This window comes from Symphalangus syndactylus, chromosome 19, assembly GCF_028878055.3.
Source record: "Symphalangus syndactylus isolate Jambi chromosome 19, NHGRI_mSymSyn1-v2.1_pri, whole genome shotgun sequence".
In the NCBI taxonomy this organism is placed as follows: Eukaryota; Metazoa; Chordata; class Mammalia; order Primates; family Hylobatidae; genus Symphalangus; species Symphalangus syndactylus.
Genome location: NC_072434.2, coordinates 34270739 through 34342827, shown reverse-complemented (window position 1 = coordinate 34342827; position 72089 = coordinate 34270739).

Sequence of the window (72089 nt, the reverse complement as noted above, 5' to 3'; positions counted from 1 at the left end):
TGTGGAGAAGTTGAAGGTTGGCCTATTTTTTCACCTTATAGAAGAATTAAATCTTTTTTTTCTGGCTACTCAAAGCATTTATATATATGAAATTTGACAATCAGCTAACTTACAGGATTTATTTTCTAGTAGATGATTTTAGGTCAGCTTCTCCTGGGATATAATATTCCCTTTAAAGAAGTAAATTCAAGTGGTCCTTTATATCCAAAAAGTTTTATTTTTTAATTGAATCTCTAAATATTTTTTCTTTGTTCCACTATTTAGATCATACCAATTAGGAGATAATAGTTATGTGTTTATTAAATCTTGTTTGGAAAAAAATGCTTATTTGAATTTTCTTTGTATCTTGTTCAATTTTTTTTTTAAATTTTCACTCTATTTTGCTCAATTTTTAAGTCTTGTCCTTTGTTTTACCTACTGTGATTCTGGAGATGTCTATAATATTTCTGCTGCTTCTCATTTAGCCTTTATATCTATGAGATTTTTTACTTCTTATTACAATTATTTTCTCTCTGAACAGCTCATGTTTTCTTTTCTTCTCACCATTTCTTCCCTATGAAGACATATTTAATGCTCTGTTATTAATATAACTGCCTCAATAACTTTATAATTAAGTATGATATTTTCGTTCTGACTTTTAGCAGACCTGCCAAAACATTTTTGTGGTTATTTTCTTCCTTTGGTTGTTTATCCTTCTTCTTCCATTTCTTTCCTATTTTATTTATTTTGTATTAGTCTATTATTGTTTGGTTTGAATTATTTCTCTTCTTTGAACCAAGTAACTCTTCCTGTAAGAGAATCTAGGCTCATGTACTTGGTTGCCAGAATTTCCCTCATGTTTTAGGATTATTTGCATGTCAGTGAGATCACCCCAGCCAGTCAAGATTAGCACCATAGGGCTGTTCACAATGGTGGTATCTCTTCTCCTCCTTGCCACAAAAATGTGTTCCTCTCTACATATATGGGCAGTCCATGTGTTCATTTATCACTGCCTGCCAAACTATCAAATCAGCAAGATCTTACAGTCTTTGCCTTAATTTTCATTGTTGAAGATATAACTGCTGCTTCCTACTTCAGGGTGTACTACTTACTTGATAAAGTGTACTACGTATGCTTTTGTAAGATTCCTAGCAATGGGTATGCTGAGCTATATATTTCTGCACTCATTATTCAACCTTCTAAACATTTAGAAATACCCCCTGCCTCCACTTTGCACTTCAGAGTTTTACGTATCTCTTGTTCTTTGAAGTTGCCATTTTTATTTTGATCCTTATTTTCTATTTGTTTCTCACTGATTTCCAAGAGAAGAAAATGAAAAGAAAAACTTTCTGCTGCAACTTAAAAATATATGTTCTCTCAGATATTTAGAAACAGGAAAATAAGCTTTGTTAGTCAAGAATTGTCCCATCTTATGTTGATTTCATCACTATAGAAAGGATGTAGTTGTACTTTCTCCCAATGTTTTCTAGTCTAACACACATTATCAGGTAATTTAACTTTGATCATCATTTTCTCATTCTTTCTATAGTCTGTTTTTATTTTTATTCACTATAGATTTCTATCTTTCACATACTTCCTCTAATTTAATTTATAGTTTTATTTCTATATGTTTATTTGTTATGTAACATTCATAATGATGCACTATAATTCTTCCATCTCTTATGACTGACAGACTGGCAAAAATTAGTTCATATGGAAATGGAATCAAACGTTGTCATTGCCTTAATTTATACTTATACCTAAAAATACTCACAATTCATAGTTTCTTCAAATAACAGTGGCTTCCTATTTTTCTTTCCACTTAGCTTCCACTAGGTGGAAGGATTCCTACCAATCCTTCCCTTTTTCTTATGTAAACCAAGTGTGGATTAATACCAAATCTAGGCATGTTTTCCACCAAAATAATATGGGAATCCACTAAAATAATATGGATGAGTCTGTTTAATTTGTTTTGTCTGCTACAGGATTTTCCTTAATACTATAGGCCAGATGATTTTATAAATATTATATTAAGAAATAATTATTTCTGACTTTCTTTAATTTGCAGATTTGGAATTCTCTGCTACATTTTTTTTAATTTTTCTTCTTGGCAGAATAATGAACTTTAATTAAAAATAAATGAGTCATTAAATGAATTATAAATTCATCAGTGAATCTCAGTTGCAATAATGTTTCTACATTTTTCTTGAAAAAAAAAATGAAAGTTAAGTCCCAGATTTCTTTAAGAGTTATACAATTTTGGATACCACTTTATGATTTTTCAGATAGTTACATTTGAGAAAAAGAATCCTTTTTCAAAATACATAATGTTTGACAATGGCTTTGATCTTAGTTTTAGTGCCCTGGAATTTCACAAAAGGGATTGAGTAAAGCAAGGGACAGGATTTTAGGATCTCTAATCTTGAAGAATGTCTACAGTTTTCTTTTGGGAAGATTATAAAGGACGATTGTACTGCAACTTCTGAACCACTTATGCTCAAGATATTGTTACATACATCTAAGACATCAGTAGCCTAAAGAATAGTGACCAGAGGGAAATGCAGAAATAAGCTAGAAACCAGATGAAAGTCTATATTTGAAAAGGATTACCTGACTAAATGTTGTTTCTGAATCCAAAGAGGTAAAATCGCAATAAAAGAATAAAATAATAAGGCAAAACTTTTGGAAAAAATTGAGTAGGTATGCAGTGAATTAAAAAAATGAAATTTGAAGGTTAAGCTGATAGATTGCATTCTTTTCTGATGCATATTGCAGCAAATTGCCCATGCAAATTAATGCTGTTTGCATATTAATGGATGATTATGAGTACAATTTTTATGTTATGGAATTACCAAAATTGATCTTGAAAAAGAGAGCTTTTTAGTTGTTAGAATTTAATTTTAAAATCGTAAAAACTTTCGTTAAATTCCATATTTAAATGAAAAATGCTTCTATTTTCCGAGTTGTGCTAACCCAAATTATAAAAGTGAATTAACCAGAGTAGGTTATTATGATAAAAAGGACAGTCAAAATAAATAAAGTTTCACATAAAGTAAAATTTCATTTCTTGCTCCTATGCCAATTTAGGCTCTTGCTTATATACTGGTTCGGGTCAGGTTCTTATAGAACATATTTTGATGTTGTAGAAAGAACATCAGTTATCACCTTGCTGAGCCTGGAGAGGACAGAATTGTGAAAGAAATCCATCAGAATAATTGTCACTCAAAAATTGTAAAACACAATTAATCTTTTCTATAAAAAGAAATAGCGGATAGTTACACTTGACTCCATGCTGATTGAAGTCCTGTCATAAAGCAGATGTTTGAGTTATCTTGAAAACAGGGTATAAAAGGGCATGTTAAATATTAAGCCTGATGTTCCCATGAGAGAAGAGTGTTGTTAAATTACTAACAATCCGGGCCTATAAAGAGTGTGTAATCTGTCTTTTGTATTTTAAAATTTCGCTTCTTTAAATAGATGGAACATTTGGACACCTTTTTGAGTTGCAAAATTTTAACAAGATGTTTTTGAAAAGAGGAGAGACATTTCCCTACATTAATGCTTGCTACTACTGAAGTGGAGCTTGCAAAGGTCAGAAGCAGATAGAGCCTTCCTGCCCCTCCTTTTGCTGTCATACCTATGGAACAGCAGGGTCCTCCCAACGAAAGGGCAAGAGTGATGTTCCCTATAATGAATAGTGCTATTTTGTTACTTGACCTTCAAGACAGCCTGAAAATTTCAAGTCAGAGATCAGTGTGGAAAAGCAAATTGATGAGCAGTAGCACTGTAATCTTAGCTGATAACTCTTTAAAAGGTAACCAAAGCTATTTCTTTGCTCCCTGGATACCGGTAAACTTTCCAAAGAACTTAAAAAAAATCTGGTAGAGCATAAGGAAAAGTGAACATTTTGAGTGGCCTTTTCAAAACCACAAGTCATGTCAAGAATCTCGAGGCAGTCTGTCTTCACAAATGACTATTCAAAATGCTGAATATGCCCCAAATTAGAAATGACCATTATATAAGGCTGTGTGTGAGCAAGAGCTTTGAGAATGGGGGCTTACTCTAAGTCCAAGAGAAGATCAGAAAGAAAAAAAAGTTATAAAGGGCAAAAGAGGAACAAAAGTCCACCAAAGACAGGACCTAATCTAGTTCTTAACAGAATTTGGATTTGGGTCCAAGGGAGAATTTTCAGATATAACTCTGGGAAAAACACAAACTTACAACAAAAGCAAAATAGAAAACTAAAAATATCTGAAATTTAAACCTCCAAAAGTAGAAACAGGAATAAAAAGATTCATAAAATGTGCTAGTTATTTTTATTTTATCATAATTCCTACTTAAATCCTTTTGGCTTTACATGAACATGGAAATATTTCTAACAACGGAAAAGACAATCACTGTAACCAATTTTTATGTGGGTTTAAAATATACTTAGCCAAAAATCATTACTTATATGTATATACAATGTAAAGATACAAATACTAAAGCAAGTGTTTTAGGGGGTAAACAATACAATTTATTTTATCCAAATAACAATAATTTAATCAATAGTTAATTTTGTTTCAGTGAATATTTCTGTAATTCAAATTAAGTCATAGTAAGTGACTGGTAAAAGGGCAATGAAGTTATCATAAGTTGAAATTTGTGTTAATCCATATGGCATTTTTCCAATACACTTATGGTTTCTGCTCCCAAGTAAAGTAGTTAAAGACAAAGAGCACGGAATGGCTGGCCTTAGCCAGCTCAGTACTATGCATAATGCCTGTTCAACCCCACGGTCTTCCCTTTCTCTTTGTCTTAGTTTGGCCACATGTTCTGCTCAGAAAGTTCTGATCGCACTGTTCCAGCCGATATTTATATATTTTGCCCTTGTTTTTATAACTCAATAATGCCATCCTTCCGTATACAGTATTGAACAAGCTGTTTTCACCTTTTTTTGTCAAGGTAAATTCTTTCATTAATTCTAAAATATTTTGTTACTTATTAGGAGTTTAGGATATTGTTTTAGCTGCACTGGTATTTTTATTATTATTATTATCAGGATAATTAAGGCATTAAGTAATGTTCTTGTTCCAACGATTCTTAGGATTTTAATTGGTCTGCCTCAAACCTGTTTCTTCATACGTTTTGATACTTGTCATGTACATATTTGCATCATACTATTTTGTTAAAAATATGCATATTGCACTATTGTAAATTGTCTGTATATAGGAAAATGAATAACTAGGATTCAGAAATTGTACTGTAATTGACTTCTACTACAATAATTGACTATAGCTAACATTATTGTTAGTAAAATTAAAACAAGAACATCAAGTATCATTGACCCTGATTTTTTAATTTTTTATGCCATAAAATACTATCCTAGAAGGTCAGTATAAGAAAACATATAAAAGCCAGGTGCAGTGGTATATACCTGTACTCCTGGCTATGCAGTAGGCTAAAGCAAAAGGAATGCTTGAGGCCAAAAGTTTGAGGCTACAGTGTGCCATGACTGTGCCTGTGAATCTCACTGAACTCCAGCATGGACAATATAGTGAGCCCCCATTTCTTAAAAAAAATGTTTTAATACAAAATGAAATAAAATATGAAACTAAAGCCTACTTTTCAGTTATTTTCTTCTTATTTTGCCCAATACAAATTCTTGACAATCAATTTTTAGTTTAGAAATGGAGCAGAAAACCTGTACTGAAACCACATGCTTTCATGAGTTATAATTATATGTTGGATTGTGCCTCATAACACATGTAAGAGTAATTGTATGTTTGAATCAATTCTACAAAATTGCATCCAGGCTACCATTGTATTTATAGCAATGGCATTGGCTTTTGTTTAAATTGTAAAGACAGCAACACTAAATGGTCGTTGGAGAAGAGGAAAATTACAATTATTTAATTCCTTATATATAATAAACTAAATATATGTTTAAAAGGCTTGGATATGCTGATCTGGAGTAAATAGAAAATTATTCTGAGTGAGAGAAAAACTGAAAGGAAACTGAACACAGTTTGAAAGCTCCTCTCCATCACAAACTAATGACAACATTTAAATGACAGAACTGGGCAAAGTAGGTTGCTATAACAAGCTTCAGAGTCGGTGGCAGAGCTGAAAATGCAACGTTTGTTCATTTTTTGAAACAGTGCTCTGACAGGATGATCCGAACTCGATTTATTTCTTACCTCGAAAAGACTTTTAAAAGCTGAGAAAGAATGATACCAATTTGATAGGACTTCTGCATCTACAGAAATCTACATCCTCCTTCTGTCAACACTGCGTGTACTTTCTTCCACTGATCACAAAACCAGGTTAATTATTTTACTCCTAATACAATCACCTGTTTAAAGCTAGTTCTTTATGGTTTTGGATTTTTTTTTCTTTTTCTGGCAGCTCATATGTTAAAAGAGTGCAGATTTGGAAAGGGTTGATTAAACATATACTCTAGTGACACACTGGGTACTGGGCACAAAGAGAGTAGCTATAAAGACAAAATTATAACAGTCTTGCCTTTATTCTCTGTGGTAAATCATGTGTAAAATGTAATCTAATCCCACTAGATTCTGGAGACTTACCATGGAAGCCAGAATGGGTTTGAACCAAAATTATTAATAATATTTTTATTTGATCTTATTACAGTAGAACTAATAATTCACATACGTAAAGGTTTTTTAAAAAAATCTTTACTAATGTCTCTAGCTGGTTTTGCCATTTATTAATTATGTAAACATATATCTTTATTGGTAAAATTAATATTTTAAAAATACTCAAGTTTTAAAGTATCTAAACTCTGATGAAAGAGCAGTTAACTTCTAGAGTTATCTAAATTGCATCTTCTTCTTCTTCCATTTTAACCATTAAAATACCAGTTAAAAATAAATATGATTTATTTCTTATAAATCCACATTTTCAATGGGGACAGTGATTCTCTCTCTCACACTTCCTCTCTTTCTTTATTTCCATGCCTAGAATTCTCAGACTGGCATTTTTGGTTGTAGTAGATACTAGTAAAATACATACCCCAGAAAACACTTTCAAACTCCAATAAACTGGTAATATAAAAATTTGGAAAGGAAGAGGTGAGGAATAAGTGGGCCCTCTCTGCTTTCTTCACAAAGACTGGCATTATATCAGTTTCACAGCAGTAATAGTGGTGAGAATTCCTCATGTATTCAAGACAATTTTTACTTTATCTGTGACAATTAGCGTTGTCTGTAAACTATGCACACAGTGTACATTAGTTAATTAAATTAAATTAATTACAGGAGATATGTATCTAGCATTACATGTAGTTTATTGCAATTGTTCTTATCACTTCCTTCACTTAAAAGCATAGCATAGTATTTTTTGAGTACATACTACACAAAACACTTTGCAAGGAAAACATTTGACATTCAAAGATACACATCTATTAATCCTTTATAATTCACTCTCAAAACACAAACTTTTGTTGTCAGGATCTATTACCACTGTGTTACAGATGAGAAACTAAGGTTAAATGACATTGTGACTAGCTTAAGTTTAAAATGTTAAGTGGTAAAACCGATATTTAAATGGTAGAGTTAGCAAAAACTATTGGCCAGCAAAAGCTGATAAAAGCAGGCCAGTCTTAGCGTCAAAGAAAACAATTATAATGAAGTACTCTATGCCAGATATTAAGTTGTGAGTTGTACCTTAGCTTGAGTTTCATTCGGGAATTGACCAAGTATTAATAAAGATTAGGAAGCAATTGGGGATTGGTGAGAATTTCTTTTTGAAATTGGGAAGGTTGTAAATACCACTGAACCCTCTCACGATAAAACGTCATGAATCACATCTAGGTTAGTTGGTGGTTGAGGGTTCTGGTTTCCTGGCATCTTCACCAACTCTTTGAGCAGTTAACCCTTGAACAACTTAGAAGTTTAAACTGTGAAGGTTGACATATGTGGATTTTGTTTAAACCTCTGCCACCTCTGAAGCAGCAAAACCTCCTCTTCCTCCTCCTCCTCAGCCTACTGAATGTGAAGACATTGAGGATGAAGACATTTGTAATGATCACTTCCGCTTAATGACTAGTATATATATATATATATTTTCTCTTCATTAATATTTTCTGAATAACGTCTTTTCTCTCACTTACTTTACGGTAAGAATGCATTATGCAATACATGTAACATACAAAATGTGTTAGTCAGCTGTTTATGTTACCATTGAGACTTCCAGTCAGTAGTGGGCTGTTAGTTGTTAAGTTTTTGGAGAATCACAAGTGTGTATATATATATATTATATATATAAATATTTATATATAATATATTTACATATATAAATATTTATATATAATATGTAAATATATATATACACACTTGTGATTCTCCAAAATATAATATAAATATATATATTTATATATTTTTTTTTAACTGAACGGAGGATTCCTAACCCCCTCATTGCTGCTCAAGGATCAGCTGTTATTACATAAGGGATTGGGGTTGTTTTATGCGTTGTTATTGGTTATGCAACTGTCTATTCAAAAGACCATGAAATCTGAGGAGGAAAAGGGAGAATTTTATTTTCTAAAACATCAATCTGCAGGTTGGAGAGGCACACCCTTCAGTACAAGTGAAAGTGTGCTCTCTAAAGAACAAGAGGAGTGTCTGGCTTAAATAGGGAAAGTTCTCACCTCAGTTCTCAATCAGATCCATTGATGCAAATGAAGGATTCAAACTTGTTCAGTTCTGATTGGTCAAAATAGTCAGGCTCTGATTGTTTTTAAGCCCCAAAACAAAAATTTCTTTTAGACGTTTATTTCAAACAGCCATGGGGTGGGGGCAGTTTAAGTCTGCCGTTCATCTTGCCACTAACAAGAGGAACTTGTTTGGCTTGATTATAGAAAGGGAAATCCTATGACACTTTTGCAACATCTTTCCAGGAACACAGAGTATGTGACAGTTCCCACACCCAGTCATGGCCACCTGACTCTATTTTAACTTTGAGCACCTCACTCAGTTAGCCACGGGGGTTCTATTTTGCCTGTCGGCTGGCGGCATACTTTAATACTGTGTGACTTGCCAGGCGCGGTGGCTCACACTTGTAATCCCAGCACTTTGAGAGGCCGAGGCGGGCAGATCACGAGGTCAGGAGATCGAGACCACGGTGAAACCCTGTCTCTATAAAAATACAAAAAATTAGCCGGGCGTGGTGGCAGGCGCCTGTAGTCCCAGCTACTCGGAGAGGCTGAGGCAGGAGAATGTAGTGAACCCGGGAGGCGGAGCTTGCAGTGAGCTGAGATTGCGCCACTGCACTCCAGCCTGGGCGACAGAGCGAGACTCCGTCTCAAAAAAAAAAAAAAAAAAAAATACTGAGTGACTTGATGATTCTGAAAGTTCTGATTTGAAACTGTCAAGAGGCAGTTTTTCATTTACTGTTAAGAACTTAGCATTTTGTTCAGGAAATAGATTTTTGATTGACAAAACTTACAAAATAGAAAATTAAACAGAATTATAGCATAATTCATTACACTTGTCATCTGAAGAAAGTAGAACTTCTAAATTGAGTTCATTAATATCCAAAGAGCTTCATCTGTTGCCTACTATTAGGTATATATTGTTCTTTCTGCTTAAAAATGATCTCACACCAGTTAGAATGGTGATTATTAAAAAGTCAGGAAACAACAGATGCTGGAGAGGATGTAGAGAAATAGGAACATTTTACACTGTTGGTGAGAGTGTAAATTAGTTAAACCATTGTGGTAGACAGTGTGGTGAATCTTCAAGGATCTAGACCCAGAAATACCATTTGACCCAGCAATCTCATTACTGAGTATATACTCAAAGGATTATCAATCATTCTACTATAAAGACACATGTACACATGTTTATTGCAGCGTTATTCACAATAGCAAAGACTTGGAACCAACCCAAATGCCCATCAGTGATAGACTGGATAAAGAAAATGTGGCACATATACACCATAGAATACTATGCAGCCATAAAAAAGGATGAGTTCATGTACTTTGCAGGGCCAAGGATGAAGCTGGAAACCATCATTCTCAGCAAACTAACACAGGAACAGAAAACCACTCATAAGTGGGAGTTGAACAATAACATATGGACACAGGGAAGGGAACATCATACACTGGGGCCTGTCGAGGGGCTCGGGGGCTAGAGGAGGTATAGCATTAGGAAAAACACATAATGTAGATGACAGGTTGATGGGTGCAGCAAACCCCCATGGCACGTGTATACCTATTTAACAAACCTGCACACTCTGCACATGTATCCCAGAACTTAAAGTATAATAATAAAAAAAAGGCATTTTTCTCTGACTCAGAAGAATACAACTTTTTTGCCTTCTTTTGCATAGTATCCTTTTCCTGTCTTCTTTATGCCAACATCCAAAGTGGAACGAGTATATTAATATTTGTGGCAAACTTAGAACATTCACGGTTAGGCTGAACTGACTGTTTCCAATGAACATTTCCATCTCTAACATTAACCCAATCTTTGTCTTGTTTCCAACAATCAAGGAACTGATTCCCTAGCTAAAGCTACACATAGACAGAATTTCTGTTTAAAATTTGTATAATTGGTTCAATTTCAAATGCCTGCAATCTTAAGCTGTATAAAGTGTGGTAAATACATTTTTTTCAATGAGAATTTCCAAGAGAATACATTATAGGTAGGATTAAAATTTTATTGAAGAATAATTTGTAATTATAGAACATGGAAATGTAACCCAACCAAGAGTAATTGTGTCATAAACTAATCAATATTTGTATAAAATAACACAATTTGAGAGAGAATTTGACTAGAAAATTTGAAGACCTTGATCCTAATGTCATTCCTGCCCTTCACTGACTACATGACATTATGCAAGTGCTTGTTATATTCTTGAGTCTCGTTGTTCTAAACAGTCAGATAGATGAATCTTCTAGGATTTCTTTCTGACTCCAAATTACCATTTTTAATTAATACATTTGCATATGGAAGCTTACTTGTTCACTTGCTGCTTTTAAAACACAGTAGTGCCGGTTTTAAAACACAGTTAGTGTTCATTAAATATCAACCATGCACACTGCATATACTTGAAACGAGTCTTTCTAGGCACATTATATTACATAATGCCATGGCTACTAAATTATTTTGTTGTCATAACCAAAATAATTATAATATCTAAATTTTGTATGCTAATATCTAAATTTCTATAACCATTGGGAGTATATTTGGAGACATTATTTAATATGTACTGCATCAAAAATCTATAAAACAAGATGGCATCATTATCCTCATCTTATTAACGAAGGATGTGAGGCTTGAACTTACGGAAAGGCTTCCAGTTATTAAGCAGCATTTTAATTGTAATTATAAGCATGAAAATACATATTCCTAGTTCAAACATTATTGTTTTTTATTGCTCTAGTCCACCTATTACTTACAAAAATATTGATAATACCAATAATAAACCTACATGAAGTTACTTATTTTTCTTAATGTAATGTTTATTTGGATATGAAATATTATAACTATGATCATTTGTGTTCAAAACTGAAAATTGTTCAAATCGTTCCCTTTTTTCTTAAATGGAGATGCAGTGCTTCATTATAGCCTACAGCTAATTATTTTTTCATTTGCAATATACACAAAAGGTTTTTATACAGTAAGAACCAAATTATGCTTTGTGTGGGTGTATGTATTTATTTAAATTTAAGTTTCACAGTAAATATCACCAAAACTTATAGAAAAAAAAAGTAAGTCAAACAACTAGTTTATTTACTGTTATGTATTTTGGTTAGAATACTTGGGAGAATTCTGAACTACTTTTGCATATGTGGTCCTGGACCTGCCAATCACAAAACAGTGATAGCATAGACATAATTGAACTGTACCTGTATTACATGTATTGTTAGAAGCATTCTGGTATTCAGCCAAATAAACTCAATTACATTTCAGTAGGCAGACAAGTCAATGTGTCACAACAGATGGATGAACAAAGGTGATCATGGAGATAATTTAAGAACAAAATACTCAATATAATTGAAATTATTTTGGGGTGAGTTCTAGAGCATGAACAAAAATGCACACAGTAAAAAAGCTAGTTCTTCAACAAACAGTATGTAAAAACCACCGAGAGTTTTCATTCTTCAGTTGTAGAATAATATCTATCAATATAAAAAAAATTAATCATTCAAAATTAACTGGGCTTCTGAAGCATATAGTGTGATAGGTTTTTATCACACTGTAGTAATGGAAAAATAACTCAGTTCTATTGCTATTAATAAGAAATCAACAAATATGAAAAATGAAAAGTTATACAATTATGTGTAATTATTGAGACTATTAGTGTTTCTCTAGTACATACATATAGATTTAGTTGGAATACTAAATGTACTAAATTTCATGAAGACTTCATTTTAAATCCATTACAAAAAAAACTTCTGAAAGCTCAGTCATGTTAGAGTTTATTATATTGATTACATTCAGAGACAATCCATCAACCCTGTTCAAGTTACAGCCTATGCATTGATTTTTTTCAGTAGACTTAAAAAGCAAGTGCTATTGATTTATCTATCTATCTAGCTAGCTATATATAATTTTCTGAATAAAGGTATAGGATACAGAATAAAAGGCATATTTGAGCAGATGCTGAAAAGAAAATTTTCAATATTTTAGTATTTTATAACTCCAAGATATTTACTTTGGAGGTGTTTTGTTGTTGTTGTTAAAACAAAATATCTTCCAGCTCTTCAATTTTAATAAGACTTTATAGTCATGCCTCCCTATATGGGGGAGGCTAGTTCCAGAACTCCCTACAGATACCAAAATGCACAGATACTCAAGTCCCTTACATAAAATGGCATAATGTTTGCATATAACCTATGTACATCCTCCTGTATAGTTTAAATCATCTCCAGATGACTTATAATAATTAATACAATGCTTATGCACACACTTCATTTGCATGAATTCAACATACTATTTGGTGAACAGCAAATTTGTTTTTGTGTTTAGAACTTTGTAGAATTTTTTTCTGAATATTTTTGATCTGTGATTAGTTGAATCCATGGATTCTCAACTCATGGATACAGAGGTATGACTGCATTTAGTTTGACTTCCAATGTGGCAAATGATACCGTTTGGATCTGTGTCCCTGCCCAAATCTCATGTTGAAATGTAATTCCCAATGCTAGAGGTGGGGACTGGTGGAGAGTAATTAGATCATGGGAGTGATTTCTCATGAATTATTTAGCACCACTTCCCTAGTGCTGTTCTTGGGATCGAGTTCTCATGAGATCTGGTTATTAAAAACTGTTTAGCTCTTCCCACCACCAACCCCACCCTGTGCTCTCTCTCTCTCATCCTCCTACTCTGGCCATGTTAATTGCCTGACTCTCCCTTTGCCTTCTGCCATGATTGTAAGCTTTCTGAGGCCTCCCTAGAAGCAGAGTTACTATGCTTCTGCCACAGCAGAAGCCTTTGGAACCATAAGTCAATAAACATCTTTTCTTTATAAATTATGCAGCCTCAGATATTTCTTTATAACAATGTGAGAATGGACTAGTACAGCAAGGTATTAGTACACACTTCCAGATAGTAGCCTGACAAGTTCCACAGATCCACTCTCCAGGAAAACAAGCAAAACTGGGTCAACCATTAAAAAACTATTTAAAGTCTCTGGAGTTTGTCCTAAAGGCCTGAAACAAATGAAGAAATATTTATTTAAGAAAAGCTATTAAAACCCTCTAAGAACAGCCAAAATCTGTGATATTTGAGCTATGACCTGTTACCTCCTGTATTAGTCCATTTCCACACTGCTACAAATAATTACCTGAGACTAAGTAATTTATAAAGAAAAGAGGTTTAATTGATTCACAGTTCCATATGGCTGGGAAGGCCTCAGGAAACTCACAATCATGGCAGAAGGCAAAAGTCAAGCAACACATGTCTTACATGGCATCAGGAGAGAGAGAGAGCCCAGCAGGGTGAGGTGAAACTGCCACACACATTTAAATCATCAGATATCGTGAGAACTCACTAGCATGAGAACAGCATGGGAAAACTGCCCCTGTGATCCACTCATCTCCCACCAGGCACCTCCCCTGATATTTGGGGACTACAATTTGACATGAGATTTGGGTGGGGACACAGAGCCAAACCATATCACCACCTTTTGCACCTGCCGCCAGCTCAGCAAAATGGAAGCCTTACTCCAGGTGGGTGTGGCTAAAAAGATGGGGCTTGCTTTCCCCCTCTCTCCTTAGTTCTCAATCAAGGGTTACTGTATCTCACTGGGAGGGTCAAGACAACAGCATTTCTCACCCTGTCCACATGAAACACAATAGGCTAAATTTCTGATGAGTGCTGTCAAATGTCCTGGGCTCCTTTCTTGCACTAAATCTCTACGCATAGGAGAGAGACTTTTCCCTAGGTACATAGGCTGAGAATACTGAATTCACAATTGTCCTTGCCCTAGCTCATTCAGATAGCAAACCTTATAAGACCAGAGGTACCACTCCACTCAGAACCCAGAGTAATTACTTAGAGATTTTTATCCAAGGGGAGAATTAGTCCATAAAACAGAGTTTTAAAACTCTTCTCAAAGACAATGACTTTTTTTTTTTTTTGAGACAGAGTCTCGCTCTGTCGCCCAGGCTGGAGTGCAGTGGCGCAATCTTGGCTCACTGCAAGCTCCGCCTCCCGGGTTCACGCCATTCTCCTGCCTCAGCCTCTCCGAGTAGCTGGGACTACAGGCGCCCGCCACCACGCCCGGCTAATTTTTTGTATTTTTAGTAGAGACGGGGTTTCACCGTGGTCTCGATCTCCTGATCTCGTGATCCGCCCGCCTCGGCCTCCCAAAGTGCTGGGATTACAAGCGTGAGCCACCGCGCCTGGCCTGACAATGACTTTATTTGAATCAGAGGAAGAGGAGGTTAAAGCATATGGGAATTCTTGGAAACAATTGCTTTCTTTAATTTAGAGCAACAAGGTTAACCATAGCCCAGCTAGTACACCACAGAGAATCAGTGAAAGAGACAGCTAAGTAGAGTCTTCCTGGGTTTAGTACAACCCTAAAGAAATGACCCAAAAACTACCAGGACCTAGATGTAATTGGATCAGACTACTGAGGAATGTATTCCCCAGGGCATTGTTTCAAATAATAGCGCAATCCACTAGTAATTAGTAAAAGCCTAATACTAAATAGGTAGACAACTGAACAGACATTAGGGAAAAAAGACAACCAAGGAGACAACCAGTAAAACCACTGATCAGAGAGTGACTGTGAGCACTCCCACGCCCTACTCTTCATGGAACTACATAAAGTCTTCATTCACGCGCTAAGGAAAACTTCCCAAAACACTGCAAGACAAACTTCTTTAAAATAGCTTATCTACAAATAGTTTAGCCAAGTCAAAAACAAGTAATCAAGCAAACAATGAACAAAGCAAACCTCAGAGAGGATAAAGGGGATCAGTATCCAGAGTTACTATAATATATTGTATTAAGTGCCCAGTGTTCAACCAAAAATTATGAGACACCCAAAAATGTAAGAAAGTTGCATCAGGCAACAGAAACTGCCTGTGAAAAGGACTTTATATCAGTTTTAACAAAGCCTTCAAAGTAGTCACTGTAAATTTGTTCAAAGAACTAAAGAAAACCAGTCTTATGGAAGTAAAAGAAGGCATGAAGATGTCACTTCAAGTAAAGAATATCAATACAGAGACAGACAATATCATTTTAAAAATGCAAATTCTGTAGATGAAAAGTACAATAGCTGAAATTACAAATTCACTAGAAAGGCTCAACAATACATTTCAACTGGAACAAGAAAGAATCAGCATACTTAAAGATAGATTGATGGAGATAATGCAATTGAAAAAGAAAATAAAGTGAAAAAAAATGAACAGAGCCTCAAAGAAGTGTGGAATAGTTTAAAGTCCAAAATATGCATAATGGGAGTACTGAACAGAGAAAGAGAGAAAAAGAAAGAAACAACAAATTTTTGGAAAAATTAATAAGTAAAATAACTCCAATTTTACTGAAAAATATTTATCTACATATCTAAGAAGCTTGATTAACTCAAAATAACATCATCACAGACATTCATGCCCAGATATGGCACAGTAAAAACATTGAAAGACAAAAGCAAAGAGTTTATTTGTGTGGACGTAAAGGAAAACACTGAGGTAAACTTAGTATCAGTAGAGAGTTTGTTTGGGCGAACTTTGAGGACTGCAGTTTAGGAGCATAGATTCAAGTTGTCCTGAATATGCACTTGGATTAGTAACAGTTAATGTAAGTTTTTAAAGGAAAAGAAGAGGTAGTTTCTAAATTGTTTACCAATAATTTCCATTAAAACAACATTAGCTATTGATTGGCTATACCTTGTACTTTGTATCATAAATTCCAGGAACATGAAGATAATAGGTGAGGCAGCTAGTCAGGGAGAAAACTGCCTTTAAACAATTGCTCCCACGCATGCATGCTGGGAGATGGCTGACTAAAGTCCCACATTCATGTTTTTCTGGGCCTGATGAATTTTCTGTGCCTCACATAGCTCAGACTGCTCTTAGCTATTTTTCTTTTCTCATTTGTATGCTATATTCCTGATCTTAGATTATTCAATGCCAGTAATGTGTTAAAATAATTACAAAATCTTATATCCTAAATCTACCACCGACTAAGCAAATCTATCCCTTTATTCTTTAGCTTTTAATTTTAATTAGCAATAATTCTATATTGACTTTTACTAATATTCCACAGAAAACTTTTTCACATCTTTTTCATGCTTCTTGAGCTTATATGCCAATTATGTCTTTTTCCTTCTTAGCATTTTTATTGTGCTCGAATTTGATGCCATATAACTACTCAGCTTATTTTAACTCCAACTAAAAATATCTGTCATGTCTTTACCCATTTAATCTTTTGTTTCTGTGTCAGAATAAAGTTTTTCTCTCCTTTATGCCAAGGCCATTCTTACTGTTTATGAGTTTAGCAATGTTATTTATATGAAGAATAAATTTTACGTGACCAGTTTTCTAATACTCTTTCATTTTTAGTTCTTATTTACTTGACCATTTATTTCTTCTCTTCTCCCTATGCAATGACCAGGTTAGGGCTATATAAACAAACATACAAAATATTTGAAAAATATTCTTTTCTTAATTGAATTATCTCTTAAACATCTCCACAAATATAATAATTTTGTTGTTTCCTTACCATGTACTCAGGCCTATTTAATTTTTGCTTTTATTAACATTAATTATTTCCTTAAAAATTCTTTAGGTTTTTCTTTCATTGTGATAAAGGAAAAACTTCAGCCAAATTAAATTTAAAGGATTTTAATTGAGCAATGAATGATTTGTGAATTTGGCAGCCCCTAGAATCACAGCAGATTCACAGAAACGCCAGCACACACACGTGGTGGAAGAAGATTTATAAACAAAAAAGGGAAATGATGTATAGAAATTGAAAGTGAGGTACAGAACAGCTGAATTGGTTACAGGTGGGAGTTTGCCTTATTGAACACTCAGCAGTGTATAAATGGTTGAAGTACAGCCGCTGGGATTGGCCAAGACTTAGCTATTGTTACAGAACCATACTTCTAAGCTAGGTTTTCAGTCTTGTCTACTGATTAAGCTAGGCTGCAGTTCATCCACAAGGACCCAAATATGGAAGTATGGAGTCCTTTTCAGGCCATATTTAGTTCACTTTAACAATTTGTTTAATTTCTTTAACAGACTATTTTTTATTTGCTTTTTTTTTTCACTATTGAGTTCTAAGATGAATGCACTACCAAAAAGATTTTTTAGAACTTCTGTAAATGTTTTATAACCTAGTCTGTAGCATAATTTTCAAAAGTTTCCAAATGTGATAAAGACTATTATATTATTGACCATTGAATTTATTGTTTAGTTGCCTTGATTTGAAGAATTCAGTGTCCTACATATTAAAATATGTTATTTAAATCTTCTTCAACTTACCTATTATTTACTCTCATAATTTATTTAATCATTGCTTTGCATATTAAAAATATGTTATTAAGCATATATAAATTTAGAATAGGGAGAAACAAGCAATTTATCATTATATGAAGACATTCTTTTTCTAAATACAATATTTTGTTTATGTTGCTCACTGTTTGTATAGATACTCATCTTTACTTTGGTTATGATTTTTCTGTTGTATATTTTTCTATTTCAGCTTGTCTTTTTTTATCTTACGTATATTTTAGGTATGTCTATATAAAATATAACTGCCATAACTGTAGTTTAAGACTGTACAAATGTGTTTTATTTTCTTATAAATGTTTGGAAGCAAGCAAGAGTTTTTCAAGTCTCTACTTCCATCACAGTTATTAATGTTCAAGGTCAAGGCATAAATACAGGAAAGAGTGGTTCTAGGGCAGAAGTTACATTTAACTTCTACTAGAGTCATTCCTTAGGGCCTTAATGATTCATTTTTTTCTACATACAAAATATACCCACCCACCTTCATTCTAGGATTGTGAAATGTTCATCCAATTGCAATCTTTGACAGACTTGTAAGTCCAGGATCCCATCTTCTAAATTAAGATGATGCAGATAAGGCACCTTGTCTGCAGTTTCTCCAGCACAACAATTTGGGACTAGTTTCTCCAAAAATCAAAGTCCTATGAACTAAAAACCAAGTCATCTGCCCTTTTACAACTGCCCCCACACCCAACACAATACTGCAATAGCCATTACCATTCAAAAAGAGGAGAAATGAGAGGCATGTTGAAGTAATCTGGCCATTACAATTCTGAAATTGAATCTGGTGTACATCACCAATTTTCCATGCTCCAGGGGCAGGAAGTGTTCCTTCAGAAGCCACCAGATGGACTTCCTGGACATAGTTCAATGAAACACTGTTTTACTCAGCTCTTGGTTTACCCTCTAGGTCCTTGGTCATGCGTCTTAAGAAGTCTTTTATTTCCATAAATAATTGTCTATATTTGTGTCTAAATAATTTTCTCAGCCTATCCATAGAAATTTAAGGACCCAAAGGCCTCATTATTTTTATCTGTGTCCTTTGGAGTCCAAGCTTATACAATTCTTTTTATGATGTTGAAGACTTTCTGTATATCAAATTATAATCCACTGTCTTAGATAGAAGCTATCTAACTCACAAATCTTTTGAGTCATGCTCTTCTCTCATTGGGTTGTTAATCATGATACTTTGGAATGATTTGCTTAAGTTTCTTGGAAGCTCATTTTTCTACCTGATAGAGCCTGTGTAACACTGCTAAATTATTTCTAAAGTAGAAATAAATGATCTTATGGATTTATTTGATCTTCACCCAAAGACCACATTTACTGATAGCATTCTCTATTTATATCTTTGCTCATTGAGCATGTTTTCCTAGCTAGAGAGTCTGTGGATTTGGAAATGTATACTTTTCTATCCTACAAAATTTTGGTTTTGAAATGTTTTCTTTAAGTTATTCTTGAGAGAGAATAGCTACTTTAGTTCATATCTCATTCAGCATTCTGCCTGAAGATTTTCTTAGCCAGAACTCCAAGTACATTAGGTACACTTTGTATTATTCATATTACTGTAGCTAATAGTTTCATTTTCTTTCCCACCACAACATCCTTACATTTTTCAACCTTCATTCACAATGTCACTAAAGTCTTTCCCACTTCTATCTGCTGTCCAATCCATAGTGAACACCACATGCTTAGGTTTTTCATTATATTGACACCACCCTTCCAGTATCATTTCTGTTTTCAGCTATCTATTTCTGACTAAAACACTCAACATAAACTTAATGGCTTAAAATATATAGGAAATATGTATGGCTTAAAATATATTTTTTTCTTTCCACATTTCTGTACGTTATCTGGGGGTTTCTTCTCTTCATATCTTGTTGCTTGGAGTCTCTCATGCAGCTGTGTTTATCCAGGAACATGGCAAGGTTACCATGTTTGCCTTAACAGGATTTCTTTCTTGTGATATTGCACAGAAGCAGGTTAAATCATTTGTATTTTAACTAACTTTCAACAAAATAAATCCAGAAACATAGTCCTGGAATAGATTTTTTTGTGGCCTAGTTATTATATTAGAATAATAGAACATTTTTCTTATTCTACATTGTTTTTACTGTTACACATGTAGCATGATGATTAGTAGCAATCATTAATTAAAAAAAGTGTAGCAGTTCTTTATACAAAAATATGAGTTCCTAGTGAGCAAGGTGTTTTATCTATTTTGTTCCTTGTTGTTATCTCCACTGCCTAAAGTAGTGTCTGGCCTATGAGTAGAAATGAGTTCAATAATTCATTAAATGGATGAATTTTTTAAAAGTGGAGGCAGAAAGTAATGAATTTGTACATTCTAAAATCATATTGGGAACAAATGTAATTATGATATCCAGAAAATGTAATTTGTGAATGCCTGTTTCAATAACTAGAGAAAAAAAAATCACACACAGATTCCTAAACAAGATGCCTACGATACATTTGTATAGTAAATACTGGCGAATATTTATTTACAATTGTAAGTTTGTCTAGTCTCTAACTTTGATTAAGTAATTCAATCTCTCTTCCTTTGTTATTTATTTCTTAAACATACATATACACTAACCCGCAGGTTTCCATAACTTCAGCTATTTCAAATACAAAGAAAAATTAGCCTATTGAACACAATTCCCTTCATTCTATGTTTAAAACCAATATATAAATTATATTTTCAGTGCTGATTAGTGTGGAAAAAGTGGCATATCATAAAAGGAACAAATAAATCATCTTTCCATCTTGTCACTGTTTTTAAAGTGTTATTTCTGAAGCTTCCTAAAATATTTTAAGCATACATATTAAATCTCAAATATATACTGCTTAAGCAAATTAATTTTTATTTTAACTAATAATTTTTATAGCCCAAATATAAATGCCTGAAGTAATCAATGCAATCATCCTGACTGTTACTATAACAAATTAGCATTTAATGTAAATTATATTCAATTTAAGCTGCATCTACAGTGTAATTTTGAGTGAGGCAAATCATTATTTTGTATATTTCAAAATGCAAATCTCTTGTTTAAAAAGCTGAAGAAACACATATTTTATCATGCATGAACCCTATTAGGGATCCTGATTTTCCTTTAATTTGGGCCTCATGATAATCATTACTATCTTGCTAAATCTTCATCGAACATATATTCAATCCATTCCACATAGACTATTACTGCTTCTGAAGCACTGCCTTTTCAAATCTTTGGTTTGTATACTTATTGCCCCTATGAAATAAGTACTCCATGATTACATATGTGTGTGCATATACTAATTATAAATATATATGCTAGACCAGATGAAATAGATATATAAAACAAATCTTAGATTTGAAGGGAGAGATAGATGTTAATCAAATAATAATTGGGGACTTCAACCCCCCATTCTCAGCATTGCATAGATCATCTAGACAGAAAATCAACAAAGCAATTTTGGATTTAAACTGCACTTTAGACCAAATAGACCTAATTCACATTTATAGGACATTGCATCCTTCAGCTGCAGAATGAAAATTATTTTAACCTGTGCGTGAAACAGTTTCCAGAATAAGCCACATTTTGGGCCACAAAATAAATAAGTGTCAAAAAATTTAAGAGAACTGAAATTATATCAAGTGTCCTTTCTGACCACATAGAATAAACATGAAGAACCCTCAAAATTGTACAAATACATGAAAATTAAACAATGTGCTCCTGAATAAGCAATGGGCCATTACAAAAAAAGAAAGAAATATTAAAATAGTATTGAAACAAAGGAAAATAAGAACATAATATACCAAAATATGGGCAACAGCAAAAGGAGTGGTAAGAGGAAAGTTTATAGCAATAAACACCTATATCAGGAAAGCAGAAATATTTTAAATAAACAACCTAATAATGTTCTCAAGGAATTAGAAAAGCAAGAACAAACTAAACTCAAAATCACAAAAAGGAAAGAAATAACATAAATCAGAGCAGAAATAAATAAAATTGAGACTAAATGAATAGAAATTATTTAAAAAACAAAAAAGTTGGTTTTTTGGAAAGATAAAATCAACTATCCATTACCGAAACTAATAAAAAAGAGAGAGAAGACCCAAATAAATAAAATCAGAAATGGTAAAGGAGATGTCACAACTGATACTACTGAAATACAAAGGATACTTAGAGTCCATTACAGATAACTACACACTAATAAATTCAGAAACTGAGAAAAAACTGGTAAATTCCTGTAAAATATAACCTATTGAGATTGAACCAAAAAGAAAAAAAAAAAAAAGTACAGACCAATTACAAGTTATGATACTGAATATTTAAAAAAAATTTCTACCATCAAAGAAAAGCCCAAGATTAAATGCTTTCATTGCAGAACTATACTAAACATAAAAAAAAAAAAAACAATTTTCAAGCTCTTCCAAATACGGAAAAGGAGGGAATTCCTTCAGACTCATTATATGAGGCCAATTTTACTCTGATTCCCAAACCAGACAAGGACATAACAACAAAAAAGAAAACTATAGGTCAATATCCCTGATTAATATAGATTCAGAAGTCTTCAACAAAATACTAGCAAACTGAATCCAGCAGCACATTTAAAAAGATCATTCATCGTGATCAAGTGGAAATTATCCCAGTAATGCAAAATTGGTTTAACATACCAAATCAATAAACATGGTATATCAAACCAACAGAATAAGTGGCAAGAACCATATAATCATCTCAATGGATACAGCAAAAGCAGTTGATAAAATTCAACATCACTTCATGACAAAAACTCTCAACAAATTAGGTTTAGAAGAAACGTATCACAATGCAATAAAGGTCATATAGGAGAAACTCGCTGCCAACATCATGCTAAATGGGGAAAAGTTGAAATCTTTTTCTGTAAAATCTAGAAGTAGACAACAATGATTGCTTTTACCACATTTATTCAATACAGTACTGGAAGTCATAGCCAGAGCAATTAAGTAAGAAAAAGAAAGAAACAGCATTCAAATTAAAAAGACGTAGTCAAATTGTTCCTATTTGTAGAGGACATGATCTCATATATATATATTTATATATATATGTATATATATGTATATATTTATATATATATGTATATATATGTATATATATATGTATATATATATACATATATATATACACACATATATATAAATGTAAAAATTCCACCAAAAAACTGTTAGGGCTGAAAAACAAATTCAGTAAAGTTGCAGGATACAAAGTAAGCATACAAAAATCAGTAGCATTTCTTACACCAACAATGAACTAGTGGGAAAAGAAGTCAAGAAAACAATCCTATTTACAGCATTTACACACACACACACACACACACAAACAAACACGTGCACTTACAACTTAGGAATAAATTTAATTGAGGCGAAAGATTGCTAGAAAAGAAAACTAGCTCATAAAACACTGATGAAAGAGGATGAGCTGAAGAGGACACAAAAAAAGAAAATATGTTATGTCCATGTATTGGAACAATTTATAATGTGAAAATAACCAAATTACCAAAGAGATTCAATGAAAACTCTTTTCAAAATACCAATGCAATTCTTCACAGAAATAGGAAAACCAATCCTAAAATTTGAATGCAACCACAAAAGATGCTGAATAGTCAAAGAAATACTGAGAAAAAAAGAACAAAGTTGGAGACATCACACTACTGGACTTCAAGACATACTACAAAGCTAGGTAACCAGAACAGCATGTTATTGGCATATAAACAGATACATAGGTCAGTAAACAGAATAGATAATCTAGAAATAAATCCATGTATTTATAGCCAAGTGATTTGACAACCATGCCAAGAACCTACATTGGAGAATGGCAGTCTCTTCAATAAATGGTGCTGGTAACACCAGATATCCACATGTAGAAAAATGAAATTGATATATAAAATGATTTTATATAGAATTTTCCCTATCTCCTACCATGTATAAGTCAACTCAAAATGGATTACATACTTACATGTAAGACCTGAATTACGACACTACTAGACAAAAACACAGGTTAAATGTTTCAGGACATTGGTCTGTGCAAAGATTTTATGGAGAAGACCTTATAAATACAGGAAACAAAGCAAAAATAGGCAGGATTATATCAAGCTAAAAAGTCTCTGCATAGCAAAAGAAACAACAGATTGAAGAGACAACCTGCAGAAGGGGAGAAAATATTTGCAAACTTTCATTCGCAAGAGATCAACGTTCAGAATATATAGGAACACAAATGACTCAACAGCGAAATAACTAATAATATGGTTAAAATACGGGCAAATGAACTAAGTAGATATCTCTCAAAAGAAAATATACAAATGACCAACAGGTATATATAAAAATGCTCAACATCACTAATCATCATGGAAATGCAAATCATAATCGCAATGAGATATCATTTTATGCCAGTTACAATGGCTAGTATCAAAAAGACTACAAGGAAACACACCACACACACACAGACACACGCACACACCAGCAACCTACATACTGGCAAGAATGTGTAGAAAGGATAACTCATATGTTTTTGGTGGGAATGTAAATTAGTACAGCCCATTTTGGAAAACAGTATGGAGTTTCCAAAAAACTAATGTTAATATATGATTCAGAAATCCCACTACTGGGACTTCCAAAGGAAAGGAAATCAGTATGTTGAAGAGATATCTGCACTCCCATGTTTATTGCATCACTATCCAAAAAAGCCAAGATATGAAATCAACCTATGTGTACATCAACAGCTGAATGGATAAAGAAAATGTGGTAAATAACTGCAATGGGATACCATTTAACCATTTAAAGAACAAAATTCTGTCATTCACAGCAACATGGATGAACTTGAAGAACATTGTATTATGTAAAAGAAACCAGGCAAAGGAAGATAAATACCACATGCTCTCATTCATATGTGGAAGCTAAAAAAGTTGATCTCATACTAATAGAGATTAGAGTAGAGGTCACTAGATATGGGGAAAGGGAGGGTGAGGGGATAGCCAGAGGTTTGATAAAGGATACAAAAGTATAGCTAGATGGGAGAAATATGATCTTGTGTTCTATAGTACTATGGGTGACTATAATTAACAATAATGTATTGTGTATTTTCAAATAGCTAAGAGAATAGATTCCAAACTTTGCCAGCACAAATAAATGAAAAATATTTGAGGTGATGAACATGCCAATTGCTCTAGTTTCATCATTCACCTTCTATACATGAATTGAAATAATCCCACAAATATATACAATTATTATATGTCAATTTAAAATAATAATAAAAGTAAAAAGCACATCTCTCAAATTTAAGAAAACAATCCAATAAAAAGTGGTTAAAATATTCAAATATAAGCTTTACCAAAAAAGATATATAGATAATAAAAAACACATGAAAGAATATTCAACATTATAACCATTATAGACACATAAATTAAAACCATAATCAAATAGCACTATATAATTATTACAGTGGCACTGTAACACTGACAATATTAACATATTAAATTCTGTTTAATATTCTATTAAATTAATTTAATCCATTAATTAATATTAATATTAATATTCTTACATATTATAAGGATATGTAATCATCCCTATAATAATAATAATAATGAAATTATATATTATTTTATCTTATATATTATAAGAATATTAATATTAATATTAATATTATTTTTAATAATTTTAACATTATTAATAATAGTATTAATATTCTATTTAATATTAACATATTAAATTATATATAACAATATTACATTCTGTTAAGAATATGGAGCCACTGGAACTCACATATGTTCCTGGAGATAATGCAAAATATTAAATCCACCCTGGAAAATTTAGGCAGCTGTTGTAATAAAGTTAGATATGTATCAGAAGTCCCACTTGTACTTGTTTATAGTAGAGAATAAAAACATAAGTTCACACAAGCATCTCCATATGATGGTTCCTCATAGTTGTATTCATAATCACCAATACTGGACAGAACTCAAATATCTTTCAGCTGGTGAATATAAAAACATATCTTAGTGTATACATATAATTGAATGTTGTTATGTAATTAAAGGTAACAAACTGATATATACAACTTGAGTGAATCTCAAAGCATCATGCTGAGTGAAACAAGCCAGTATCGGTTGGTTAAATGATTCATAATCACATGTGTATGACATCCTGAAAAATCAATGCTATAGTGATTTAGAACAGATCATTGATCATAAGGAGCAAGAGGAGTTTGTGACTATAAAAAGATAAGAAAAAGAGTTTTGGAGTGATAAAGTTCTATTGCATGATTGAGATCGTGGGCATGTGAATCTATATGTGTGTTAAAATTCATCGAATTTAATACAATAAAAACCACTCCAAACACCACTACACACACTAACCCACATAAACTCATTTGTGTGCCTGCACAAGTTAGCCTCTTAATGGGTGGAAGAAATCTTCATCAGCATTTCAGAGCTGAGGATCCAAAGACCAATTGTCTCACAGTTGAAATCTCCAGAGTGTCGTATTCAGAAACAGAATGAAAGAAATTAAGTATGAACCTTAACAAAAATGTAACTCAGAGATTATCTCTGGAAACGCTGTTCTAAGTGTTTTCAAGTGAACCACACTCCCACTTTACCTTATCTGCCTAACACAGGAAGTTGCAGTCCCTCTATAATGAATGATAACAGTGTCTAGAACATCTATGGTTCTTTTAAAAAATTCTGGCATAAATCATGCAATCAAGCAAAGATATTCAGCCAATAACCAGGGGACGTGTGAATAAGCAGAACTATTCTACTGATAAGCAGGAAACATTAAACCATAAAATAGAATCAGATCTTTAGATTATATATATATTGGAGTTAGTGGTCAAAAACATTATAATTAATATGTACAAGAACATAAGAGAAATATGAGCAAAATTCCTTGCACAGTTGACCAAAAACAAAAAAAATTATCAAATCACCAATTGTCACTTCCAGGAAAAAAAATGCCACCATGGGCTCTGCTTTCTAGTGATATAAAGGAAAAATATTTGCACAACTTTACTACCATACGCTTTCCATCTTAGATATAACGGACAAATTCTTTAAAAATACAATTTATCAAAGATAATAGAAGGAATATAAAATTGGGCTATTCTGATACCTATTAAAGAAATATAGTCTGTTATTTAAAAATAAACTGTGAGGCCTAGATGACTTTACTTATGAACATTTTCAAATATTTAAATAAGAACTGCTTATGAGTCTGTTACTATCTCTACCAGAGAATAGAAAATGAAGAAACATTTTCCAATCCTTTAGATGAATCTATCAAAATTTGGGGTCAGATAATGACTTAGGAAGCATGCTGGTGATGGTGGTGGTGATGATGTTTCTGAATGTGAACAGTATTTACACAGGTATTCGCAGATGGTTAAAAATCAGTGAGCTGTGAGCAGTTTTCTCTGTGTGTATGTTATTCAGTAAAAATATTAAAAAGGTAACCTGAAAAGCAGTAAGCCTCCCTAACACTTTTCCTCAGCCTTGGTAGCATCCATAAACAAGTTAATTAAAGCTAAAGGAGATAACAGAAAATCCAATTTTTTTCTGTAGTATGTAGGTAGGCTCAGAGGACAGACTGATAGACAAAGATACAGAATGTCTCACTTTGTAATCATCCCTATAATAATAATAATAATAATGAAATTATTATGAAATGGAAAATATGAAGGTCGATGACAACATCTTTCAGCAGTGGAGTGAAAGTAAGAAGGAGAATGTGGAGTCAAGGTATCAATGTATATTGGAGGTCAACATCTGTAGGCATCCCTGCTGTACTCAGACAAAAAAATATTAAGTACTGCCAAGACCATTACAGACTATTATGAAATGAAAAAGTGCATACCCTCAGACTTTTCACATATGACTTATATTGCTTACTAAAATTTGATCACAGGAAGAAATAAGAGGAGTAATCACCAGCTAGCAACCAGGTGATTATGACAACATAGTTGACAATGCACCAATCTTTATGTTTTCTTTAGATTAGGATAGCCTAACTTTCCCTCACACCCAATTCTTCTCTATTGCTTCTTAATCCACAGGTTAGTTAAAACCATTTCAAGAAAACAAACTGTAAAAGTGTATTTGCAATGAAAATTTATACTTATAATATATATTTAAAAATCCATTGAATATAAATTTTGAAAAAATGACAGATAAATATTTGAATAGAATGGGAGTCAAATACATGTTTGTTTATGTATGATGAATTTATATTTGACACAGTGTTTGTTCTAAACAACAAAAGAGAATATGGTCTTGCTAGACACTGAACATAAAATGAGAATCATGATCAGATCCTAGTCCAAATCTCAAGGAGCTCATATTCTAGGATTTCCATTTGCAAATGCACAGTGGAAGAAAAACATATCAGCATAATTTGTACAGTTGCTGCATTGAAATTTGTTTTCATTTATTTACATGACAAACTAAAATGTTTCTAATACATAATAGTTTAATTTGAGTGTTCCTAGTTGGTGGGTGACTCTGTTCCATGCAAATTTAAGAATGTAGCCTTCTTTAATTTTATGGCCCTGATTTTATCAAGGGCAAGATAATTTTCTATAGAAGCGGAAGAAAAGCTAATAGTTTTTGGCAGGGAGGAAGCATGACATACTCACTGGAGCTCAGAAAATAAAAATCTTATATTGAGAGAAGGAACATCATAAAAGACACACAAAGATTCACACGTGGATGAAATGTGGGAAGACAAGGTCTAAACATGAAACCCCATCTTGGCTGTAGCTGGTTTTCAGTGAATTTTCAACTCACAAGCGAAATTCAGGAAATGCATTCTACATTATTTCAAACTCATATAACATTCCTATCAAATATTTGTAGAAAAATATTAGAAAATGTAATATTGTGGATCATATATTTAGCTATTTAAAATGAAACTAAATAATTTAACTAGGTTTTGGTTTTGGCATTTCATGTTCAGTTAACATTTTGGATAATCAAATTAAAATACCATTTAATTTTCATGAAAATACGATTATGCTTAGCTGTACTTTGATACTGAAATGGAACTTCTATATTTCTAAGTCCATTATATCATGCTGGTCATCCTTTGCCTCTTGTACAAACTTTCTTGTATAAGTATAGCTGAAGTGCTTGAGGAAACACCCCATTTAATCCATAGAGTGTTGTGTTAGTCATAGTGAGCAATCTCCCTCCTACACTAGGCAGATGAGGTTCCTAAAATGGAGTGAGCAGGAATCAGAATTACACTCCAGCCAACGATCTCTTTCAGCATCCTAAAATAAAGATGGTCATCTGCCACAGAATGACGTTTCAGTCAATAGTGAAATGTGTACAAATGGTGGTGCCATAAGATTATAATACTGTATTTTTACTCTAACTATTCTATGTTTAGATACACAAATACTTTCTAGTGTGTTACAACTGCCTGCATTATTCACTACAGTTAACATTCTGTACAGGTTTGTAGCTTAAGAACAATAGACCATACCATATGGCCTAGGTCTTTAGTAGGGTATAACATCGAGGTTTGTGCAAGTACACTCTATGACTTTTGTGCAATTATGAAATTGCCTAAAACACATTTCTCAGTGATGTATTACTGTACTGCATAATTTACTGTAAGGAAGGGGCTCAAGTGATCCCAAAAGTTCCCCTTTAGCATCATAATTAAGACTGGATAAAAGGAAGATTTGTTGGACATGTCATGTAATAATGGTAAGATAAAGCCTTTTATTCTCATTCCACATACATTGACATTATGTCTTCATGTAATGGAGGCAAAACAATAGATGAGCTTTCCTATTTTCTAATGTATGTAATAACCATTATCATAGCCTCCAATATTCTTCATACCTTCCACCTTATGCCTTTGGGCCTCACTATTCTTCATGGAAATCATGGTAGATTGAGGTCTAGGTCGAAGTAGAAAACTGCATTACTTGGTCACTTGCCATGGTTCTTAGCCACAGGTATGGTCTTCACTTACAATATCTACTTAGGTGTCCAGTTCCCCATTAACAGAAATAAAAATAAATATATTTTTCTTTATCTTAGATTATTATATTTTCTCTCTTCGTAAGTGGTATGTTCAATAGGAATGCTAAGAGCAGCAAGGAAATAGCAATTTCTGCTTACTTTTGTTTATTTTTAAAATGCTTTTCATTCTGTTTCTTCCCTTGGCCAAATCTTCCTGGCCTGTGTTTGGATCTTGCAAATTGCTTTACAAAGTTATTTAAGAATTGTGCTAATTCATCCCAAGGATGCCCAGAAATCACTCCTTTTATCCTCAGGATAATCCTGATATCCTCAATCCTGATATCTTTCCACTCAGTCTCCTTTTTGGCCAAAAGTGTTCCATGAATCTTAAGAACAATCTTGCTGGTGATTTTTCAACAAGCTGTGCTAAGGTAAAGCGTTGATTTGTCAAAACTAGATATTACACTAAATTTTATGAATTATTCAAAGGATAAAGGAAAGAGCCATGCGTAGATAACATATTCCTTCTGGAACTTAAAGTCGTTGGAACACAACATCATGAGAAATAGCTGCCAAGGTGTTTGTTTTTGCTACATCAAGTTATGAGGTTTGAACAATATATTCAGAAACACTATTTAAAATGTGTTTTTTCAGATTCGAGGATCCTCCTATTTTTACGCTACTAAAAAACAATGCAAAAAAGAAATACATAGCTGTGATTACATTTATCCTCCATACAACCAGGCCTCACAAATTCTATGCTAACTAAAAATAATCAACGTAGGCAGCTTGTATATAGCTTATTAACAATGTTCTATGAGGAGAGACTTCTGCACGTATTTCTATGAGTAAATATCATTGTTCTGGATTGTTTTCTTATCAATTTAGTTAAGCTGGGAACTATGCTTTTCAAAATTTCTTCATCTGGTTAACTTAAATGTTTTCATTCTACCTTAAAGTAAGTTTTTGTTTAATTTTTATGAAAATTATAAAAGTATAAATTACATAACAATAAAACATATGATTCTAAATGATTACATTATTGAGAGCTTGAGGGGGTAAAAATGTCACGTTGAAAACTGCCTATGTAATAGTTCTCTTATTCTGAGAAGCAAGTAGATATTTGGAACATAAGAGATAGGCTAGATAGATAGATAGATAGATAGATAGATAGATAGATAGATAGAATATATGTCTACCTTTATGCTTGGTGGTCTAAGTCAAACTGATTTCAATATATCTTTTAAATTTATAAAACCAAGATTCATTTTTATTTACCACATAATTATATAGTAAGTGCAATAATGTGTAGAATGTTTACTGTAACTGAGGAAAAGAATTCTAAATTATATTTGTCTTTATGTAAAATGTCATTAATTTAATTAAATTTTCTTGAATTTAATCTAAAAATGAACATCACGTCATAAATACAGAGTATAGAATTGAAATGAAAATGTGTAATTGGAGTAAAGGATCTATAATCCCAATTATATTTATATTTGAAAGTCCCATAATTGTGCATCTTAATTAGTAGATGATGTTTGGTGTTTTTGGTCAAATTACTAAATAATTAAGAGTAAAGATTTTTAATAATAAAATAGTAGCAAAATATATCTAGAAATTGCTCTGAATGTTTTTTAGCATCCTACTAAATGAATTAATAGAGGATTTTCAAACAAATATCTTGGCTTTAGATTTAATTAACTAACACCTGAACTACAGCTGAACTGCAGTGTAGTACACAGTGTGAAGTAGAATTTTTAATGTAAAGGTTAATGACTTAATTAACAACACTTAAATGTTTAATTCAAATAAATGCTCACCCAGTTGACTGTAAAGTTCAGCCTTTTTTTTTCCTTTTTGCTTATTTACTTTAAGAGTTGTTTTTCCCATTGAAGTTTGATAAATGAGATAGCGCATAAGATTGGAGAAAGGAAACATAAGAATTTGATTGTGCTATTTGTATATGATGATTTTAAAAGTGTAGTTAAATTGAAAAATATTATACAATCTGATAATGATAAAAAACTCAGGCTCAGATTAGCTTTTATAGCCATTGGTTTGTTACTTACATTTCATTTGGACTGCTTTTTACATCTGAAGAAATGAAAATCAACTGAATAATAAAGGACTCAAAAACTTTTTAATAAATCAATTTTTAAAATTAATGTCTTGTAACTTAAAAGTCTATTTCTAATCCAAGCTCATTAATGAAGTATTATATCCTCTCTTATAAAGGAAACAAGCATGTACACATACCAGGTGCTTGCTGTCTTTGTCTCTGTTATCTATTAATATTATTTACTTTAGAATTTAATATTCTAACACTTATTTACTATTAAATGATTTATCTATCTAAATTTTAATTTTTATTTATTTTTATTATATTTTATTTCTAGCATAAGGATGTGGAGAAACATCTTTTAAGAGATCATATCTACTTATTGTTTAAAGCAATTCTAGAAATAATATTATCTCTATTATATACTAACAATAAGAAAATTATACTTGGAATTTATCCCATTATAATATTTTAAGGATGTAAGCCTTTCCATTCAAGTAATAATAATAATAGACTAAATCTGTATCTTGAGTATGAAATGATCCCAAAATCAATTCAAATAAAATGTACATAATAATTTCAACTGATGATGTAATCCAACATATTCCTATCTTTATGGTTGCTGCTTATTTTGATATCTTGATTTACCTCTATCATTTGAGTTTTTGAGTTATGAACCATACATTTCCCTTCTTAACTAACAAAACCACAATTTTCAGTTGGAATGGATCCACATTAATTAGTTCTGTCTGCTTCAACTCACTGTATTTCTTTTATCTGCAAACGCTTCTTACATTTCTGGCTTAAACACAATTTGCTCATCAGCATTAAACACATCGTCCATGATGCTACACACAAAAAACAAAATTGCAGGATTATGCAGAGAAAACAAGCACTTGACTTCTTTTCAAAAATGTCCTCAATTATTTCTCAATTCAAAAGAGAAAATTGAAGTCACACTTCTGTTACTGTAACATGGGAGCAGAATTTCAAGGAAGCCATGAGGCTTGACTCAATCATAATTACTTTTCAAATATGACATGAATAAGCTTTATAGGAAAAGGCTCAACACTTCAAGTACGCACTTTAATTAGGAATCGAGGGTTAAATTTACTGTCTGGCATAACAGAGATTGAATTTAGTAACTTACATATAGCTGAAAGCGAAGTATAAGGTAATTTATCCTGAAGTACTTTAAAATATATTTTAAGTTTTGAAAATTACTCTTTACTGTGTAAGTGTGATGATGATCAAAGAACTGTTCCATTTTAGGATTGTCATGTAACTATAAATGTGAATTTGTTAAGGTGGTTAAAGTTTCTAGCTTTTCAACACTAATTAAATTTCCATCCGTAATTTATCTTCCTATTATAACTTCAAATATATATGATAATTAATAAATACAAGTAAATTTATTCATTTGCTTCTTTCTAATATATGTTTTACTAGTTCTGATCCCTCACATAACAAGTAAGCAAAAAAATTCATGTCTGGTAACTTTCTTTTTAAATTTGCAACTGTCTTTTGAACTCTGTAATGATTTTTGCAACTACTAATAATCACAGAAATATTATTTTCTTGTGAATATTTCTTTCTTTTGCTCACTTACGAGAACTCTGATTTTGCCTCCTTAGTTTGTTTCACATCTATCCCTTTCAGATGGTTTCTCTTTACCAGACAGTTTTCTCAAATGCTGGGGAGACACTATCTGGAGGAAAGGAAAGGGTGGAAGATGCAGAGGTGTGAATCTAGGACTGGGTGGGACAAATTTATAGGAAGTTTGGAGGAGTATCTGGTGTGTCAACTGGGCTGCTCTGCTTCCTGAATGTATTCAGAAACTGAATCAGGTTTTTCCATGTCTTTGCTCCATGAATCTTGTGGGTATGAATTTTATCCATGTTGTCAAAAAGGGCTCACCATCGTCACATCTGGTTCCAGATGTAGGGCTGGCAGAAAACGGCAGTGGAAGGTGTGTAATCTCACTTTGAAGATATTACACAGAAGTCACATATCTCACTTCTGCTCACATTTTCTTCGACAGAGTTTAGTCACATGGTTATGTAGAGCTTTAAGAGTTGCTATTTGGCCATATGTGTCACTAAAAAATTGAGGAGATCGTTTGCAATGTTAAAAATGAAGAAAAACAGATTTTGGAAGACAATATCTGCTGAAAAATCTATGGCTTCTGAGGTTTTATGCCACTCACCAAGACACAGTAGCATCTCATTGACCCTAGCTAAGAGAGAATAAAATAATATTGGCCCCTATTAAAATTATGTAGTTAGCATGAAGCCCTGCTTTCCACTTTTACTTGGGATTCAACAATAAAGTATGAGTATTTAAATGGCATCCAGTTCAAAACAACAAATGCCCACTGCAATTACTTGGAGAAAGTTGCTTCTCACCAGAAACAATCATCACTGAAAAATTTTGTGAATTTCCTTCCAGATCTTTTACTATGCATTGTATTATCACAGTCTTCATTCAATACTTAACATTTCAACACAAATGCCTTCATATATGTGCTTCCAAATTTAAAAAATCCTTATCATTTTGCCTTCTTTTATTTCTGATCTACCAGGTAAAATGAGAAGATGGGTAGCTAGCAAGAAACAAACGTGCACTGGGTCCAATTTATGCTAATGCTGTCACTCCATATCAATGTATTCCTAGCATTCAGCATGATAGAGAGCGGAGTAACTGTGTTAAATGATCTCTTCAGCAGAGAGAGCAAAAACAATATTGACTTGTCGTATGAGAAATGCATGTTTTAAATGAATACTGAGGGCTTTTAGTTTTTGTTTCCTTTATATCTCAAAGATTAAGTGTTCTAAATTACATGTTGAATTGGGGACAAATTATTTCTTAAGAGATACAAAACTGCATGAAGCATTCTATTATAACCAAACTATGAAATATGTTCCTTATGTTTTATGACTTGATATAATTATTCAAAAAGAGTCCATATTCTTATAGTGTTATTGATTATTTTGATCAAGAAGAATGTGAACAGATATTTTAGTGTTGAAATACTTACTGGAGAAAAATGAATATATAGTATTTAACTTACTTTTGAAATTTAAATTTGACTCTTAATAATTCACAAGTATGTTGCTTAAATAGGAATTTCAATTACAAATATATTTTATGTTTCAATCTTTCTCAAGGTAGATTCTTAAATAAATATTTATTTCATTATTAATATTTGGTATAATTTTTAAAATAACCAACTCCAGACAACAAGGGACATTTTTATAAAACAATTATTTTTCCAAACAATCATTTTACACTGGCAACGTGAAAGTAAGTTATGAGAGTAGCATGAATAAATAAAAGTAATAATTATTTAAAATGCAATTTTTTAATCTTTTCTGCTTTTTCCTGAAGAATATTTCCAGATTTCAAGTAAATGCACTAAGTAACATTGTTTTGTATATTAAATGTTAATCAGTGCCAAATTATGAACTACATCTTAAACATGGAATATTTTGTTCACCTGTAGGTTACTGGTCATAAAACTGAGAAAATCAGCTCATGTAAGTTACATTAATTATAACTCACAAACATTATTCTTTCTGCCAAGTTTATAATTGAGGCCGTTTATTTTCCAGGAAGTACAAGAGCAGCTATGGGCTATAACTGAGAATAGTCGTCTTTGCGTTTTTCATTGTTGCTTGGTAATTGCCTAATTTTTTCTTTGATATTCCCTTATATAAGGTTCCAATTAAAAATATGATGTTTTCATCCCACCCTTTATATTAATCCTATATTCACTGTTTTTGAATTTTTAACCCATGAGCGTTCTGTTTTCTCCCATTTAATTCATAATAATATAATGCATTTTTTTTGACAAAGCAAAGACATAACATGCTAATTAATATACAATGTGACTTTTTTGGGTTTAGAAGCAGAAATAAATGTAGACTTTAGTGTTGACAGATTATTGGTGTAATTATCACTATAAATGATTCATTTAGTTAAGCTAAAAAGCTACCTCAAGTTCTCTTTATGTTTATGTATTACCTCTAAACAATATTTTTGTAAGCATAGCATACAGGTGTATGGAGAAGAAAAGCAGCACATTGATAAACGTAGATGAGCCCTTCCCTTTAAATACAGTAAGCTTTTAAAAATAGTTATGTGGAAGTCTGAATTCATATTTTTAATCAAGAAGAGTATCGATTTCATTTTCATTGTGTTATATAATTTCCTCTGTGGGCCCTATTAAGTCAGAGTTTTCAAGGTTTAAAAACATCCTAAAAATCTCATTCAATTTGGCCAATGTGATAATTGTTTGTTTCTCTGAAATTTGTCCATGAAACAGGCATGGGCTTCAAGCTATATACAGAAACTGTATAAGACTTTGGCATATCTCTTTTGGGGAGTAGGCATGTGAGTAAATTTTATGCATTGAGAAGAAAATTGATTGCTTGTTGACTACAAATGTAGACTGTAGTAAAAGCAATGCTATGTGTTCACTTGATTTTGTTTTAATTTTCCTCTTTGGAATAAAAAACATATTTCTAGTTTTTCGTGTATTTATGTGGGTCCCAGAGCATACCTCTGACCAACAAAAAAATGTAAGAAAGTGAAGTACTTCATTTAAATCCTAAATCCTAAAATCTACATTGTTTTCCATTTTTGCTGTGTGTGTGTGCTTGTGTGTGTGTGTGTGTGCTTTCCTTACTCTGTATATGATAAGCTTGTCGTATATACAAATGAAAGGCTCAAGAAGAGTTAATTCTGGACTTTTCAGTGTGGTAAACACATGCATCTATTGAGAACTTAAAACATACCCAGTTCACTAGAGAAACTTAATTTTTAATTTTAACTAATTTAAACTTAAAGAGCCACATGTGGCTAACACCTACTGTATCAGACAACACTGCTCTAGTAGTTGATGGTGTGGAAGTTTGGCAGAAGCCAGGATCCTTTAACGCTACATGGAATGTTACCCACTGAGTGCTATAACCAGACTTTGTTGAGAGAAATAAATTTATAATTTGTTAACACAATGAAATATTGTGATTCTTTCTCACCAGAGTAAACAGACTTAATCAACAAGACTACTAGAAGAGTAATAGTCTATTTATATTGGCTATCTTAGCATTTAGTCTACTGTCCAGCACATTTTCATAAATAACTGAATATTTTATATTTAATATACTATATAGGTATTGAAAGATAATTTGTTTAAAAATAATACATGGTCTTTTAGCTATTTAGCTTAATAGCTTAAAGCTATTTTAGCTCTTAGCATACATATATATGTACTATATATATATGTGTGCATATATATCTGTATATTTTCCCAAATGTTTATATATATAATTCACATATTACAGTGAGAGTGACCCTTTGTATTTCAAAGACTATGTAGTAAAAAAATTAGCACAGCCTAATTTTCTTTTCATTTTGAACGTAGAGTTTTAGTGGTGAAGCTTAGTGTTAAGAGACATTTATAACCTTCAGTAAGGCAATTCCATGTAACAAAACCAAACTAAATATTGTTTGGTGAGATTTTCCTTCCTATTTCAAATATTCCTTCCCTGATGTTTGTCAGTGATTCACATATATGGTTTGTTATTTTAGACGGGTTAGGCAATTTTATTAATAGAATTTAAAGAGTGAAGGATTAAGGCATGTATTCATTTTCTGGGATAACTGAAACCCATGAAGATGGGAGTCTGCCAGTTGAATGAGTGTCTTCCGTAACACTGGTCCTTTCATATTAAGAATGAATTTAATAAGACAATTAACTACTACTAAGAGAATCTTTTTGTCCTGATGTTAGATATTCCATGCCTGTGGTGGGCATGCAGACAGTGGAAAGGGCAATAGGTAATCCTCAGATAATCCCCAGGAACTTTTTCACCCTAACATTCATTTTTCACCCTAACACTACTATTTGCCTTTCCTCTGACAATACAGTCTTTGAGGCACTGTGTTCCCATCATTTGATGATTACTTTTGCTTGGTTATTAGAACACAGGGTATGCTCACTATGCCATGATCCAGAAATCTGGGTTATTCTAGAAATAGATCTTCAGCACATATACAGAAAAAGGTACAGAAATACAGAGAAGGCCTTTCACTAATAATTGCTCACTGTGACATTTCCAGAGAAACTCTGCCCCTATTCTGGGGGCTTTTCTTGAGTTATAGTCTGATAAATAATTTATGAGGCAAAAACACAGTTCACAATAGGTACCTAATTTATTACTATTAGAATTATTCTTATAGTAAATAGGTCAATGCCATGGAATTTTCTATCTTAATAACTCAATCATATAATCCCATAAGGAAATTAATAATAAACCTTTATTTTATATACATTTAAAGGACTTTATAGGTCTTACTTTTAGTTTCACCCAAGTTGTTTTTATTTTTTTCTTATGTATTTTGGTTTTGTTTGTACCTAGTTGCTTTTGAATTTGAACACATATGGATTTTTGCTTCTATGTTTTTTATTCTCTGATTTGTAAATTAGTTTACTTGGATGTAAGTGCTTTTATCCATAAAAAAAGGCAAAATAAGGGGCATTACAAAAGATAGTACCCATTAAAAACAGTTATTATAAAGAGAGAAAGAGAGAAACTACATTACACGCAAATAGCTGATAGGGAAAGAAACACATTCCACTATAACAGAAGGGGAAAGGAAGATGGATGCCAAGCAGGTAGCTCTGTGGGATTGGTGGAGGTTGATATGAAAACTGTATAATCTGACTTGCATGTGCAAAGTGATCTGCTAAAAAAGGCAAAGCATGCAGACTAAAATAATAAAAAATATTGTACCCAAAATAGCATGGGAATAATTTAGACAACTAAAAATATATGCGTAACTATTAATATTTAGTGTGTTGTAAGAGCCATGAAGCAGTCTTCCGAGCTTTGCAATCATAGAAATTTGACTATTTACACCCTCTCCTGCCAATACCAAGAAGGCTACCCTTTCCTGTGTTGGGTGCTAATGTCTAGGAAAAATGCCAAATTGAAGAATAATTAATGTCCCATTACAATGTATTTCTAGCTCAAATTGCACATTTCTATGCTTTAAATAGAACAAGAGCTGCAGAATTTATGTTCGTTCATGACAGACTGTATTATGGTCAAGAGAATTTTCTTTAGAAAAATAAGTAAGGCTTAAGCCTGTTATCACTGAGTTTATTGAAACAAATATAGCATTAGCTTCAGGCAAAAGCCTATACAAATCAGTTTGATAAACTTAATTACCACTTTTTATAACACCTTAGAGCCACTTTGAAATAGAGTCCAAACACCATACAGTGAATAGCTGAATTTCCCCAAAAGGCACTGAGCCATTGATTTAATTGAACTTTTTCCAAACAAGGGAAGTTTCCATTTTTCTCTATCTCTTAAAATATAGAGAAGAATATAATTAAAACAAGTCCTGAGAGTCCTTCATTTCATTTCTTAAAACCTAAAATTCTTTATATAAGCTTCTACAGTATCATTAGGTAGAAGGTATAGTGTCTTTACATCATACTTCCTTTTTAGCTTAATCTTATTAAATTGCAAGATATTTTAAGACATAAAGTGACTGGCTTTTGAGAATATTCTCACTGCTTTCACACTAATGCATTGCTGCATAAACTATTGTCTAGTCTGTTTGACCAGCTGTTCCAAAGTCTAATCATGTCATTGCCTACTTCCCACTCCCTATACCTCATTATCTACATGAATTTCAGATTAGTTTGGTAAAACTAAAACTCTACATATGTCACTATTCAGATTTTTTTGTGCATTATTTTAGCACATTGAAATTTCTTAGAACTGTTTTTTACAGCTTATCACAGTCTCATTCCAGGTTCTAAATAGGTCTCTCCCTGTTTTACAATATTAATTCAATCATTAGTCAAATTCCACCATTTATATTTTTTATGCAAAACATAACTGATATATAGCTTTCATTTTGAAAATAAACTTTGTCTTCACTAGAATATTAATTTAGAAACCTGTAAAAAGCATAATGTACATCTCAATCAATTTTCATAATCTGAATCTGTTTATTTAATCAGCACCAAGAATAAGAAACAGAACCTGAGCAGCACTCCAGAAGCCCCCTTCTTTTTTTTTTTTTTTGAGACGGAGTCTCCCTCTGTCACCCAGGCTGGAGTGCAGTGGCGCAATCTCGGCTCACTGCAAGCTCTGCCTCCCAGGTTCACGCCATTCTCCTGCCTCAGGCTCTCCGAGTAGCTGGGACTACAGGCGCCCGCCACCACGCCCGGCTAATTTTTTGTATTTTTAGTAGAGACGGGGTTTCACCGTGGTCTCGATCTCCTGACCTCGTGATCCGCCCGCCTCGGCCTCCCAAAGTGCTGGGATTACAAGCGTGAGCCACCGCGCCCGGCCAGAAGCCCCCTTAAGACTCCTGCCAATCACTAAGCAGACACTCTCTCTCCAGGGTAACCAGGATCCACACTGCTAAAAGCCTGTTTGAACATCACACTGGAATTACATTGTATATAATTTTTACATCTGTCTACTTTCCCTCAAAATTATGTTCGTGAGATTCATTTGTGTTGTTGCTTATAGCCGCATTTTTATTTTTTTTATGCTATCAGGTTTGAATTCTCAGATCTTTATTATTGCTTTAAATATAAAATATTTAAAATGCTGTGTTCCAGCCCCAATTCCATTACTATTCCATTATTAACCCCACTATTAGAATTCCTGAATGTTTCTTAAGGCCTAGTTCAAAAGCTTCTTCTTCCATAATATAGTCCCCATCACTCTTCTTCCTTTACCTCCGTTCCATCCATAAGATAGTCCTTAATGTGCTAAATAAGCATAACATTTATGGTACTTCTAATATTGCACTCTTTCTATTCTGCTTATTTTATTTTTTTCTTTCTCCTTCCTCTTGTTCCTCCTCCTCCTCCTCCTCTTCTTCTTTTTCTTATTCTGTACTGTGTATTGTAAATCATACACTTTTCTAGATTTCTAGACATTAGGAGACAGTGCTCTTGTTTACAGTGCAGTTAATGATTGTACAGTAATATTTGTATTGCATCTTTTTCTACTTACTGGACTCCAGGCACGTGATAAAAATGATATCATCATTAAAAGCAAGGAATACTTTATACTACACAAAGGAATACAGACAAATTATAATATTAGCAGTTCCTCAGAAATTGTGAAATTTTATATAAATGAATCTCTACTGAGTTAACACTGCCTTATGAACTTTCTCCTAGCCATTCTTTCCCTATTATAGGACCAAAAAAAAAGCCCCAATAGCCTGTGTAAACATCTTTATCATGCAATTGATACAAGATACCCTCCCACCACCTAAAATTCAGTTCAGATGTCATGACTGATCATGTTGCACACATCAAAAAAAAAGATGTTTATTAGTCACATAATGAGGCTTTCTGGATGGAGAAAGGCAAGGTCTCAAACAGGACAGAAAGTAACATGGGAGAGATGCGAAAGGAGACTGGCTGCGGATGGAGGGGTGTGGTGATTGTGATTAGGAGGCAGGGCTGGAGGGACCATTCTTGCATACTTGCTGGGCTTACATAGTTTGAACTTCCTTTTGCTATCAGTGGAAAACAACTAAGTTTTCTTAGCAGCTTGCTCTGATGTGGGGCAGAAGGGGAAATTAAAGTTTTTGGGTCTTGAAATCTGTGAGTAGTCGAACACAAAGTGAGTTCAGACTCTATTTCAGTAAACGTCATGATTTTATGATAAGATTTTAACAACTACTCTTTCTATTTAATATCCATAACAGTATAGTGGCCATACTGTTTACTGGAAGGATAAGAATAATATTTGGCTCTGTTTCTGACGACTTAATCCTCTAACAATGTCAGGAATATCAGGCAAAATATAGGGAATAGAAATTATTAATTCAGAGAAATGGTGTAAAACGGTTAAGAGAAATATGCTGTTCAAGAACATTTGACATTTAGCACCTGTAACTGAGAGAGTAGGAGGTGTGCATGTGACAGAGAAAGAGACAGAAAAATTATAACATTATCTTGACTTTTGTAATAAAGTGTTATTGGAGAATCCAAAAAATAATCCCGAATATAGTTGTTTAAAGAAATAGTGAACAGTTAACACATTTAGGCCTTTATTTTCATGAATTAATACAAATCATATTTTCTTCTTTTGGTTAGAGATGAAGGAACACAATTTATTTATTTATGTATTTTTTTTTGAGACGGAGTCTCGCCCTGTCGCCCAGGCTGGAGTGCAGTGGAGCGATCTCGGCTCACTGCAAACTCTGCCTCCCAGGTTCATGCCATTCTCCTGTCTCAACCTCGCCAGTAGCTGGGACTACAGGCGCCCGCCACAACGCCAGGCTAAATTTTTATTTATTTATTTATTTTATTTTTTTATTTTTAGTAGAGACGGGGTTTCACCATGTTAACCAGGATGGTCTCGATTTCCTGACCTCGTGATCCGCCCGCCTCGGCCTCCCAAAGTGCTGGGATTACAGGCATGAGCCACCGCGCCTAGTTGGAACACAATTTTTTTATTGCTATTTTTTTATTTTGTTTTTGTTTTTTTTTCGTATGTTCATCAGACCCTGGTGAGAAAGGATGGAAAAACAAAAAAAATAGTGAAAGTTCTATGCATATTTTTCCCCTTTCTGGACTGGGTGATATATTCAGATAGAAGTGTGTCAGGTAAATGTTTAACAAACATACTCCTCTCAAAAAATGTACAAAGGATCCAATTTTTTTGTATATGCTTATTTCCCTAGTGTTAACTACTTCTACCATGGTCAACTTCAAGCAACTAACGATAGCTTTTTTTTTTTTCTGACAGAGTCTCACTCTGTCGTCCCAACTGGAGGAGTGCAGTGGCACAATCTCGGCTCACTGCAACCTCCACCTCTTGGGTTCAAGTGATTCTCCTGCCTCAGCCTGTTGAGTAACTGGGATTACAGGCTTGCGCCACCATGCCCTGCTAATTTTTGTATTTTTAGTAGAGACAGGGTTTCGCTATGTTGGCCAGGCTGGTCTCGAACTCCTGACCACGTGATCTGCCTACCTCAGCCTCCCAAAGTGCTGGGATTACAGGCGTGAGCCACCTTGCCTGGCCCAACAATATCTTTTAAATTATCAGGGATTAACACTTTGAGACGAAGGAGCTGACAAATATTTTCTGATATTCTGTTTTTACGCAATATTTCTTCTCTGCCTATGTACTCAGAGCTGTGAGACAGCTAATGCTCTCCGGAGGACTCAGGGAAGGTACCAGCAGGCAACAGCTGTGCAGTAATGGACAGCGTTCTCCTTGAGTAGAAGCCATATGAAAAGCCATCACGAGGATGGTGAAGCAGAAAAACAGGAGCTGGCTTCCTTCTAAGTGCCATAGAGATATAATCCTGCCGATTCACAGAAATACTTGAAGATATGCAAGCAAACATTTTGAGGGCCTGTGAGATCAAACTGAGGCTAAGACAATATTGTAATATCAATTTGGAATCCATGTGCTGGTGAGGGGTTGTTTTAGAAACAAAAGCTACTGACATTACTATTGACTTTTTTTTAAAATGGAGTAGTTACTAAAATGTGGACAAAAATCAAACTTTAGATGGAGAATAGGAGTATAATCTTTATTACAATGAACAATACATGTTCTTCAACCATGCATAATATTCATAGTACATAATGAAAATTATTAATTCTTTAAATGTGAAGATTTAATATGATATTTGAATAAAACAGGATGACATATGTTTATCTTTTATAATTTATTCTACATATGTAGTATGCTCATCATTTAAATAAAAGACAGGCAAATGTTATCAACTGCAGGGAAATTTATCTCTGTTGTGCCATGAACTGTGTCAATCAGGGAGGTATTTGGCTCTGAGAAATAGAAAAAATAACAGTGGCTAAAATAATTAATGAGTATATTTATATTTTACATGAAAAGATGTCTGTTGAGAGGCCTTTAATATCCAGTATATGAGCATTTTTCATCTACCACCAACCTTTGAGCTTTAAACTGAACTTTGGGGCTACAATATCACTGTTACACCATTTGATATTGAAATAGTGAAAGAAAAATAGTAACAACAAAAAGTTCCTATCCAGTTTCTTTTTTTTTCCCTTTATTTTCTCGGTTCTCTCCCCTCCTTTCCTCTTTCCTTCCCTTCCCCTCCTTTCTGCTCCTCCTTCCTTCCTCCCTTGTTCCTTCCTTCCTCCCTTCCTTCCTCACTCCCTTCCTCCTTCTGTCTCTCCCTACTTTCCTTTCCTCCCTCCCTCCCTTCCCTTTCCTCCCTCCCTCCCTCCCTTCCCTTCCTCCCTGGATTCTTTCCTCTCCCTTTCCTTCCCTTTCCCTTTCCCTTTCCTTCCCTTTCCCTTTCCCTTTCCCTTTCCCTTTCCCTTCCCTTTCCGTTTCCCTTCCCTTCCCTTTGCTTTCTTCCTTCCTCCTTCCTTCCTTCCTTCCTCACTCCCTTCCTCCTTCCCTCTCTCCCTCCCTTCCTTTCCTGCCTCCCTCTCTCCCTCCTTTCCTTTCCTGTATCCCTTCCTTCTTTCCCCTCCCTCCCTCCCTATCTTCCTTCCTGCCTTCTTGCCTGCCTTCCTTCCCTCCTTTCTTCCCTCCTTCCCTCTTTTCTTTTTTACTTTCATTTTGGAATGGGAAAACATCCCCAAGAATTTCTGCCATCTCCAAATCTGTCACATAAAACAATCCTAAATTCTAAGGGAGGCTGGATGCTGAGTGTTTGCTTTCTAGCTGCTTTTTTTTTTTTTTTTTTTTTTTTTTTTTGAGACGAAGTCTCACTCTGTCGCCCAGGCTGGAGTGCAGTGGTGCGATCTCGGCTCACTGCAACCTCCTCCTCCCGGATTCAAGTGATTCTCCTGCCTCCGCCTCCCAAGTAGCTGGGACTACAGGCACGCGCCACCACACCCAGATAAGTTTTGTATATATTTTTTAGTAGAGACAGGATTTCACCATATTGGCCAGGTTGATCTTGAACTCCTGACCTCGTGATCCGCCCACCTCAGCCTCCCAAAGTGCTGGAATTAGAGACGTGAGCCTCCACTCCCGGCCTGCTTTCTAGCTTCTATAGCAGAACCAGCCAGGGAGAAGGAGGTTGAAATAGTTGTGGAGGGAGTCAATTTGCAATATTTATTATGTGAATCTCTTATCAGTCATAGTTATATGCCCAAGTACTCGACTTCTATGTTTAATGAACAGAAACAAAGAAAAAGAAAGTAAAAATAGTGGAGATGCAAATTGATTTAGTGAGGGCATTGTTGTCATCACCATCCAGCACTAAATGCTACAGATTGCTGTGCTTACACTCTGAAAGTTAGCTTGGATGAAAACAGCCAGTGCTGCCACTGATGCCCAAGGATCACTGTCTTAATCCAAGACATGAACGTTCTATTAAAATAATTGATATGCAGGAAAAACATTGGACAGCCAGACAAATATGACAAATGCCCACTACAAATTCTTTTGAGAATCTCATGAAATTCTTGTACTCTGTCAACAAAAAAAAAAATGCAAAAATACTCATTCTCAATTTTTGTTGTTGCTGTTTTAAATATGGACATTTAGAACTTACTCTTGCAATCTCAGAGCAGTAGATACATAAAAAGCACACGCTAAGATATAATTTTCTTAAACATTTAATGAGTAAATAGTCTGAAGCAACTCTAGTGAAAATATTCTTTGTCCTCCTTTTCTCTGGCACCTTAAAATTCTGGGAAGCATTCTTACTTTCTTTTCTCAAAAGATTTCTCAGATCAATTTGACTTCTTTTCCTGCCATTTTAGCACCTTAATCCGTCTATCCTTTACAGATTAAACTCTTTTCTATAAGCTCTCTTGATTCATTGACCCTCCCACAACCCCACTATTTCAGTAATATTCTTTTAAAAATTGTGGCTTATTCCTTTTATTCTTCACAAGACAAAGAAGTAGAGAGGAGGGAAAGATGAAACACTGCAATGCTTTAGCAAGAGATCAACGAGACAGCATTCATGGAGTTTTGAAAATCTATTGATCAGTGTGTGTACCTAGGTCAAGAGTTACTCAATTATAGGATAAGATAGTATTAAGATTTAAACATATTATATTATGCAATATTTTATGCACACAAAGTAATATGTATAGTATGCACGTAAAATCTAAAACATATTTAAATTTACACCCATTAGTGTACCATTCAATTTAAACCTGGAATATTAATGATAAGTTTGCCAGCACCTGTGTGTTCCCCCGTTTCCCATTTTCTTGCCTCTAGTTAAATGTGGTTGCTTATCAAAAATTACATTTCTATTGTAGTTTTATCATAAATTGCATAAGTTTTTATCAATGTATTTTTTATTGTGTTTGATTTTTAGCCTTTTACAAATGGCATCTTACTTTACTCATCTAGAATTGACCATTCTCACACAGTATTGCATATTTTAGGCTCAGTAACGTTGTTTTAGATGACTGTTGTATATTCATACTTTCTGACGTATAATAATGCATTATGAGTATCTATTCCATTAATACAATTATTCATTATCTGACTAATAAAAATTTGTTTATATGTATTCATTATTATAAATAATACTTCTAAATACACTCTCACATATGCCTTCTGTATTTGCACAAAAATGTCTTTAAATTTTTTTTTTTTTTGAGACAGAGTCTCGCTCTGTCGCCACCCTGGAGTGCAGTGGTGCGATCACGACTCACTGCAACCTCCACCTCCTGGGTTCAAGCGATTCTCCTGCCTCAGCTTCCTGAGTAGATGGGACTATAGGGGCATGCCACCATGCCAACGTAATTTTTGTACTTTTAGTAGAGACGGGGATTCACCATTTTGGCCAGGATGGTCTCGATCTCCTGACCTCATGATCCGCCTGCCTCTGTTTCCCAAAGTGCTGGGATTACAGATGTGAGCCACCATGCCTGGTCATGTCTTTAAAATTTATTAATGACTATGGATTATCTTGTGCATAGGGTTTACATGTTTCCAACTTTATAAGATAATACAAAAATATTTTCCAAATTGTTTTATCAATTATACATTCCTGACAATATGCATATGCTTTTACCATTTCTTATCTATACCAACATTTGTTAATAACAAATTTCTCAAATTTGCCAATCTAGAGAGAATAGAATTGTATCCAAATGTTTCCAACGTTTGCATATTTCCCAATATTTACAACATTTTAACAGCTTGCCATTTCTGTTTCCTCCTCAGTTCAGTATCAGTTTCTATCTTCTGACCACATTTTCCTGAGTTGAATTTCTATTACTGAAATATAGTTTTTGTATATTTTCTGTATTAATCTTTCACTAGTATATTTTTCAAATATCTTCTTTCGAGTACTGTATTGTCTGTATATTACCTACAATAGGAGTTACCTATTGCTAAACATTCAAAATTATTCCCTTTTTCTTCTTGATGTATTTATTTGTGTATTTTGCAGAAGTCCTTTTCATGAAATTGAGATGTAAATATATCCTCCTACAGTTTCTTCACCATATTTTAGCATTGAGCTCTTAGTTTATTGGGAATTGATTTTTTTGTGTCATGTAAAGTGAGGATCCAAATTTATTTTTATTTCTTAAGGGATATCTAAGCAATTGTTACTGAAGAATAATTTTAGTTTTGTAATATTATCACTATTACATAGCAATATGCACTATATCTATTGGCCTCTTTTTGGGATTCCCATAATGACCCATATATTACTGGGAAAATTCATGAGGTGACACCACAAAGATAAATACAATAGTTTTGTAATATATATTAATGTCTGGTAAGGTTAGCCATGTCAACATATTATTCTTCTTCAAACTATTTTGGGGTTTTGATTTTTTCATTAAAATTTTAGAATTGTTTTCAGGAATATTCACACAGAGGTATCATTTTGCTTTGCACTGGATTATAAAATAATTTGGGAAATAATTAATATATTTACAATATTGAGTTATCCCTGGTGAAACATTTGACTAACTCTTATTGATTGTATCAATGAAGACAGAATACACACCTTGCCTACTGTAATGTTAATAAGGAGGTTAAAGTCAGTTTTAAAACTTGCTATGTTTTTGTTGTTTCTTTCTACTTTAAGCAAAATTTTTGCAAGAGAAATGTAAACAGTCTAAACCTATTCTGTCTGCAAATTGCAATAGATGCAGACAGAATTTTGCTAAAGCTGCTTATGGCCTGCCAGCTACTTTGATGGATAATTTGGAGATTTGAAGACTTTTGGCATCATGTCACAAGATACAGCAGTTATAAGCTGTGACCCTAAATTGTGACTTTTATGAAAAAATAAATATTTGGCCCAAACTTATATATACATCTTCTTTTATGAGCTTCTGCCCTGTGATGGGAGCCAGTGTGTAGAAAGTCAGCACAGGAATGAGATTAAGATCCTACCCAGCGGCTTGTTTCATATAGGCACAATGAAATGAAGAGACAGAGAGGGATAAGTAGAGAACAGAGAAGGATACAAGTATAATACAAAGCCCTCAAACTTAAAAACTACATATAGACAAGATCTGTAGTAACTTGTATATATAAGTGACCAGAAGCAAATAGACTATGTCTGTGTATATATATATATATATAGTCTATTTGTCTGTATATATATTTATATATATATTTGTCTATATATATATATAGTCTATATATATATAGTCTCTCTCCATATAAATATAGATAGAGTTGTACAATTGCAATTATACACTTACTATATATATTAGGGATTATACATATACAATTACAATTTTATATATATAATTATATATATATATAAGGAATAGTCTCTCTCTATATATAGTCTCTCTCCATATATATATAGGTAGGGTTGTACAATTGCAATTATACACATACTGTATATGTTAGGGATTATACATATACAATTACAATTTTATATATATAGTTATATATTATAATAGTTATATATTATATATAGTTATATATTATATATAGTTATATATATTATATATATATATATATGGAATAGTCTCTCTCTATAGATGAGATGAATTGTATTGCCAAGAGTTGTGTTGTCAAAACAAGAAAAGTTAAAATTGTTCAACTCTTAAATCACACATAAGAAATAGCCTAAAAATGTTACTGATGACTTACCTGTAGGATGCACAGCTATTAGTAATGGGGAAGTTTACAGGTATTACCTTTTCAAACATTACTTCTTTTCATAATCTTTATTTTCTCTTTTAGGATCTATAATTGGCCAATTTTAAATATTCTCATTCTATCCCCTATGCCCTATATTATTCACTGGCTCTTTTTATATTTAAATCTCTCTGTGCTTCATTTTAATTTGTCAGTCAAATCTACCTTCTATTCACTATAAGTTTTTTAGTATGTCTAATGGGCCTTACATTTTTCGTTTCAGGACGTTTAAAATTTGTGTGTGTGTGTATGTGTGTAAAATACTATCTATATAGCTTCCAAATATCATAGGCCATTATATTATCTTTTGTTCCTTGCTTATTTTTTGTGATACCTTCTTTCTTATCATATGTATTTGACAGATAGTAATTTTGTGTTCTATATTTATAATTGCAATATCTTAAATATTTGAGGGATTAAACCTGAGGCTTTTTTGTAAATTTTAGCCTCTAAACAGTAATGAGATGATAATTTCCTTTCAGTGTTATCCTACGTTTTGCTTTTGCTCACTGCCTTCACGTTCCTGCTCTTATTTTGCTGCCCTGCTTGCCATTGTATTTTATTTTTATTTTAGAGGTTGGCTAGAGAAGCTTACAACTCATTTAGCTATGCCTGTTGCAATTTATGTAGTGTACATTTGCATTTTAGTGTGATGACTCTTCAGAGAATCTGGTTCAATATACTTTCACCAATGGTGAATTGTTTCCTGCCTAATCATATTATAAGCCACACAAACTGACTCATCTAAATTATTTCACATGATTTACTTTAAAATTCAGATAGCATATTTACATGGAACACCTACTATGTTGCCATAAACTCTGCTTCATGTTAGTTATACAAAATTGATTTAAAAAGCTGTCTCAGAATTTTTTAATCTGTTATTCATTTGGTTATGCAATATTCATTAGTTCTGGAGATTGAAAGTATAACAAAGTAACTATAGTTAGCAATCTTTCATAGTATACTTGAAATTTACTAAGGGGGTAGACCTGTAGTGTTCTCACCTCAGAAAAAAAGAAAGAAAAATAAAATGGTAACTATCTGAGTTGATGAATATATTAATTAGTATGAATGTGGTCATTTCATAATGTATATGTATATCAATTATCCAATTGTACACCTTAAATATATACCAGTTTTAACTGTCAAACATACCTTAATAAAATTTTTAAAAAGAAAGGTAACCCAGTATGTCTAAGATTTAAGGTTCACCTGGAATGACAAATATGAAATCAGTCAACTAATATAATACAACATGAAATAATAAGATAAAATAAAAGACAATGTTCGAATGGTGGTTGCTTTAGTATTTTCTGTTGTTTATGAATAAAATCCTTGATATGTGAGGTTTAAACAAGACACAATAGAAGTACAAGTAAAAGAGAACTTATATCTCCCTGTAGAAGTCAAGGAAGGCTTCACAGAAAGAAGTAGTACAGATTAAGGGAAAAATGAGAAAATTAATATAACTTGAAAAATCATTTAGAAATAAGTGGACATATCAGGTTTCACAGGAAAGAGAAGTCATGCACTGAAATATTTCTATTTTATTATGTCATCATTGGGCAATTAGTAAAGAATTTGAATTGCCCATAAATTACCAATAAATAGTGCCATGAATAATGGGAATCTAAAAGAGAGTTAGTGAGGCCCATAAAAGTAGATGAAAGCATCTGAAGGCAGATAATGAATTTGTAAGTAGTGGGATCAGGATGAAAATATGGGAACAGAAAATTAATAATTACATTTTAAATGGGGAAGGCATCTAGAAGGGTTTCTGGTTCAGAGTCTGGGTAAGTGAATAAAGAGGGGTATTATTGATCAAGAGGAAAAGTAAAGGAGAAAGAGAAGCAGATATTTGAAGATTTTTTGTTTGGACTGAATTGAAGGTGATCAACAATATTAAGGAGATGATATTTGCTGTTTAGTTGAATATAGAAAAATACTGTTTCACTTAAAGGGAGAGAAAATGTGATGGACATTATTGATTTCTAATTTTTTTGCATGGACTTTATTTGGAGACTTTTAAAAACACAAAGCAGAAATGTACGAGAATCTTAGGCAATCTAGTACTTATGGGCAGACAGTATAAAAAAGCCTACAGAGAAAAATTACAACGATTTTTAGCCTTCTTAGCGTTCCTGCACTGTTTGCTATACTGTGTATTTTCATACTCAGAAAATGACTAGATTAATTTTAGATAAATGTTGCTACCCAAATGTGGATCTTTTCTCAGGTTGCCAAATTGTGTACATCTACAAAATTGCTGTGTTGAAGAAGATGTTTTATTATGCTGTTTTTAGAAATTGTTTCATTGTGCTGAAAATTAACCAAGTAGCCTTTTGAACATTAAAGCAAAGCCTATGCTCTGCCTCCAGATTTTGAAAAAGAGATAAGAATTTCTTAAGGTTCTCAGTTTTGATTGCCACTCTGTTGATCATTACTTCCCCTCCTCTCCTGCTCTTCCTAATTGTGCTCTTACTGAATGCCTTATAGTCATGAATACTATTATGTTTGCAATCCTTGTATTTGATAAAAATCCAGTTGTATTTTCTCTTTCTCTTCTTTTTAGGACATACGTTATACATAGTAAGCTTCTTGGTTCCCCAATTCTAAAGCCACATAATTTGTGGTCTCTTAGCAACAGACTAGAGAGTCTACAGATGCATTTATTTATATGCTTGATTTCTGAACAGTAGACAAACTGCATATCATTCAAGGAATGACTTAAAGTATTTTCTATAGTCGACAGGACTATTTAAATGGCAAAATTAAAAAGTTTCATAGATATCACTTAGCTTATTTTTGGAAATTCTCAAAATATTTAATTATTCTTGTTATAAAAATAGGTTAAGGGTTGAGACCACTCACCTCACCAAAAGTTTTTAAATAAATGTAAAGAGTACAGATGAATGATTAAGACTTATTAGCAGGAGTGCTGGCTAAATATTACATGTAAGACAAAGGTGAATAAGATTCTTTTAAAAGGAATAGTCCCTGATCATTAAGTAAATTATTAAGTAAATCTTTACATTTCTAAACCTTTAGACTTAGAAATTCTAAATCTAAATCATCTTTTGAAAACTCTTTCATGTCTAAGAACTTCCCTGATTCATTTTAAATAAAAGATGAACCTCCATTCACTTTAAGTAGAAATTCATTAACTAGAATATTTATCCAAACATATAACTCTAAACTCTGAAACTAACTTAACATAACTATTATTTTTTTCCACAAGATTAGGACTGCTTTAGTTTAGAAGCTTGTAATGGGAAAAAAATAGGGGCTGTGAGTGGTTGGTGTATTTGTGTCCTGTGTTCACTACCACAAATCTCCAACCATTTAGTGGCTTAAAACAACACAAATTTATCATCTTAAAGTTTTTGAGGCCTAAGTCCAATGGTGCTAAAATCAAGTTGTCTGCAAGATGGTTCTTTCTGAAGGCTCTGAGGGGAGAATATGTTTCCTCATGTCTTTCTGCTTTCCCTGGCCGCCTGTACTCCTTCGCTTGTAGCCGTTTCCTCCATATTCAAATTGCATCACTTCAATCTCCACATCAGTTATTACACCACCCTCTCCTCTGATTTTGACTCCTACTGGGTCCCCTTATAAAGCCCATGGAGATTATATCTGGCCTACTCAGATAATGTGGGATAACCCCTCCTTCTCAAGATCATTAATTTAAACATACTTGCAAAATCTCTTTTGCCATTTAAGGTCATATTTACAGGTTCCAGGGATTAGGACACGGACGTATATGGAGGACAATTACACAGGCTCATAGTTGATTTGGTCTCTATTTGTCTTCCTTGAGTTTATATTCTCTCAAAGGAATTTTTTTTACAAGAATGTTCCTTTTTATTTCTGTATATTTGTTTTTATATGTTTGATACCATGTAGGAATCCTAGATCTGTGAAAATGGCTTTTATAGTCTTTGAAAATACTACATATAAACATTTTCCACTGCACTTTCAATTTTCACATATGGTTTATTTTGGTACCTAGTTTCATACAAATTTTAATATTTATTTCAAATAAAAACCTAGAGAAAGAGCATTTCAGGCACAGAGAAAAGTATGTTCCAAAACTATGTGGCATGTATAAGCCTGACAGTTTGGGGGAAGATAAAGAAGTTTGTTGGGACTAGATTAGGGTTGCCAGATAAAAAACAAGACACCTAATTAAATTCGAATTCTACATTTAAATGATAATGTTTTAGTCTAAGTATGCCCCAACTATTGCATAAGACATACTTACACTTTTAAAGGTTTTGTTTTGTTTTGTTTTAAAATTAAATCAAGCTGCATGGCTATTATTTTCCCCTTTTTTGATAAATCTGGAAACACTAGCCTAGCTTATGGTTGATAACTACGTGTACAGTTGGTGATGTTACATAAGAAGTCAGGATTACATCGTGCAGGGACCAGCAGGTCAAAAAAAAATGGTTGTATATTTTCTACATGCAATTCAAAACTATTGGAAGATTTTAAGCATTAAAATGATAGATATGATCTTATTTTTGTTCCAGGATGATCACATTGGTATCTTGGTGGTGGGTAGATTATTATAGGATATGTTTGAAAGCAAGAAGTCAGTATAAGTAGCTGCCTGACTGTCTTGGTGAGAGATGATGGTGACTTGGATCTAGGAGCTGACGAAAAGGAGCAAAGGATCATCAGTAGGGAGACAAGATCTCAGTTGGGAGTAAGGTGGTGCTTCAGAAGATAACTGAATAACTTAGGTTCGAATAGGATAGATAGAAGATTGGGGAAAATTTCCTAAACATCAAAGCTGAATATGTTGAGCAGTGAGCAGAAACCTTTTATTCTGTAAAAAGCAACCCTAGGGAAAGGGTAAGTTTCTTCTCTTTGTAAGGAAGCAGCAATAAGAAGGAAATAAAGTTTCAGTATCTGCAATATTTAATAGTCTACAAAAGAGTTGTAAGAGTGTTAGCATACTTCTTCAAGAAGATTCTATTTTTCACTTATTATAAATATGCCAGGGAACATATTATACTTTCCTAAATCGTAAGCAAATTTCTAGAAACTAACTGTTTAAACTTTAGCACTATTTTACAATAGAAGTTTGGTTTTTTGCCTCATTTTTACTAGTTTTTTCTTTCCTTCAACAGATTTTAGCAGCAAATATGCTACTAATTTTTAAAAAATTATAATAACATATTAGGTAGACATAATGTAAATTTAAAATATTGATAACTATGAAGAGTATTATTAGGGAAAACAAAAAAATTAGCCTATCCTGGAGCTCATGCAGCATCTAATGTATTTACCACTTTTCATACTTCTCTGAATGTAATTTCTTGCAGTGTTGCCTGTTGTCAGTAATTACAGCAGCAAATTCTCTTTTCCAACAAAGGTAGTCCTGTAACATTTGTATTGTTACAAGTATTGCTGCATTGCTAGTAAATCAAGAATTATTCATCAGCAAGAACAATTTCTTTCGTTTTTCTTCTCATCACGGTAATCTCCCTTTAGTTACTTTCTTCTGTCTAAATTACCTGAACATAAAGATTTCAGTATAAACTTCAGGAAAGACTTATGTTCAGTAGATAATTTTTATAAATAGAATAATGTATATAAAAGATTTAGTAGTATTGGCTACAATTAATATTTTTAGAAAGTCATTAGTTGGACACAAAATTAGCACACAAGATAGTTTTATTTCCACTCCATAAAAGAGTATGAATGGAGTGGAAATAAAAATTTAAAGATTAAAATAAAATATTTTAAAATCGCATGTATCTACTCACTAGATAATGTCACTTTGAAAAAGAGATATAGAAATCGGGTAATAATAGTGGATATGCCATAAAACAAATAAACAATAGCATAAACTGTAGTGCCTAGAACATTCACTTTTTTAAAAAAAAATCCTAATTTAAAATATTTGTCTTACACAGGCACAATGGTTCACGCAGGTAATCCCAGCACTTTGGAAGGCCTAGGCAGGAGGATTGCTTGAATCCTAGAGTTCAAGACCAGCCTAGGCAACATAGACAGACCCTATCTCTACAAAAATTAAAATTAAAAAAATTAGTCAGATATGGTGGCACATGCCTGTGGTCCCAGCTACTCAGGAGTCTGAGGTGAGAGGATTGCTTGAGCCCAGGAGGTGGCGGCTACGGTGAGCTCTGACTGTGCCAATGTATTCCAGCCTAGGTGACAGAGCAAGACCCTGTCGCTAAAAAATTTAAAAATAATAAATAATAAAAAATTGATCTTATTATTTCAAAGGGTTAAGGTTACCTGGAGTTAGCAAATATATTGCTTTATGCTTAATAACGACATTATAATAACATATATCTCACGTATTTCATTAGGATAGTAACTCGCAGAGCAAGTTACTGAGTAAACAAAAAGAATTTCAAACTTCATAATCATTTTTAATAAGAATTTCCTATTTTAAACTACTAACAGTACGTCAAGGTATCTGTTTTGTCAACATTATCTTTTGTCATTTAAAAAACAACAACATAACTCATCTTTGTGAAATTAATAATAAAATATCTCAATAGGTTTTCAATATACATTTCTTTAAGAATATTTTTGAGAATAATCAATTCTTATATTTAAATATACATATTTTCTTCAAAAATATGTTTTTTCTTAGAATACTTTATTATTGTGAGTAAATATATTATCAATTATTAATTTTTCTTTAATTTTAAAATTATGTATATCCTTTGATGATTATGTAGCATTCATTGAGAATATTTTACCAAGTTTCTTATTTGACCTTTTATTTTGTTTTATTTGTGTTGGCTTGGACTTGTTTTGACATATTGTTTATGTTCAAATGGTCCACCTTTTTTTGTGAAACATCTGTGATTTGTGTTTTAAACACTTTTCCTCAGTTAAAAATTTAATTATTATTATTTTGTTGTGTTTTCCCAATGACTTAATTTTTAATACTATCTCACTACTATAACTTGAGTGCTTTACATGTTCCTCTTGTATAAAACAATTATAATGAATGCTTATATAATTTCACATTCAATTAATGTGTAACCAAACATTTCAAATGTTCAGATTAATATTAAAAATTAATTTTGTTTTAATACTTGCATTTTGCTATAGTTATTTAATATAGTTAATATGATTATAAAATGTAATTATTGAATACATAATATCAGATTCTCTACTATAGTACTTATTTAAATCTCATTTATGTTGCCTGATCAATTACTAGAATTATTAAAAGCTGATGTCAGCAAGTTAGAAAAAAATAATAGCATCCTTAATTTTTAAAAATGAGTTTTATGTTATATAACTTAAAGTCTTTCTGGTATCTAGCTGAGCATTAAACTGAGAAAAAGTGTGTGCTGCCCTCACATTTCTTGTCATCACACTCTTTATAAAGATCACACTGGGTCACTGTAACCAAAAGCCAAGAATTTTTTCTCCTACCTGATCTTATTTACACATCTGTTATTTATAACGATTGCCCAAATTAATTTCATGTTAAGCCATAATATAAAATGTTACACTCTATTTATTCAGAATCTATTCTTTGTCTTATCAGACTGTATTTAATCTCTCACAACAGGGTAGCTATTATTCTTATTTTACAGAGGACAAAAGTGACTCTCAGAAAATTTAATGAATTCAGCTGGTAAATAACAGGATAAAATCTCATTCTTGATCTTTACATCATGTACCTTTTGACTACCGGTTCACTAGAGCCTATGAATTTCATTGTATCAAGTGTTTAATATAAAAAAAGCCATCTAGATCTTCACTATCACATAAACAACAAACTCTGTCCATTCTCACTGACCCTTAACAGTTTCAAAATCTCCCAAAATGATACGATTCTAACATATAATTTCAACTCTTTAGATATATTTAATTTCTAAATAATATTATCATAAAAAGATTTCCCTTTGTTATATAGTCAACTGACCTAATAAGAGAATTGGTGAGGAGGCGAGTTTAGCCTTCTGAGACTTGTTAATTGTATATCAACCAAAAATACACTCATGTCTAGCAATATCAATAAGCAGGATGATTTATTAAGATGTAAGGATTCAGGATGAAAAGAATAATGAATATGTCTCTTGTATGGAATCAACATATTTTTATGTTACTGGCTAAAATAAAGTAATAAACATATCAATAGATTTCAATACATATTATTTAAGACTACTCTCTGGGTAATTAATATCATTGAATTTTTAGCATAAAATATATTGAACAAAAGAAAGTGCAATTTTTCTGTATATATCAAATGTGCAAATGGAAAATAAGAATACTAAAAGTCCACTGACAAGAGATAGGCATAAAGAGTTAATGAACCGTGGTCCCTACAATCCATCAATTGTCACATAGTTGCTATCTAGAGATAAAATCAATACAAGTGCTTTCAGATACACAGAACTGCTTCACTGAGAACTCTAACCTCAATATGTCATCACATAGGTATTTAAACATCATGCAAGATGTAGAAATGCTTCAAGTGGTTTTGAACTTGTGGAGTCTGACTAAAGATTTATATATTTTATAGATTTGTTTTCTACTAGCTCTAGTACACAATTTTGAAATATATCAGTCCATCAGCTATTCTTCTCAGAATACTTGTGAATATATTGTAGCCAGAAATTTTACTATATGTTATATCAGCTAGTTAAATGAATGCCCTAACTTAAAGAAAATTTGAAAAAAATGTGTGACTTCCAGAGTACAGAGATAAGCTTCCAATCCAGTATCTATTGATAAGTTATATGATTTTGAGATTTCCAATTAAACCATATTAAGACATTTCCTTTTAAATAATGTGATTTTCTGCATCAATATTCCCCAAAAGCAACAATCTAAAAGTTACAGATGGGCTTAGAATAAATTTAAATAGAAATTTTAGTTCTAATCTTTTTTTTTTTTGGTTCAATGTGCTAGGAGTAAAGATTATTGTATAAATCTCACACATAATTTCTAGGATAGCAAATGGGACTGCTTTTTGAAGAAACGGTCTTCTAAACATTATATTGGATAGAGATAGCTTTATTTCAGTGTCCACTGGAATTTAGATATTCCACCAAAATTATATTTCACAAAATTCCACCAAGATTAATAGTAGGAAATAAAGATTTTTGTAGTTAATTCAAAATTGGTTTTGTACCGAAAGAAAACATGGGCAGAGAATGAAAAGAATTACACAACAGATGATTAAGGTAATGTGTCTATAATTTTTTATAACTAAAATTTTCTGTGTTTTCACATGTTATCTAAATATGTCATAATATTAATACATTCACTGTGGGTAAAGTTAGGAGCTGTATACAAAGGCTGTACCTCACAAACCCAGTCAGTACCCCTATTTAGCCAATTTAGCCGCAAATATATATTTTATTTAATCCTTATAGCTTAGCAAACTATTTAACAAGGTAGTATTATCACTGTGTTATAGCATAAACAGAAGACTATAGAGACAATCCCCAACCTTTTGGCACCAGGGACCAGTTCTGTGGAAGAGAATTTCTCCACGGACGGCAGCGAGCAGGGGTTGGTTTCAGATGAAACTGTTCCACCTCAGATCATCAGGCATTAGATTCTTATAAGGAGTGGGCATCCTAGATCCCCTGCATGCACACAGTTCACAGTAGAGTTCATGCTCCTAAAAGAATCTAATGCTGCCGCTGATTTGACAGGAGGCAGAGCTCAGGCAGTAATGCTTGCTCCAGCCGCTCACCTCCTGCTGTCTGGCATGGTTCCTAAAAGATCAAGGACTTATAGTGGTCTGTGGCCCAGGGGTTGGGTACCCTTGAGCTAGAACATTAATCTGATCAAAAGAACACAATTAAATATTCAGAAAAGCATTATAACAAGAATCTCTAATTTTTTATCTTATTCTCATGTTATTTTATTACAATGTCTACGAAGAGAATGCTACCTGGAAAACTTTGACGTATTTTTTTTCCAGGAGACTGTTTTTTTTTTGTCCATATGTCAAATGTAATGCAGGCAAAATACCTACAAATGAAGCATATCACTGCATACATTTTTGTAAGTTGTATGATAGTAATTTATTTTTACATAAGTTGCAAGATTATGTAACTGGTTTCATGACTGGACATGATGTAGTTTGTAATATTAAAAACTGATTTCATAATATGTATTAGTTTCACAAGTATATTCAAAAGCATTATGTTAATACAACATGTACCCGATAAATATATACATGTACTTATGTACCCATAAAAATTAAAATTAAAGAAAATTTAAAATAAAATACATTTAAAAATAAAGGATGCCTGTGAGAGATCGTATTAGGTAAATACTAAAACTTAGAAAAGCATTATATTTAGAACATTTTCCAAGTGTAATAGAAATAAAACTTTGTTTCAATGTTAAAAGGAAAAGAACTTAGAATCTATAAATCCCAATTTTGTTTTCAAAAAACACTGTTATGATTACGTTCCCCTAGTGTTGGCATAATTACTTTATAAAAGAAAACAGAAAAATATAACAAGAAAATCGAAAATGCCATTTGATAAATACATAGAATAAGCATATAAGAAATCAGAAAAGATGTTATGTTTTGAGTATTTTGTAAAAGTTATAATACTTTTTCCTCCTTAGTATAAATTTTTTTGCCTTTAAAGTGCATTTTGGTCTCTAAAAATTTAAATTTGTAACAGAAACTGGTTTACACATATTTTTAACCACTTTACAAATGTCATGAAAGTATAATTTTAATTATTTCTATGCTTTCTTTTCCAGTGAAATTAAAATACAAAGGCAATTTTAAATGTCGCTTATCTTTAAAAAATCTAAATAACATACCATCATGTATGTTTGCTTTGGAATAAAATCTGCTACTTACTAAAATTAGATAAAACTTTAATAAACATCACATTTTTGGATATGTTATCTTGATTTTATTTCATGTTAGATTTAAATTCTTATGAAATTTTCTGAAAATAATTATAATATAAATGAGGGTGACATTAACATTCTTAAAACTTGTCAATTGTTCGTTGGCTGTTAAAACATCAGGCCAAAAGTGACACATACTCCTTATACTAACCTTTCCTTGGCCAGACAAGTTAATGTTAGACTTCTAGTTTCCCAGTCCAGATACAAAGAATCTGGAAGTTGTTACTCCCATTCTTATAAGAACAAAGCTGAAAAACTGAAAGCCAACAATGCACTTTTTTTTTTTTTTTTTTTTTTGAGACGGAGTCTCGCTCTGTTGCCCAGGCTGGAGTGCAGTGGCGCAATCTCAGCTCACTGCAAGCTCTGCCTCCCGGGTTCACGCCATTCTCCTGCCTCAGCCTCCCGAATAGCTGGGACTACAGGCGCCCGCCACCACTCCCGCCTAATTTTTTGTATTTTTAGTAGAGACGGGGTTTCACCGTGGTCTTGATCTCCTGACCTCGTGATCCACCCGCCTTGGCCTCCCAAAGTGCTGGGATTACAGGCATGAGCCACCGTGCTCTGCCGTGCATCAGAAATTTAAAGTCAAAGGGCAAACCATTGCCTCAAAAACCGGAACAGGCAGATGCAGAGCATCACAGCTTATCTTGAGCAGAAACAGCCACTGGCAGCCAGAATCGGGTATTTATAGAGAGTAACTGACTCATTGTTGGAGACTAGTGTGGATTAGCTTGAGATATAAAAACTCCTGAAAGACCAGTCTTAGGAGAACTGCCACACTTTTTCCTTCCGTGAACCCCAATAGGTTTGTATGGTGAAGATGGTATTAAGAATCTCTCCTGTTTCCAACGCAGAAAGGAGAAAAAGAAACACTTTGAAATATGCTCAGAGAATTCCGCTCTCCTTCACAAAGGTATGCTCCCAAGGAAAACGATTTCACTAGAGCCTAACCATAGGGGGATTTATCAGAGCCTAACCAACATGGGGAACGGGAAACATCCTTCTCTTGCCCTACTAGCCTTCCTGTATTAATTAAGGGGGAGGAAAAAATCCCAGAAACATTTGTCAAAGTAACAGCCCAGGGCACAGTTTTGCTAAAAGCCTTACACCCAACCTAATGATAGGGCATTTATTCCACCCCTAACTTTTTGCTACATTAATGATAGGCTTCTGTATTGTAACTTAACTCAGCTGAAAAGAACTACAGGACTCATACCTTTAAAAAAAAAAAAAAATAAGTCCCTAGGGAAACCCAAGACAATGAGGGAGACAAGAACACCACAGAAATTTTAGCCTCTGACACTTACATCTACAGCAAACAGTGAACACAGCATAGCTCCACAAAGCCTCACACCGAAATCCTATTTACCTCAGTTTCTAAAGTTAACATTATTGATTTTAAAAATTCATCATAAGAATAAAGTGCATCCCTAGGAGCTGTCCCATGTGTATGTGTGTTTGTGATTGTCTCTATTATTTAAACAAATTAATAATCGTATAAATCAATGAAAGGGAATAGACTAAAAAACTATTCTATTCTATTTCCTGTTTTGTTACTTGCTAATAAATATACAACTTCCACTATAGAGACAGTAGCTTGCAAGACTTGTTCATAACAGTTTCAAGTAATTTACATTTTTCTGAAAATATCCTGGTTAATCATGATTGCATATGACCTTACTTTGTCTATCTTAAAGGAATTTTTTCTTAATCCAAGCAAGTTATTAGCCAGATAGTATTTATATCTTATTATTTATTCCTCCCATCAATTTTCTTGAAAGCAACCTAGAATCTCAGCACTTTCTCTCTTTTTACCAGGATCAAAAGCATAAACCCATGCTACCATTAAAGAGAAATGATAGCATAACAAAAATAAATTAATTGCATATAAAACTTCAAAAGACTAAATACACCACTTCAAAACATAACCAAATTGAGATTGAACCTTTAATGAACTAAATATATCTCCACTTTCTCCTTCAGAATCCTTGTTATCTGTCTCAGTTTTCACTATGACACCATTTCTGACTCTCTTTTCTATCTCTTTCACTCTAGTTTGCCCCTCTCTTCTTCTCTCATTATTCTTTATTTACCTGAACAAAATATCACAAGAAACTATGTATGACAAAATATGTTGGTTTTATTCTACACGTCTGCACTAAGCTATTAGTGTTTTTATAGGTAGGTAGCTTTATTTATTTAGGTGTTTGGAAGGAAACATAGTCAAGAAGTAGCTACTATGCTGTGAAGGGAGCAATAAGGAATATGTTTCATCTGGAAGAAAACATTATCATCAACTACCCTGACTAGGAAACTTCACAAAATTCAATCATAGATTTATAGTCTCTCAATTCTATTGAGAAAAACTCATTTGAGAGTAATCAAAATTATCTTTTGACCACAAAAAGTTTAAAAAAGTTTATAAATCATAAAAGTTAGAATTATTGGATCTTCAAGAAATTACATTAAATCAAGGTTATATATATTAAACATAAAGCATATCCATAATTTATTTATTACAAGCCATATATTTCTATTGGTTCACATCAGTGAAATATAGATGAGGCGGTGAAATGAATTAGTTATGAATCACTGTATATTGAATGAATGCTAATGTTATAATTATTGATTTTCTATGACTTTTTTCTTCAAATTCTGGAGAAAATGTCCTTCAATTCAAGTTTAGCCTTGTTACATTATGTTATTTTCTGTGAATATATATTTGCATTATTAGGTGGTCTAGTCTATTAGACTCTTTGCAAGTATACTCTAAACACCTATTCTAACCTTTCGATCCAAAAGTCATTTTTTTCCTTTTTTAAAGAATACTTCATCAGCTTTCAAATCAGAAGTCCTAATACACAAAAACAAAAATCTTGTAATCATTAAGAAACCTCAACAAGCCGAGGAAAGACCAAAAGAAAGCTATTCCTAAAAGTGTCATGCTATTCATCTTATCTTTGGTGACATTTTGTTTCTGGCAACGTTTGACTACTTTCAGACCAATTCTTCCCCTGAGACTGATTTTAAAATCTTGACAAAATGTAAATATCTTATGTATGAAGGAAAGCTACAAAGAGAATGGAAATTTCAGGGGCTGTAAACTTGTATCGGAGGAAAGTGCAGAGTGGCTATCAGGGACTTTGGGACCTCTTTTCCTTTCGAGGTGAATGCTGATTCAAAAACTGAGAGCGGTAGCAATAGACTGAGAAGCTGAGCAAAGATTTCTGCAGTCTCGTGAGACTTTGAAAGCACACTTTAAATGAAGACTTGTAAATTTTCCAAGCTATTGATTGGAACTCTAAGGGGTCCATAATGGGATGACAGATGAAGCATAATAGATCATAGATTCCCAAGGACTAAAGCCAGGCTTCACATCATCTTGGGCCCCAACAGGGAAAAGGGATATGGTACCCCAAGAGTAGCTGCCTACCCCAAGGAACCATACATTTTCTCTGAAGAAAGATGACAACCACAGCCTCCAATTGTTTCCATTATATTTTTTATAGACAAGACTCATCATTTAGTTAAAAAAGCACCATTTTTAAAACACAAAAGTTTAAAAAAATCAAAGTATTTTTAACAGTAATTTTCAGACGTGGACTTTAAAATAACTATGACAAATAAATCCAAGCAGTTAAGAATCAACAAAGAAAATATTGACAGATATTATAAAGGAGAAACAAATGGGAATTCTTAAAAAAACTAATATTTTTAAAATCTGCAATAGGTTTAACAGCGGATAAAATGGAGATTACGAAATGAAAAAATATATTTAAAATATTCAGGCTGAAGAATAGAGAGGCAAATTTATGGGAAGTATATAAGAGATTACATGAAATATATAAAACAAAATGAAAGAACTAACAAAAGTATAATTACTTTTGAAGAAGAAACTATTGTAGAATAGGGCAGAATCCATCATTGAAGAGATAACAAGGACAAAATTCCCAAAATAGAGCATATAAATTAGGTCACATACCAAGCAGAATAAACATAAAGAATGCCACACCTAATCTCAGAGAAGAATTAAGCTATTTTTAGGTTTAACTCTGCTATAGGTGTTTATATTCGTCCTGTTTTTTTTTCTTTGTTTATTCTTTCTGGCTTTCTTGTGTTTCATTCACCTTTTGTATTTTAGTATTCAATTTCTCTCTATTTGCTTTTCAGTATAATTCATTTTAAAAAGATATTTTAGGTTTTTTAAGCTTTAGAATACACATTCTTTTTTAAATCATAGAATTCTAGGTAGCTGTATTTTATACTATTTCACCTATAAAAGTTTTACAAAACTATATTTCCATTTAATTCATACTTGTTATCTATATTATTGTTGCCCTTTATTTCACTTTTTTATATATTATCCATACCATAATACAGTTTTATTGTTTTTGTTTAAAGAAACTTAAAATGAAGAAAAACAGACTGTTAATTATGGCTCCTTTGCTGTTTCTCATGCTCTTTATTCTTCCATGTTTATTTCCATACTGAAATCCCCTTTCTGCTAACTCGTTTGTATTCACTTTTTCAAGGAGTCAAGTAACTGTTGCTTAAAGAGCCATAAAGTGAATTGTTAGGGTTGGAGACCATGTGGTCTCTATTACAACTACTATACTCAAGCCTGCTGGTTTTTGGCAAATGCAGCACTAAACACTTTGTATATGATAGCTGTTTTCCAGTAAAATTTTATGAAAATAATTAGCCAGCGTGTAGGCCATAATTTGACCATTCTAATATCTTCCATTATATCTTTGAGCATATTTGTAAATGCTGTTTTCATTTCTGTTAATGGTGAGATCCCTGTCAAATCTGGATTTATTTTTATTCACTATTATATTTTCCTCCTTATGATAGACATATTTCTGCTTATTCACATGTCTAATATATATATATTTATATTTTTTCTTTACTTAAAAATTTTATGTTGGTCATTATAGATACTACGCTGTTGAAGATTGTTATTTTGTTGTCTTTCATTAAATAGTGTTAAATTTTGTTTTGAAGGCAGGCAATTTATTAGCAAATGAATTTGATATTCCAGCTTATATTTAAGTTTTGTTAGTAAGATGCTGTATAGCCATTATTCTAGGGCTAGGACAAGGCTACTATGAAGGAAACTCTTTGGCCAACTTCAAGGAACTGTCTGGAATGTTCAGGTTGGTTTCTTCTCTCTGGCTTGTGTATTCTTCTGTTTCTCAATATAATGTAACTTGTGGACTCTCTATTGAACTCCCAGATACCTAGTAATTGTTTTGTACTGAGGCTTGCAGAATTCACCATATGCATACATAACTCGGTAGTCATCCAAAGAACAAAGTTCTCCTATGCAAATTTTAAACCTATGGCTGTTTTGCAATAAACATTTCCAAAAATAGGTCACCAGACACTAAACCATAATTTATGGACCATATCTCCAGAGCATAACACTATATGACTTAATATCCTCATCCTTCCTAAACTTGAGTTCAAATTTTGGTATTACTGTGTATTAAAAACATTTCTTGGGGTAAGAGATTTAAGGTTTTCAAATGTAATTTTTCCAATACATACAGTAGCTTATTATAGAAGAACTTCATAAGATTGTTGGAAGAATTAAATTAGATAATTTATGTTGTATAGTCCCTTGCACTGAAAGATAGCAAAAATAAAAAATGTAACCACTATTATTCCTATTATGTTAATTTCTTATTATACATTTACTGCTAAGTTGTCTTTTTTCTCTGACAGAAAAATATAATTAACTTAGAAATGTCTTAGAACCTATATCAGAGGACACTGTGACTGAGAAAGACTTCCAAATATGCTCTGACGTTGAATAGCATGATTTTTTAAATCCACATTTAAATAGGAACATTTTATTTAATGTCTCAAAATATTGCTTTTCTTGCTGTCTCAACTTCGTATTGGCTTACTGTAAGTTTAACTTTAGAAACTTGGTTTCCTTTATAAATTACAAAGTTAGTCTTTCTGCTTTAGCTTAGGGTGATTATATTAAAATGATTAATATTGGAATGTCTTATGCAAAGATAATTCTCTTTTTTTCCACTCACTCTAAATTTTATTGATCTACAATGACCAAAAAGTGAATACCTTTTATCACTCACTTCGTAATATTTTACACTAGGATGGAAACAATATGAGTAACCTTCCATACTTATAAGCTTTTCAAACACTTACCAAGCTTAAATAGCTAATTAATTCCATAAAACATAACAATGTGTTTTACAACCTAAGGAACTTGCCACTGCCAGCTCTAACACTGAATAAAAGTTGATAATGATAGCAATATAGAACAATTCACATAATCAAAAGGTAACTCAGTCAAAACATATGTAAATTAGTATTGTAAATCTGTTCACACTAATAAAAACTTATTTTATTTAGGCGGACAACTTAATTCAAGTCTGTGCCTCTATGTCAAAATGATAGTCTCTCTTAAATATGAGTCCTAAATAATCCAGGAGTTGGGTCCTGAAAATGTTGAGATATTCTATGGTACTCTAATGTGAATAAAAATAACATTCACTTAAAATTAAGCAAAAGCACATGGTGGATTAACAGATCCTCAGAACATATATAAATTAGCATTGAGTTAAAGTAATTCTCAACCTGGATATCATTCTGTGTATATATGAATATTCAGTTCCACTGAATATTTTAAATTCACATCTTCAGGATAAATTCTGATCAGATAATTTATATCTGACACATGTGATCATAGTGTATTAGACAATTATATTTTCATTCGGTTATATACTTTAAGAAAATCATCTAATTATCTGTTTCTATGGCATCAACAAGTTTAATTAATCATTGACACAGAGTCGCTCTCTGTGTCTCTATATATGTGTATACATATAATGTAGACATTTATGCTCATATATTATATAATTATGCATGTAATATATATTTATGGTTAGCATATATATAATAGATATGATTCACATGTCTATATCTATCTTATATATGTGATCTACATATGTATATCTATTACACATATAAAACTATATGTCTAATATATATTTATACCTATCATATTATATATATATAGAGAGAGAATTTAATAGATTTTGTAATATCATATGAAGTAAAGATAATTTAGACAAATTTCACTTAGTCCTGAGTTCAGTCTTGGAAGAAACTGCCAAACTATCTTTTAAAGGGGCTGTACCATATTGGCATTCCCAACATAAATCCCAAGAAGCACAATTGCTGGATCCAAGAGCATGGTTAATCTTGGAAGAAACTGCCTAATTGTCTTCCAAAGCAGCTGTACTATTATGCAATACTACTAGCAATGAATGAGAATTCCTTTTGCCTCGTATCCTCAGCTACAATTGTTATCGTCAGTGTTTTGAATTAGTAATTTTAATAGGTGCATAATAGTATCTCATTGTTCTAATTTGTAATTTCCTAGTGATATATTATTCATCATATATTTAAGAGCCTACCTTGGTGCTAGGCACTGTTCTAGAATTGAATAGAACTTCACAAGGAATATCCATACTCATTTTGATGAGAAGGGGGAAATCACGAAATAATAAAATAAGTAATTAACATAATGTGATATTATATAGTCTAATATAGCATGATATCTAAGAATTTATTTCATATTATATTTTATAATTTAAATAATGATAATTGCTATGAATTAAATAAGTGTGGGGTAAGAAAATAGATGTACGTTGATGTGTGGGAGATTTGCTAGAGTTCAAAAGTATTGTGAGCAGGGTGTTAGCTGTACAGTTGGTAAGTAATATTCGCCATTTGAAAGATTAGCTAACATATGTGTTATGAGAAGAAAATAAGAACTGCTTTCAGATTTTTGACCTGAGTAACTTGATGTATGGTGTTGTTATTTGCTGAGGTAGATAGGATTCAATAAATAAGTCAGGGAAAAGCTGATATAAAGACTTTATTTTGCAATTTGGCTGGGCACAGTGGCTCACACCTGTAATCCCAGCACTTTGGGAGGCCAAGGCGGGTGGATTATTGAGGTCAGGAGTTCGACTCAGGCTGGCCAACATGACAAAACCCTGTCTCTCCTTAAAGTACAAAAATTAGCTGTGAGTGGTGGCTCGCACCTGTAATCTCAGCAACTCAGAAGGCTGAGGCAGGAGAACTGCTAAAACGCAGCAGGCAGAATTTGCAGTGAGCTGAGATCGCATCACTGCACTGCAGCCTGGGCAACAGAGCAAGATTCCGACTTAAAAAGAAAAAAAATAAAAAGAATTTATTTTACTATCATTAAAGTTCTTAAAGACTAAAAATTCAGCGTATAAACCACAAAAAAGTTCATTAATTCAATCATTATTTATCATATTTCTAATAAAGCTAACTGCTATGATGGGAATAACAAGTCTAAAACACAATTTTATTATAGAAATGTAAATTATTTCCCTGTTTAGGAAGAAGAGCAGGATAAAATAATTTTAAAATCTCTTCCTGTCTACTTATTCACATCCCTTGCCAAGAGTGGTTTAATTCCCAGATGCTTGAGAAGAAAAAAAAAAAGCATCAAGCCTATCTGAGAACTCAAGATGCAGCAACAAATTTTTATCTTTAGATTCAAAGTATTTATTATAAAGCCTTGCTCATAGTGTTCAAACACAGATGTCCCTTCAGTTAAAACTTTCCCTGTACTGTGTTTAATATAGTTATATATTTCCTGCCCAAATTAAATCTCTTTCTATCTCTCTCTGATTTGCATTTTAACAAGATCATTCTGGCAGTTGCTGCTGAACAACAGATAGGAGTTCCAAGAGTGAATGGAAAAACTGAACTCACACTGGAGGCTGTTGGAGTGAGTGAGTGGTAGATGTCAGAAATGGTTTAATTCTGTTACGATTCTGCAGATGTGGGAAGATTTCATACAATTGGTAATCATCTGGATGTGGGTAGCAAGAACAAATAGAATATAGGAGGACTCTCGATTTTTGCCTTTGAGAAAATGGATAGATGAGGGAAGCCATTATAGGAAAATATTTTTCATGGGTTATATATTTTTATTTTCATTTATTTCTATACATCTTTTGTAAATAGAAATTAACATATTTCATGGGTATGATCTGTATTATTTGTTTGTTTATACCTTCTGGTTAATTTTCTTAAGAAAATTTCCTTTCTTGAGAGATTTTAAAAAGTATACATACTTTTACTATTTTAATAGTTTTTGTTTCCAATTTTAACTATTAATTTAGCTTAAATTAACTTGTATATGGTGTGTGATAGGGTACTGTGATGGTTAACTTTGTGTGTCAGCTTGGCTAGGTTAAGGGATGCCCAGATAGTTGCTAAAACATTATTTCTAGATGTACGCATGAGGGTCTTTCCAAAGGAAATTCAGATCAGTAGACTGAGTAAAGGAGATCATCCTCAACAATGTGAGTGGACATTAGCCAATCCACTGAGTACCTGAATAGAACTAAAAAGTATCAGAAGGGCAAATTTACCTTTTTTTGTTGTTGTTGTTAGAGCTGGGACATAAATCTTCTGCCCACTTGGGCATCCAGCTCCTCCTTTGTACTTGAAATAAATTGCAACTCAATCTTTGCTGGTTTTCAGTTTTGCAGAAGGCAGATAGTAGGCCTTCCTATCTACTGCAATTGTATGAGCCAATGCCCATAACGAATATCTCCTTCTAAGTATCTATATTTATCTCATTAGTCTCATTTCTCTGGATAACCAGGACTGATAAACATATTAATTAATTTTTGTCTTCAAAATGGCTTTCACTTACCTGAGTACTGGTTATTAGTTAATGACATAGATTTTAATGAGTCATCATCTTGTAAGTATTGGGATATCTGCAAGTTATGTCAAATATTATCTAGATGATTTTTCTGGAGATTAAATATCATGCATTTTGGAAATACATGAAGTAGTCAGATAAAGATTCGAAGGTATTCATTTCAGACTAGGCTTTTCTGATGCATGTGTTAGTATATAATTACAAATTAGTAATATTTTGTGAGAAATGTAGAATTTAAATACATATTGAAATTTACATAGCATAAACATATGTTGAGAATGGTGCAAGGATTAATTAATGAAAATATCTTATTTCTCATACTTTTGTTTGATTAATAGAAAAATGTGACCTAGAGTATTATTTTCATCTTTATCGTCAAACAAATAATCCAAAAAATAATTTTCTGAGTGCATATTACTTTTGATCTATTTTACTATAAAAATGTTACATTTAATATTTTTAAAATGGAAAATTTGATATGTATATATACCAATGTTAGATTATTCCAACTAAACATATTTGTTTTATTTTAAATAAACCTTTTTTTTGGCTCATTTGGTGGGACGTGAAAATCATGTCCCACATTCTGTAAAACACTTGATGTACATCATATTGTTATTAACAATAATTATAATGTTCTGTCTTTTCAAATGTAGAGTACCTATGGGACAACTTTTTGTGTTAAGATTCTTTATTCAAACGACCTTTGTTCTTTTTTTCCTCTCTGAAAGATAAGCATCATTCCCACTTTACTAGAATTCTTTTTGAGTATTCCTGGGAGGCCTCATATAGCAAATGATCGTATATTTTCCTTCTACGACATGGCCCTGACCAAATATCTATTCAATGTTGGATTTCTATGTCTATTCTTCCTTTCTTCCTCCCTCCTTCCCTCCCTTCCTCCCTCCCTCCCTACCTACCTACTTCCTTCCTTCCTTCCTTCCTTCCTTCCTTCCTTCCTTCCTTCCTTCCATCTATTCAGTATTGGATTTCTATACCCTTCCTTTCCTCCCTCCCTTCCTTCCTTCCTTCTTTCGTTCCTTCCTTCCTTCCCTCTTTCGTTCCTTCCTTCCTTCCTTCCATCTATTCAGTATTGGATTTCTATATCCTTCCTTTCCTCCCTCCCTTCCTTCTTTCCTTCGTTCCTTCCCTCCTTCCATCTGTTCAGTATTGGATTTCTATTTCCTTCCTTCCTTCCTTCCTTCCTTCCTTCCTTCCTTCCTTTCTTCCTTCCTTCCTTCCTTCCTTTTTTCCCTCCCTCCCTCCCCCTCTCTCTTTTTCTTTCTCTCTTTTCATTTTTTTTTAAGGTTTTCACCTTGGTATCCCAGTAACCCAGACATAAGTCGTGTCACTTAGGTGGCTATTGCGTGTGACTACATGCATGCTGATTTTTTCCTTATTCTGAGAATGCTGACGGAACAGTTCTGCTTGTATGTGAACAAAACTTACCCTCAGAAGTATAACTATATCATGTCTATAAGCCACTGTTAAAAATACCTCAATGCTTCCTTATAATCTATGCAGTAAATCATCAAAATATGTACAAATTTAATAGTTAAAACTTTTTAATGGCAGCAACATTTATAGGAAAGTTATAAACAACTTTCTTAGAAATGTTTAACTGAATTTTCATATAACTCTGACTTTATTGTTACCATGTAAATTACCAAGGCATAATAAGTAGTCCAACACATTTTAATTATTTTGTTTTCTTCATAAGAAATAAACTTAGTAGCTTTATTTTCCATCAATTACATTAAATATAATTAGTCTTAAATAATATAATTACAAAGTTTTCTTTTCAATTAGACCTTTATATACTTGTAACAAAAACTGCTTGTGATTCTGTGTACTATATCTAAACAAGTGTCATTATGACCTAAAAGCTTTATGCCTTTTATGTACTTTAGTCTGAAACATTTATTGCTACTATTACATTTTGCAATTACAGTGAAGTGAGGCAGAAAATAGCAGTTCAAAAATGTATTCAAGTAATGAAGTTGGAACCATTAGTTTCAAGGCTCTTGTTATTTTAGTAAATATTTAATCTTTCTAGCAGCATGGGTTCCTAATTGATATTTAAGTATTATTGTTCTTGGACATTTCTAATCGACTTCTAATTGCTACATTAAGGAAGTTAGGGAATAAAATGTAATGGATGGTGGAGACTTTTACAGTACACTTAATCAACAGAATATAGTAAAATTTATAACTCATTTCCATTATTGAAATTTGAATCAAAATACACTAAAGTCTACCTTTATATCCATCTTCTTATTTTGAAGAGTTCTACTGATC